The sequence below is a fragment of the Rutidosis leptorrhynchoides genome, chromosome 2 (assembly GCF_046630445.1).
Source record: "Rutidosis leptorrhynchoides isolate AG116_Rl617_1_P2 chromosome 2, CSIRO_AGI_Rlap_v1, whole genome shotgun sequence".
NCBI lineage: Eukaryota > Viridiplantae > Streptophyta > Magnoliopsida > Asterales > Asteraceae > Rutidosis > Rutidosis leptorrhynchoides.
Window position 1 is genome coordinate 469,447,595 of NC_092334.1, and position 72,089 is coordinate 469,519,683.

Consider the following 72,089-nt stretch of genomic DNA (forward strand, 5'->3'; position numbering starts at 1 on the left):
GGAAACTTTGGTAAAATTTAATCAGTTTTCTACGCTAATCTCCCTCAATAATTTAAATTATTACTGATTTCTTGCAAATGAGGGCATTGCAAGATCTTAAGTGTGGGAAGGGGTTAAATTCTTTCGGATATTAATTTTTTTTTTTTGATTTAAACACTTGGTTACCATTAAAAATACTAGTAACGCAGTAGTTGTATTAGAATCTAGTGCTCTCTGATAATAAAGAACAGCCCTAGTCTTATATACTTACTACCCAATTCTAGTAAAAATTTTCAAAATTTTCAATTAAATGAATTCAAAATCATGTTTTTACATATTTATGAACGATAAAACTAGGTGTTAACACCGAAATTATTGTTACCTCGGAAAGGACATAAATTGAGAAACAAACCAAAATGTTAGAATTCATTTAAAATGGAATAGAGGACAATAAAAAGGCAAATAAAAGAAAATAAAAGCCAAGTGTGGGAAAATTTACCAAGTTATTTTAAACATATGTCACATATTTTTGTACAAATAACTGAAGATACTTTTGCTTTGGACTAAAATAAAAAGTTTTACCCGATTTACTGTAAGAAAGATGGATCTACACGATGAATCAATTCCATCATTAAAAGGAAGTAAAGTCTTCCGAAAAAGAAACGCGCTTCTTGATTTAGGTCATGAAGTTGTCGTCCAGACTAGCTGTAGGTTGACGAAAAATCTAAAAAAGTCATCACTAAAATCAGCAGGAAATCCACGGACCTCAGCATCAAACAGGGTCGCCAAGTGGTCAGACTTATCCTAACCATGAGAGGATCTGTCTTGTAAAATGGGGAGGACGCCGTACAAATTAGCTGGATAAGACTAATGAATCAGACCCCCAGAAAGGATAATCTCCTTAAAAGATCAAAAATCAGCTTTTAAGCCTGATATTACTCAATCCTAGAGATTGACCTTAAAAATTGAGAATTACAAACTCATGAAATTCGATGATATCTAAACTCGAGCTTGAACGAGAAAATATTTTGATCAAAATTACAAACCGATTTGTTTTCTAAAAACCCATTTTCAATGCGTTCATTACCATTGAACGTAAAATCCTAGGAATTCACCTGGAATTCATTAGGTCACCTGAACCAAATCGGGTGTCAACCGTAAGAACGGTGATTGCATAGCATGGTCGAAGACAGGACCTTGTGCCAGACCGAAAAATCATAAGGGTGAGCTTTACTATTGCTCCTACCAAGGATAGTAATTGCATCCGACACGTTATAGACCATAATTAAAAGCATGTCAGGGGACATTGCCTTAACAGTTGCTTGTTCAACGCTTTCCTTTACAACCGGACGGTAGTTTACCGAAAGGTAATATACAGAGCAAGTATACTGGATGTGTTGCTTTCCCAATACAAGGTTAGCAAATGGCTGACACAAAACCACAAGTTTTGAGCTAAAATTTTCAAATCTGAAACCCACTAAACCCACAAAAATAATTTGCAAACACCGGTGAAGGGTTATTCCGAAAAACTTATCTAGGATAAAAGCTAGATTTAATTTTCAAAAGATCAAATGTTTTCATAAAGATCCAATTTCCTTAAAGGACCTAAAATTTTTATAGTCATGTGGGACTGTAAACCACATCGTTACTACCATTGTTTATACCGCCGTAAAGAAATCACTGATGTACAAAGTGTGAAGAATAAAGAAGTGATTCTAGTATATTTCAAGACTATATTGCTTGAGGACAAGCAACGCTCAAGTGTGGGAATATTTGATAATGCTAAAAATGAACATATATTTCATAGCATTATCCCTCAAGAAAGACAAGCTTTTAGTTGCTACTGTTCTATTTACAAGTGATATTCGTTTAAATAATAAAAAGGTGAAGACAAAAGACAGATTCGACGTATTGAAGACGCAAACGACAAAAAAGCTCAAAAGTACAAAATACAATCAAAGTGGTTCCAATTATTAATAAGAAACGTCTCAAAATTACAAGAGTATAAGATTCAAAATGCAAAGTACAAGATATTAAATTGTATACAAGGACGTTCGAAAATCCGGAATCGAACCAGAGTCAACTCTCAACGCTCGACGCAACAGACTAAAAATTACAAGTCAACTATGCACATAAATAAAATATAATATTTAAATAATTCTTATAATTATTTATATATTATATTATTATTTATAAACCGTCAGCAGAAGAAACAAACACATGTGAGCCTCCCCAGCTGGCCATGCGATTGCATGGCCTTGAAGGGCAAAGCCCATGCGATCGCATGAGGCCCTTTTCCAGCCCACATGCCTATAAAAGTCGCAGTTTGGTGCATCAAAAATATATCCATCCATCCATCCATCCAACTCTCAACGTATATATATATATATATATATATATATATATATATATATATATATATATATATATATATATATATATATATATATATATATATATATATATATATATATATAATTTTAATTTTAATTTTAATTCTAATAATAAAGGTATGTTAGCGCATATTGTTAGGGTGTAAGTCGAAATTCTGTCCGTGTAACGCTACGCTATTTTTAATCATTGTAAGTTATGTTCAACCTTTTTAATTTAATGTCTCGTAGCTAAATTATTATTATGCTTATTTAAGCCGAAGTAATCATGATGTTGGGCTAAAAATACTAAAATTGGGTAATTGGGCTTTGTACCATAATTGGGGTTTCGACAAAAGAACGACACTTGTGGAAATTAGACTATGGGCTATTAGTGGGCTTTATATTTGTTTAACTAAATGATAGTTTGTTAATTTTAATATAAAGATTTACAATTGGACATACCTATAAATAACCATATACACTCGATCGGAGACGATGGGCGGGATATTTATATGTACGAATAATCGTTCATTTAACCGGACACGAGAATTGATTAATAGTCTATGGACTTATTAAAACAGGGGTGAAATTATGTACAAGGACACTTGGCATAATTGATAACAAAATATTAAAACCTTGGATTACACGCAGTCGATATCCTGGTGTAATTATTAAACAAAGTATTAAGACCTTGTTATAGTTTAAGTCCCCAATTAGTTGGAATATTCGACTTCGGGTATAAGGATAATTTGACGAGGACACTCGCACTTTATATTTATGACTGATGGACTGTTATGGACAAAAACCAGACGGACATATTAAATAATCCAGGACAAAGGACATTTACCCCATGGGTATAAAACTAAAATCAACACGTCAAACATCATGATTACGGAAGTTTAAATAAGCATAATTCCTTTATTGTCATTGTATTTAATTGCACTTTTATTTATTGTACTTTTTAATTATCGCAAGTTTATATTATCGCACTTTTATTTATTGCAATTTCATTATCGTTATTTATTTTATGCTTTAAATTAAGTCTTTTATTTATTTAATATTTTACATTAGGTTTTAACTGCGACTAAAGTTTTAAAATCGACAAACCGGTCATTAAACGGTAAAAACCCCCTTTTTATAATAATAATATTACTTATATATATTTGTATTTTTATAAGATAAAACTAATATAGCGTTAAACTTTGTTTAAAAGATTTCCCTGTGGAACGAACCGGACTTACTAAAAACTACACTACTGTACGATTAGGTACACTGCCTATAAGTGTTGTAGCAAGGTTTAGGTATATCCATTCTATAAATAAATAAATATCTTGTGTAAAATTGTATCATATTTAATAGTATTTCCTAGTAAAATATAAGCTATTTCATATACGCCTCTACGCACATCAGTAACCATCATTCATATACCCATAACCATCATTCTTACCCAAATAATCACCATTGTTGCCCAAATAACCATTGTCATCATTCATGCCCAAATAACCATTATTCATATCCATGTGAGTTGAGTATCCCAACAATTATTGATCATAATTCGCGATTTTTGACATCAAGTAGTCACACAAAGCATCATACTCCGCCATCTAGCTTAATCACACCACAAACAAACAAACGTTTTCCGAATACAAGCAAATATAAACAAAAAGTAACTTTTGTAAGAATGAAATTCTAACAAAAGGATCGAACAATTAAAAGCTTAAATCAACTACCCAACTTAGCTAACCCCTCTCCGGCAATGGCACTAAGAAAGTGTTGATACATCTTTTACCCTCTAAATTTATACATGATTCAAACACTACAAATAAGCACACACAACTAACTAGCACTTAGAACCCAGTTATTATAGTACTTTAATGTAAGTTTTCGTTTCAAGTTCGTCCCAAGAGAGCGGCGTAAGTCGGATAATTGAAGCTATTAATTGTCCTAGGGTTTGTTTGATTGGGGGTTTAGATTGATTTTGATTAACAACTAAAACTTGCACAATTAAACAAACTTAAACTTAACAAGTAAACTAGTAGCAAGAAACAAGTAACGAAATATTAAGACTTAAATCAAATTAACTAAGAAGTGTTCACTTATCTAATCCTCTCTATGCTTGGCTTGCCCCATTTTGCCTATTTTGCTATCTCATTCGTCATTGAACTATTAAATGTTTAGCATAACTACTAAACCTCAAATCAAATAACACTCCACGAATTCACATAAGCATTGTATTCTAAGATCGAGTTAAGCATGATTTTGTCATTGAGATTGAGCTTGGGTTAAAATCACTTAAAACCCTCAACTATCGAAATCACTTAAGATAATCGGCATTACTATATTGACTAAAGGCCAATTGAAAACCAACCTAGATCAAGAACACAATCACTTGCAATTCCTAAGCTAGTTGTCTAGATCACCTAAGGTGTTGAAGCACACAATGATTCACATCTCAAATCATTAGGAGAGCTACTCAACATATGTAATCAACGTCAAGCCTAAAACAAACTCATAGCAATGGATCTTTAGCTAACTCAACAACACATGATCATGTAATTCATTCAAACAACATTATTCAACTGATTTTAGGGAAACACTAGCATTAGAGATTCATAGATAAGCAAACACAAGAGATTTAGCCAATCATGGCTAAGATCAAACTAATAATAAGCATAAAAACATAAATAAAGATCATCTTGAGTGATTACAAGTAATTAGTTCACAACTAGATAAAGAAAAGTAGAGATTACAAATAATTAGTGCAAAATAGATAAAGCAAAGTGGAGATTACAACCCAAAATGATAAAGAGAAGAATATCTAAGCTATAATCATAAGATAAACAAGAACACAATCAATTAAAACTAAAGCATCCATCATTACAAGTAAAGAAAATAAGAACAAGTGCTAAAATGGAAAAGAAATTACAAATTGGAGAATGGATGATGTAGATCTAGCATCTAGCTTCACTAATCTTGGACTTGGAACATGAAATTAGGCTTTTATCTTGATGGAATCATGATTGGAACCCTTTTAGGGCTCCAGAACGGCCTAAGGAAGCAGCTCTCTCACTCAAAAACCCCAAAATTGCTTTTATAGGTCGACTGAATTTTTTGGCTGAATCAGCTGCTGGAGCGACGCTTTTGTGCTGGAGCGGCACTTTTGGCTTAGAATAGGAGCGGCGCTTTTGGTTAGGAGCGGCGCTTTTGGCACATAGGAGCGACGCTTTTGTGCTGGAGCGGCGCTTATGGCCACTGATCTTTTTAACTCTCGTTTTAGCAATATCAGCGAATCTCACATTCATAGTCGTTCAGTAGTTCTACCCAACGTCTCTATCTCACGTTGAGTTGCTTCTGATCAAAGATATGTTGCAAGCTCTTGTTATCAGTGAAGATTGTAAATTTAGTACCATACAAGTAGTGTCTCCACATCTTCAGTGCAAAGACCACAACACCAAATTCCAAATCGTGTGTCATATAATTCTGTTTGTGGATCTTCAATTGTCGTGATCCATAGGCAATCACTTTCTTCCGTTGCATCAACACGCAACCAAAACCCTGTCGTGAAGCAACACAGTAAATCACGAAATCTTTATTCCCTTCGGGTAAAGACAAAATCAGAGCAGTAGTCAATTTCTGTTTTAACAACTGAAATGCAGACTCATGTTGCTCAGTCTACTCATACTTCTTACCCTTGTGAGTCAATGTTGTTAACGATCGGGCAATAGTGAAAATCCCTCAATGAATCTTCTATAATAACAAGTGAGACCTAAGAATTGACGAATCTGTGTTGGCGACTTAGGAGTCTCCCACTTCCTGATCGTTTCTATTTTCGCAGGATCTACTTGAATACCATTAATACCAATGATATGACCCAAAAATTGAACTTCTTGCAGCCAGAATTCACACTACGAAAACTTAGCATACAACTGCTCTTTCTTGAGCATCTCAAGTATAAAATGGAGATGTTGCTTATGTTCCTTCTCGTTCTTTGAATATACCAGAATATCATCAATGAACACAATAACAAACTTGCCTAGCCATGAACACTGCCGGTGCGCTCGTCAACCCAAACAACATCACTGAAAACTCATGACATCTGTAGCGTGTTCTGAACGCTGTCTTTGGTATATCAGTCTCTTTTACTCTCATCTAATGATAACTTGACCTCAGGTCAATCTTAGAGTAACTTCTAGATCCTTTCAACTGATCAAACAGATCATCGACTCTCGGTAACGGATATCTATTCTTGATAGTCAGCTTATTCAGTTCTGTGCAATCAATACAATGTCTCATAGATCCATCCTTCTGCTTAACAAAAAGAACCGGAGCTCAAACTCTGAACTCTTCAGCTTGGCATTCATAGCCAGCAACTATTGTAGCTCTGAGGTGTAAGTATATACGGTGCACGAGCCACTGGGGCCGCTCCTGGCACTAGATCAATCCGAAATTCATCTTCCCAGTGAGGTGGAAGACTACGTAACTCTATCAGAAGGACCTTAAGGAAAATTTCTAACGGTTGGGACATCTTCGGGTCCCTTAATTGTCGATTCAACTTTGCTCACCTGTGCCAGAATTGTGAGACATCCTTATCTCATGCACTTCTGGACCTTCTAGCAATTTATGTAACGCAACGGTGTACTGATATTCTCTCTGTACACCATCTACGTCGGTGAGAGGAATTATAATAGCCTTCTAGTTGCAGCAGCCTCGATTTTGTTGTCAGATAACCAGTCCGTTCCAACCACGAGGTCAAAACTTCCCAGTTTAATAGTTCTATAGAGTACACGTTTTCTAAGGAAGAAATTGGATTCTAATTGTTGTGACAGAATATTCTAGCGATAAAGCTTCTATCGGCACCGGTGTTGAGAGTATATAAATATATGATTGATGAGTAAGAACAAACTCATGACGAACTTCATTGAAGTTGATGTTAAATGTAGGGTGAGTTATCAGACTTGTCCCATATCGGTGGGGGGAAAAGAATGGAATACCCTTTATGAGGGAGGGTGTAGATACCTCTTCCGGTAAACGCGTATTGGAAAGCAAAATCGTGAAACCGTGGGTGGCTGAATGATAGGTAAGTCGGAAGTCAAGTAGACAATATCTACTACGAATTGCGCGGGCCGTTACAGGGAATTCATTCTCTAAAGATATATCAGAAATGAGTCATGATGCATAATGAAAGGACCCGTCCTAAACCATCTGGACGAAGTCGCCAACAACTGGTTCCATTGCGATGATCGACTCCAAATACTGTCTTTAAAATGAGCAAATGCACAGCGGAACGTTTCTTTCATACCATAATGTATTTTGTAGTAAAAATACATATGACGTCATTTAACAAGTGCAGGGTTGACCTCGGATTCACGAACCTTCCAAGAAATAGGCTAAAAAGAAATATTGCTTCAATCAGGGTTCGAACCCGAGACCTCCTGTTAAACATAAACACACTAAGCCACCTAACTGCTACATACTTTTCTGAAATAATTCGGCCATTAAAACATTTAACCCTCATTAGTCTGTTTTCTTCTTCATCTTCCTAACCTTATATAAAATCATGTGCCATATTATCATTGTACGTATCTGCATCACCATTAACATACACTTATCATCACAACACTATCTAATTAACATCATCTTTAATCGTCATCATACTCAATCCTCCTCATCACCCATATCACCATTCATGCATCATTGTAGTCACTTGATACCACTAATTTTTACAACCCAATCGATGAGGGTCTCGACCCAAAACAATATGACCCAACAAACTAGAATCATCAGCCCATGATATAACAATCACGACCCAAGATATATGGTTTTCAACCCAATTCGTTCACAGTAAAAAAAAAAAAACGAACTAAAAGAAAATAGATGGTAACGTGGTGATTAAAAGAATTCGTCCAGCTGTATCCTTTAATCCAGTGCACCTTTTCCTAGTTGTCCACTCATGATGGAAGGGTCTTTTGGCATTTGCTTATGTAAGAACCCATCTTGGTCCCTTAACAAAAATGTTCTCCACCTAATTGGAAAGGTGTCCAGGTGTAATCCCAACGTAGAAGTCGACAATTTGCACAAGGCACCAAAGTTGCTTTTTAAAAGAAATGGGACATGTTTAATTGAGTGACCCAAAATAGTCGGCATAATTTATGCCTTTTTTTCTTCCACTTGTTTCTTATCAATGTGTTATGTATCAAGATAATGTATCTTAATTGAACGAGCTTTAAACATCTTCACATTCCTTTTCTCTCGTCAAAATCTGTGGGTTTTCAAACCGGAGCAGAAAACAAAAATATAACAGCAACAATAGCAGGTGCAACACGAAGAAATCTTGCAGTTGGTTATGTGATGGTTGGTAATTAGTTTAGTTCAATTAATAATAGAGAAAGAAGGTGTTTCGGTTATGAGGTTGTCGTGTTTCTTTCAAGGGTGATGGGGGTGTATTTGGTGGCCGAAAGATCATGGTGTAAGGTGGTGAAGGTTTTGTTGATGTTGTGGTGGTTCGTGTGGAGTTCTCGTCCAAACTAGCAAAGATAACAACATGATTCGGTGCTGGAGTGGTTTGATGATGAGAGAGAGCGAGGAGTGAGGCAAGGTGGTGTTAAACGGATTGTTCGATGGTGGGTCTTGCTAACGAAAAAAAAAAAATCGAAGACAGGAAAGTAGAGTAATCAAATTACTTCCAAAAAGTTTAGTGATGGTGATCAACGAGGGAGATGGTGATTAATGGTATTTCTTATGTTCGCAAAGGGAAGAAACAGAAGAATAGATTTGTGATTTGTGGTTCTTTCGAATGTAAGAAGGTCACGAATTTCAGTTTCTGCTAAATTGTGTTTTATTTTTCTATTAGCAACAGAGATAATATATTATGTGTTGAAATCGATTGAGGCTGTACATGAATTGTTCACCATTGTTTTGTAGTGAATGATTTGTCGACAAGAATCAATTAGGAATAGATGAAAAAGAAAAATAATACAGAATCAGATTGATAATTGGATTCGTACAAGTTAATTGACAATGAGAGCTAACAAACTCAGATAATAACAAAATTAATAACAGTGTGATGTTACATAAAACAGATTCTGTGACTGAATCCACAAATACAATTTTTATAATAATAATATTAATAATTCATAATTATAATTATATTAATAATAAGATTAATAAATAACAATAATGAATCTATTTTTTTTTATAAAAATGATAATGATAACAAATAATAATTTATATTATTTAGTAATAATAATATAACAATATAAATGTATCAGATTCAATATCTATATATAGTAAATCAGTAATATTAATAATACTGATATTAATATTAATCATAAATAATAACATTTATCTTTTAATTTGTAATTAAACATATTGATATTATAATTATGTATTTAGTATTTAATATTTAATATTTATACGTTTTGATATTTTACAATATATAATCATCAACTTTTATAGAAGTCTTATTCGTGTATATATATATATATTTACAAATAATGGTTCGTGAATCGTCGAGAATGGTCGGACTTAAATGAATGAAATAAAACAGTTCAAAAATTTTGAGACACAACATTACAGACTTTGCTTATCGTGTCGAAATCAAATAAAGTTTAAGTTTAAATTTGATCGGAAATTTCCGGGTCATCACAGTACCTACCCGTTAAAGAAATTTCGTCCCGAAATTTGAGTGTGGTTGTCATGGTTAACAATAAATATGTTTTCATGACGAATATGAGTTGATAAAATAGAGTTTTATCATTATTGAGTAATATGGATAAAACAATTCGATTATTCAAAGAGTACGAATGAAACTATCATGAGAGAGGTCCCAACGGGCATCGTCCACCTTCGCCCAAAAACTTGCCCAAATTTTTAGCCGTTAGTAAAATAAAAAAAATTCCAACGGCTATCCCAACGGTCACTTTTACCCTATAAAAACACCAACCATATACTTCATTTTATACACTCAAACATATATTTCTTTTACATTTCCACCTTTCTCAAAATCAAAATCAAACACTCCCAAGCTGAAAAATGTTAACACTTCCCCCAATGATTGTTTCATTCGATGTTCATTACGGAGGTGATTTCCGTAATCAAATGAAGGAATATAAGTGGTGCGACAGTATTTCGTTTGAAGATATTGACATTCGTGATGTTGGTTTACAAGACTTGCTATCCTTTCTGAAGGAAAAAGTCCCGTGTGAATTCACGTCTGTGTTCTTTTATAAAGACGATTATGATGCGGATTGTAGGGCAAGTTTTCTGTGTACCGATGATCAATGGTATTTTATAAAAGATACCATTGAAGATCGTGGTAAACGTATTTCTTTGTATGCGGTTCTTGAAGATGAAGAGACGTTGGGTTATCGTTATCTCGATGAATCAACTGAAGCAGCAGTTGAGGCATCAAGAGAAATACCGATGTCTCCAGAGTACCTCACGGATGGTGAAATGACTGATGAACGCTACTTTGCAGATGACAATTGACGACGACGAGTAGTTTGATTGTAATCTTTTAATTTTTAATTGTCGTGATGTTTTAATTTTTAATTATTGTAATTTCAGTATTGTTATCGAGTTTTATATCTTCCTTTATGTTTCAGAGCTCTTCGTCTTTTTAATCTCCTCTCGATCTCTAGTAAAACGAGTAATGGTCTAGAATTTGTAAGTATGGAGTTTCGAATGAATTTAATGTTATAATCAAGAAAGAACGTAATAGCACAATTTGATTAGTCAAATTACCAGAATCATTGAGAGTAGAGCTATCAAGAATATATTTTCTTGATATGTTCAGAAGTTAATTAGAATGAAAGAGTTATGTAACATAACACATGATGGTGGTATGATCTACTGTGAACCATCATGTCCCATTAGAACTCAGCATGACTTACTATAATATAATCACGTTGATCAAGTGTCATTATATTATACTAACTCATGCATCAGTTCCCAACACTACTTCCAAAAACATTCATATTTTAAGCTCGAAAGTTTACAGAATATAGAAACTAACAGTTTCTATATGATGTAACATTGATAGCACGAATAGATTATTGATTTCAGATAAGAATAATTATGAAAATATCTTCATAAATATGGAGAATATTTATAATGGAAGATACGATGATATCTTGGAATTTCTAATATCGATGGATGATGAAGGAGATTTATCCGTAAGGGTTTAGATTCGGAAGCAAGGTGTTCGCTAAAGATTTCATCAGAAACAGAATCATTTGGATTCTTTGAAGTCAAACTTATTCCTTGTGATTTGTCCACGGCTTCCTTCATAGTTTCGCATGATCCGCTTTTCGGTACTAAATTTTCTATTGAATGTTTCTAATATAATGTTACACAGAAAGCACGAAGAGGTATATAATTTCGGACGAGAATATTTATGAAAATATCCTCAGAAATATCGAAGATATTGATGATGTTATTTTGGAATATCTAAGTTCGATGGTTGATGGAGAAAGATTTTCCGCAAGATTTTAACATGACTTCGGAGCAAGATATTCTCTAAAGATTTCAACGGATCTAGATTTATCTGGGTTCTATGAATTTAGGGTATGTTACTTGTATTTCTCCTTGGTTTCCTTTATGGTTAGCTCAATCCGCTTTCCAGTTCCAACTTTTCTGAGCTTTTCCAACATACTAATTTTTATCATCAAACTTTCGATGATTATGGTCGTTTACGGTTATCTACAGTTTCTGCTGCTTCATTAAGCTTTTTCAACATTCAGAGTATTGATTTGTGACTGAGTGCTTTTCAGAATTTCAGAATGAGAGATCATAATTCTAAGAGATAAATGTCATACATATAACTGTTGATGTAGATATGCTGTGAGTTTTCAAAGTACTGATTGCCGATTCCTCTACATTTACTGCTACCCTATCTGAATCATTTGTTATCGATCCGAGATGATTTCAAGAAAGTTGTGTTTTTAGATGATTAAACGCTGACGGTAATATGGTGGAATATAAAAGGTTCCCGGTAACAATAAATGAACATACATATTAGTCAAGGTGATAATGAGGTTGTTTCGAACGAAAAGTCGAAGTTGATTTGCTGAAGCTGTGACAAAATTTGCTACTTTGGAAAGAGATTACTAAGTTATTTTTGCTAATAAATGTCAAAGGATCTGACGCGGCTAAATGTTAAACTTTTACTCAGTTGCCGAGAGTTTCTCAGGTGCACTACTATATGCATAACTCTTTCCTTCCGTAAATGAAGTGCGGTTGGTTCATCCTCTCGATTGAGGTGTTTTCAAGAATCATGAAAGGTTTGAACGCAGATTGTAATTGTGATGATACGAATGGGGTTTAAAATGAAATCAAGTGGCAAACTTGAAGAATTATTTAGTTTCATATATTATAATCAATATTTTAATTCATTTTAATTGTCCAATGTTATTAGTCCATAGTTGACAGTCCAATAATTCATATATAATTTAATATATAATATTCGAATTAATTAATACGTACCGTGACCCGTGTACATGTCTCAGACTCGATCACAACTCAAAGTATATATATTATTATAGAATCAACCTCAACCCTGTATAGAGAACTCGATCATTACTGCATATAGAGTGTCTATGGTGATTCCAAATAATATATATAGATGTGTCGATATGATATGTCAAAACTTTGTATACGTGTCCCGATATTTAAAGTGCGTAAAGTAAATACAGAAATTAAATGACGATAAATAAAATGCGTAAAGTAAATAACAGAAATTAAATAACGATAAATAAAATTGCGAGAATTAAAATTGCGATAAAATAAATTGCGATAAATAAAATGTAATATGGAATTAACAGTTAGCTAGGAACAGTTAGCTAGGATTTTGTTAGCGTGGTTTCTTAACAAAATTTCATATTGTCAATTAGTCTGTTTCTAATCAATTTTTATTGTGTCCATTATTTCTTCATTATGCCACTTGTTGGATTCTGATAGATCAAAATCCAAATATGAAATTGAATTTGAATGAAAATAGTTATTCTTTGGTGAACGGATACGTAAATTGGTGGTTGTAAATAGGATAGTAAATGATCGTTGAATCAATTCCGAAGAATGTACAGTGTAACTTATTAATGTGATATCTAAATACTCCTCGGGTATTACCTACCCGTTAAAATATTTTCACCATTAACAGTTTGTACAAAAGAATTTTTAATTACAATCTTTATGAAAACATATATACGTATATATTTTCTTTAGATGTAATCATGAAGTTAATGAGTTAATGTGATATTGATCTCATTTGATTTATCATTAGAGCAAGAATATATAATTTCTAAAACATTAGAGATTACATAATCGCCATGTCGAACGAAAATAAAATAGATAGAACGATACGTAGAACGATGATTATACATGAGGTATAGAATGAGATGTCGAAGCTAGTGATGCGGATGTTGTTGTTGGTGGTACTAGTGTTGTTGGTGCTAAGGTTGGTGATGTGACTGGTGTTGGTGATACTGCTGGTGTTTGCAGACTGTGTACCGTGCTCTCTAAAGTTAACACTCGAGCTCGGAGTTCTTTAACTTCTTCTACTAACCCTGGTTGGTTATCAATGTGAGGTAGAGATTGGATATCTTTTCTAGTTCCATTAATGGTAGTCTCAAGACGAAAAATTCTGGCAAAAAGGGTATAAACGGTGTTGCGAACAGGTTCGCCAGTGAGCGGGTCGAGTACTCCAAGGTTAGGTGGTAGATTCGATTCATGATATGGAGTACCTTCTTCCCTTCTCCATAGAGTGAGTATGTCGCGAACCCACCCCCATTTTCTCCAGTAATCACGATAGTTGATTGATTGATGTGCTCCTGTCACGCTGTCTTCGGAGTCAGAGGAATTTGATCGATTCGTAGAGGCCATCTTACGCGATCTCAGGAAAGATTTTTGATATGAAGAGTTTAGTGATAGTAATTGATAGTTGGATGGTATTCTCAATGCATAATTTACATAGATATATATAGTACCAGGATCCCTTAAATTACGGAGAAATTTACGAAAGATATCAGGCAAGATCTACAGTAACAGATACGCTAAGATATGAATTTTGTCTATACACTATTTATGCAGTCAATGCAGTAAAACGTGTCTAGACTAAGAATGATAAGCAAATGATTCTCTAAGAATGATAAGCAGGTAATTTTTGACACAAAATGATAAGCAAAAACTTTTGATATGTAGACACGGTCGAAGTCCAGACTCAATAATGTATCCTAACGACTTATCAGTTAGGCACACTAATGCAGACATGGTTCGCTAAGACCATCGCTCTGATACCAACTGAAAGGACCCGTCCTAAACCATCTGGACGAAGTCGCCAACAACTGGTTCCATTGCGATGATCGACTCCAAATACTGTCTTTAAAATGAGCAAATGCACAGCGGAACGTTTCTTTCATACCATAATGTATTTTGTAGTAAAAATACATATGACGTCATTTAACAAGTGCAGGGTTGACCTCGGATTCACGAACCTTCCAAGAAATAGGCTAAAAAGAAATATTGCTTCAATCAGGGTTCGAACCCGAGACCTCCTGTTAAACATAAACACACTAAACCACCTAACTGCTACATACTTTTCTGAAATAATTCGGCCATTAAAACATTTAACCCTCATTAGTCTGTTTTCTTCTTCATCTTCCTAACCTTATATAAAATCATGTGCCATATTATCATTGTACGTATCTTCATCACCATTAACATACACTTATCATCACAACACTATCTAATTAACATCATCTTTAATCGTCATCATACTCAATCCTCCTCATCACCCATATCACCATTCATGCATCATTGTAGTCACTTGATACCACTAATTTTTACAACCCAATCGATGAGGGTCTCGACCCAAAACAATATGACCCAACAAACTAGAATCATCAGCCCATGATATAACAATCACGACCCAAGATATATGGTTTTCAACCCAATTCGTTCACAGTAAAAAAAAAAAAAAAACGAACTAAAAGAAAATAGATGGTAACGTGGTGATTAAAAGAATTCGTCCAGCTGTATCCTTTAATCCAGTGCACCTTTTCCTAGTTGTCCACTCATGATGGAAGGGTCTTTTGGCATTTGCTTATGTAAGAACCCATCTTGGTCCCTTAACAAAAATGTTCTCCACCTAATTGGAAAGGTGTCCAGGTGTAATCCCAACGTAGAAGTCGACAATTTGCACAAGGCACCAAAGTTGCTTTTTAAAAGAAATGGGACATGTTTAATTGAGTGACCCAAAATAGTCGGCATAATTTATGCCTTTTTTTCTTCCACTTGTTTCTTATCAATGTGTTATGTATCAAGATAATGTATCTTAATTGAACGAGCTTTAAACATCTTCACATTCCTTTTCTCTCGTCAAAATCTGTGGGTTTTCAAACCGGAGCAGAAAACAAAAATATAACAGCAACAATAGCAGGTGCAACACGAAGAAATCTTGCAGTTGGTTACGTGATGGTTGGTAATTAGTTTAGTTCAATTAATAATAGAGAAAGAAGGTGTTTCGGTTATGAGGTTGTCGTGTTTCTTTCAAGGGTGATGGGGGTGTATTTGGTGGCCGAAAGATCATGGTGTAAGGTGGTGAAGGTTTTGTTGATGTTGTGGTGGTTCGTGTGGAGTTCTCGTCCAAACTAGCAAAGATAACAACATGATTCGGTGCTGGAGTGGTTTGATGATGAGAGAGAGCGAGGAGTGAGGCAAGGTGGTGTTAAACGGATTGTTCGATGGTGGGTCTTGCTAACGAAAAAAAAAAAAATCGAAGACAGGAAAGTAGAGTAATCAAATTACTTCCAAAAAGTTTAGTGATGGTGATCAACGAGGGAGATGGTGATTAATGGTATTTCTTATGTTCGCAAAGGGAAGAAACAGAAGAATAGATTTGTGATTTGTGGTTCTTTCGAATGTAAGAAGGTCACGAATTTCAGTTTCTGCTAAATTGTGTTTTATTTTTCTATTAGCAACAGAGATAATATATTATGTGTTGAAATCGATTGAGGCTGTACATGAATTGTTCACCATTGTTTTGTAGTGAATGATTTGTCGACAAGAATCAATTAGGAATAGATGAAAAAGAAAAATAATACAGAATCAGATTGATAATTGGATTCGTACAAGTTAATTGACAATGAGAGCTAACAAACTCAGATAATAACAAAATTAATAACAGTGTGATGTTACATAAAACAGATTCTGTGACTGAATCCACAAATACAATTTTTATAATAATAATATTAATAATTCATAATTATAATTATATTAATAATAAGATTAATAAATAACAATAATGAATCTATTTTTTTTTTATAAAAATGATAATGATAACAAATAATAATTTATATTATTTAGTAATAATAATATAACAATATAAATGTATCAGATTCAATATCTATATATAGTAAATCAGTAATATTAATAATACTGATATTAATATTAATCATAAATAATAACATTTATCTTTTAATTTGTAATTAAACATATTGATATTATAATTATGTATTTAGTATTTAATATTTAATATTTATACGTTTTGATATTTTACAATATATAATCATCAACTTTTATAGAAGTCTTATTCGTGTATATATATATATTTACAAATAATGGTTCGTGAATCGTCGAGAATGGTCGGACTTAAATGAATGAAATAAAACAGTTCAAAAATTTTGAGACACAACATTACAGACTTTGCTTATCGTGTCGAAATCAAATAAAGTTTAAGTTTAAATTTGATCGGAAATTTCCGGGTCATCACACATAACAGCTAGTAGTGAATCGTAGAGGTGCTAGTAGTGATGAGTAGTATTTAGCAGTGGTGAGTAGCAATGGGTAGCATTAAGTAGTAACTGGTAATGACAAGAAGTGAGAAGTAGTGATCGGAAGAGACTAGCAGTGAGGAGCGACGTTGAGTAGTAGTTAGCAACGATAAGTAGTAAGGAGTAGTGGTATGGGATGATGAGTACGTTCCAAGCAGTGTCTTCATAGTGCCAAGTAGTGATTGGTAGTGACGGACGGTGTCAAGTAGTGATGAGTTGTGACGTGATTACACGCTTCTTATAGGTTATAATAACAAGTAATTCGTACAGTGTCAATTTCTACTCATATTTGAGATTATACGGTTTATCTTCTAAATGGTGTTTATCAAGTAACCTACTTGACTCGCTCCTCATACCTTATTTTGAGATGTCAGAACTGCCATATGAGTTACCATAATGTAATCCCGGTCATTACATTACGCTATCTCATATTCCTGTTCAACATTACTCTATAAATGCAAGATAGCGTAGTCAACTTGATTCAATTAAGTCTCGCGTCGCGTGTATGTATGCGACTCGAGATATAGTATTTAGTCTAAGTCCATATCATATGGGTATAGGGTTTGTATGTATGTGATGTAATGTGTAGCCCTATATGTAGCATAGTGAAGCAAATAGTACAAGCTGTCACGACCCGGAAAATTTCGACTAATTTTGAACCAAACTCTCGATACGATATTGTATTTTCAACACGATAAGCAAAGTCTGTTATGTTGAGTCTCAAAAATCTTGAACTGTTTCATATATCCAATTGACCTTCGACTGTTCTCGACGATTCACGAACAACTATTTGTAAATATATATATATATATATATATATATATATATATATATATATATATATATATATATATATATATATATATATATATATATATATATATATATATATATATATATATATATATATATATATATATGATTGTATATAAATATGTATTTACATAATACTTGGAAATATATAAAATAATATTAAATTTATTTATTTAAAAATATATAATATATATTTATGTGATAAAACTTGTTATTTAAAACTGATTATATATAAAGAGAGAGTGTAAGTGGAAAATGAATGATTTCGAGTTTAATTAGTAAACGTCAGTAATACTCAGTTGACATTTCATTAGCGTTCATATAGATTTAATATAAGTTTATGAATGATTAAATTAAAAGTTAAACTGTAAATCGATTACAAAGATTTTAGATTTGTTAAAAGTATTTTTACCTTTTTAAGTTTAAATATTAGTACTCCGTACATATAAATCGGAACAGGAAATAAATAATTTTAAACCCTTTTTTGATCAGGTTTCAAACAGTTAATGAGTGGAATAATTAAATATACTTAATCTAAAAATTTGGGATTTTTAGGAACACTTTTATACGTTAGCTGTTTAGCAATGGACACAAAACTGTTATCCGAAAAGTTACATATATAATTGAGGCTGCTAATTAGTTTACACATGATAAATTATAATTATTATTAAAATGTGAGTGTGGTTTACTGTTTTTGATTTCTTGTCTAACTAAACTCCATATATATTATACTGATTCATATGGGATACACTTACATAATAACATATATTACACCAATTCATCATCATTCGATCTATTGTTTGCAACTGCAATTGTTTCGGTTGTAACCTAGGAACTTAACCATCACTTACTGTTGCTATATCCTTGTTAGTTCACTATTGCAGTTACTCGGTTACTTTTTGATTGCATCCAAGAACAATCACAAAAAGAACATCTTCATCACTCACAACCATTCCAACACCACACCAACGATCACTATCCACATGATACACCAAGGCATCCTCCATCATCGGCCACCTCTCCATCACCTCCTACAACCACCATAGTGAACCACTACCTCTACGTCACCCAACCATATCACATGTGCGGTTTGATCAAGTTTTCTACTGACCCTTGTTTCTTGTTCGACCCAAGGTAGGTGATTGGAGCAAACGTGTCCATATTACCACCATGAATGCCCTTTACTTCTTAAGTAGTACACCATCCATGTTGATACTAAGGTACACGTCAAATTTATAGTTTTTGTTGTCGAACACCACAACTCCATCATACACTAATCCACCACGACACCACCATAACACCCACACGATATCACCATCTTGATTTGATAAACATCGTGACCTTCACTCCAATACCACCATCATCACTTAGAAACGTCACCACTTTGTCCATCCATAAACCCCCTTGAACCGGAACCCACTTAAACCACCTTCACTAAACTCACTTCTGTTTTCTGTTTTGCAGCTACAATCACACACGAACACCACCACCATAATCACTACTTTACTACTGTTCACGACACAACCATGGCTACCATATTCCTGAACTGCTGCCGCTACAACTATTTTCTGTTTGCAGCCCAACCTTTACTCAAAATCGAAATATAATTGTTGCTGCTGCCGCGTCTTCTTTTTCTTTTATTTTGTTTATATAATCGTAAAGTAAATGAATGATATCCATTTGGTTTTAATTAGTGGGTTAATATGATTATTGTGGGGTCATTATATGAAAAGGATTGTTAGAATTTTAAGTCTAATGAGCTGGAATATTACAATGAATGGACCGTGAAGATATAAATCATTTTATGATATGAATGGGCTGTTAGTTTGTCTTTGTTTGAGCCGTATTAATTGGCCAAGAAAACGCAATTTGCTGTTGAATGAACAAAGGAAGAAATGGTGGGGTTAGGCATGTGTTGAAAGTTGAATTATTTAATTATGCCAGAGATTAGTACATGATTAGGAACTATAGTCCACTGAAATCATATTATATTCCTCCACATGAATTAAAGTTAGGTACTTTAAGATTTGATTATGGAAAGTATTATGCTTCAAAATTTTTCTTTGACCCATTCAAGAATAGACGGATTTTGATGGATTGCGTGAACGAGTCGGATTTGCAAGCTGATTATATAAGTTGAATGATGATGAAACGGCAATAAAAGATAATAATGAGAGAAGTGAGGGCGTAAATGAAATAAAACCCTAACGAAGATGGTTATAATTTTTGTGATTATGTTAGTGAGGAAATACATGATCGATAATGATAATGATGGTTGAATTAGATTATGATCCGAGATGATGATGAAGTCTTATGAAGATGATGATATGAGTTGAGGAAAAAGAAATTGAAACAGAAAAAAACGGGTAAATATATACTGGAATGGAATTAAATCAGGAAAACAGATTAGCTCAGATGGTTAGGGATATTATCGTGTTTGCGGGAGGTCGCGGGTTTAAACCCGGAATTGCACATTTTTTTAAAAGAGTTTCTTTTGAGGTAGTTTACTTATTTATCATTATCACTATTATTATTACTATTATTATTATTATTACCATTATTATTATTATTATTATTATTATTATTATTATTATTATTATTATTATTATTATTATTATTATTATTATTATTATTATTATTAGAATTATTATTATTATTATTATTATCATTTTTATATTAATTATTATTATTATTACTATTATTAAAATTATCATTAAAAGTATCATTACTAAATTTATCATTCTATTATCATTAAAAACTATCATTTTTTTTTATTATTATTAGAATTATCATTATTTTTATCATTATTATTATTAGTATTATTAATATATTAAATAAAGATTTTCTATATAAAAATATATTTATGTCATAACATATAACTATAATAATATGTTTATAATAAATATTAACTATTCAATTAAAACATATAAAATAAATATTTAATTAATTATTAATATATAAATTAATAAAATAACAATTAATAATGAGATATATATAAATTTGTGCGATTACAATTATATGTGTTAATAAATATATATAAATGATATAGTTTCGTGAATCCAAGGTCAACTCTACACTTGTTAAATGACGTCATATGTATTTTTACTACAAAATACAGTATGGTGAGTTTCATTATTCCCTTTTTATATACATTTTTGGGCTGAGAATACATGCAAATACTTTATTAACTGTTTTACAATAATTATATGCGCGAGTTTCATTTGCTCCCTTTTTAAATGCTTTTTCAATATATATTTTTGGGACTGAGATTACATGCGCTGCTTTTATAAATGCTTTACGAAATAGACACAAGTACATGAAACTACATTCTATGGTTGAATTATCGAAATCGAATATGCCCCTTTTTATTAAGTCGGGTAATCTAAGAATTAGGGAACAGACACCCTAATTGACGCGAATCCTAAAGATAGATCTATCGGGCCCAACAAGCCCCATCAAAAGTACCGGATGCTTTAGTACTTCGAAATTTATATCATGTCCGATGGAGGATCCCGGAATGATGGGGATATTCTTATATATGCATCTTGTTAATGTCGGTTACCAGGTGTTCAATCCATATGAATGATATTTTTGTCTCTATGCATGGGACGTATATTTATGAGAAATAGAAATATGAAATCTTGTGGTCTATTAATATTATGAAATAATTATTTATGTTAAACTAATGAACTCACCAACCTTTTGGTTGATACTTTAAAGCATGTTTATTCTCTGGTACGAAAGAAATCTTCCGCTGTGTAATTGCTCATTTTAAAGATATTACTTGGAGTCATTCATGACATATTTTAAAAGACGTTGCATTCGAGTCGTTGAGATCATCAAGATTATTATTAAATCAGTTATAGTTAGATATATTATAAAATGGTGTGCATGCCGTCAAATTTCGTTGTAATGAAAGATTGTCTTTTCAAAAACGAATGCAATGTTTGTAAAATGTATCATATAGAGGTCAAGTACCTCGCTATGTAATCAACTGTTGTGAATCGTTTATAATCGATATGGACTTCATCCGGATGGATTAGGACGGGTCCTTTTAGTTGGTATCAGAGCGGTGGTCTTAGCGAACCATGTCTGCATTAGTGTGTCTAACTGATAAGTCGTTAGGATGCATTAGTGAGTCTGGACTTCGACCGTGTCTGCATGTCAAAAGTTTTGCTTAACATTTGGTGTCAAAAATTACCTGCTTATCATTCTTAGAGAATCACTTGCTTATTATTCTTAGTCTAGACACGTTTTACTGCATTGACTGCATGAATAGTGTATAGACAAAATTCATATCTTAGCGTATCTGATACTTCATATCTTAGCGTATCTGTTACTGTAACTTTGCCTGAAAATTTCCGTAGATTCCTCTGTAACTTATGGGATTTTAGTATTATATATGCATATGTAAATTATGTATTGCAGGGTACTAATCTACATCCTATAATCTATTTCTTATCAAAAATCCTTCATCTGATCGTACGAGATGAATCCCTCAACAAGTTCGAGTCCCTCAGATTTCGATAGCTATTCCGATAGTTATTCCGACAGCTATTTCGACATGGATATTCACCTAAGCTCCGAAAGCGGTGTCACCAGAATAAATCAATCAATCAGCCATCCCCAATTCATCTGATGGGTTCGTAGTCGACTTAATCAATGGAGACGCGAAGAAGGCGATCCCTTCCACCAACCAGATTCACCTCTTGGTGAAGAACCTGAAGCACTTACCGGCGAACCAGTCCGAAACATCATTTTCACTCTCATCTCCTGAATAGCTCGTAACGATTACGAAATATCCACAATTCTAAACCTTATTCATCCGCTCGTTCTGACCGACAATCATCCTGGAGTAATAAGTCAACGAACTTCGCGCTCGAATACTCAATTTGGAGGATATGGTGCAAAAAGTACCAGCTTCAGCAACATCACCGGCATCAACAGAACCATCAGTAACAACACCAGTACCATCAACAATCCATGCTTCAATATCATCATCTGTACTTTGAGTATGATCTTCGTTCGACATGTCGAATATGTAATCTCTAAAGTTTTAAAGATTATTTATTCTAGTTCCAACCGAAAAGCAAATGGGTTTAATATTATATTAACTCATTAAATCCATGAATACATCTGAAGAAAATATATATATATATATATATGTTTTCATAAAGATTGTAATTAAAAATTCTCTTGTACAAACTGTTAATGGTGAAAATATTTTAACGGGTAGGTAATACGCGAGGACTATTTAAATTTCACATTAATAAGTTACATTGTACGTTCTTCGAATCTGTTTCAACAGTCATATACTATCCTACTCACATCCACCGATATACAAATCCGTTCACCACAGAATAACCATATTCATCCAATTACATATTTGGATTTTGACCTATCAGAATTCAACAAGTGGCATAATGAAGAAATAATGGACACAATAAAAATTGATTAGAAACAGATTAATTAACAATATGAAATTCTATTAAGAATCCACGCTAACAAAATCCTAGCTAACTGTTCCTAGCTAACTGTTAATTCCGTATTACCATTTAATTATCGCAATTTATTTATCGCAGTTTATTTATCGCAATTTACATTCTCGCAATTTTATTTATCGTCATTTAATTTCTGTTATTTACTTTACGCACTTTATTTATCGTCATTTAATTTCTGTTATTTATTTTACGCACTTTAAATATCGGGACACGTATACAAGGTTTTGACATATCATATCAACGCATCTATATATATTATTTGGAATCACCATAGACACTCTATATGCAGTAATGATCGAGTTCTCTATACAGGGTTGAGGTTGATTCTCAAATAATATATATACTTTGAGTTGTGATCGAGTCTGAGACGTATACGGGTCACGATACGTATTAATTAATTCGAATATTATATATTAAACTATATATGAATTATTGGACTGTTACTGTGGACTATCGACTGTGGACTATCAAGATTGGACAATTTAAAATGAATTAAAATATTGATTATAACATATGAAACTAAACAACTCTTCAAGTTTGCCACTTGATTTCGTCTTAAACATCATTTGTATCTTCACGATTACATTCTGCGTTCAAACCTATAATGATTCTGGAAAACACCTCAATCGAGAGGATGAACCAACCGCACTTCATTTACAGGAGAAAAGATTGATGCATATAGTTATGCACCTGAAAACACTCGGAACCTGAGTAAACGTTTAACATGTAGCTGTGCTAATTCCTTTAGCGTTATTATAACCGAAAATAACTTTGCATCTGCTGTTCGAGATAGCCAATTTTGTCACAGCTCCAGCAAGACAACTTCGACTTTTCGTACGAAACAACCTTATTATAACGTTGATATATACGCGTGCTCTTTTATTGTTACCAGGGAACCTTTCATATTCCACCATATTACCATCAGCGTTTAATCATCTAAAAACATAATTTTCCTGAAATCACCTCGGATTAATAACCGATGATTCAGATATCATAGCATTAAATGCAGAGGAAACAGAAAAATGGTAGGTGGTCTAAACGACCAAAAGTTTGATGATAAAGAAAGGAGTGTTAGGAACGCTCGATAGAAAATTGGATATTGAAAAACAGATTGAGCTACCCATGAAGGAGACCAAGGACAAATACAAGGACCAAACCCTATATTCAAAGGATTCAGGTAATTCTGGATCCGTTGAAATCTTTAGAGAATATCTTGCTCCGAAGTAATGTTAAAATCTTGCGGAAAATTTTTCTCCATCAACCATCGAACTTAGAAATTCTAAAATATCATCATCAATATCTTCGATATTTCTGAGGATATTTTCATGAATATTCTCATCCGAAATTATATACCTCTTCGTGCTTCCTGTGTATCATTATATTGGAAACATTCAATAGAAAATTTAGTACCGAAAAGCAGATTATGCGAAACTATGAAGAAAGCCGTGGACAAATCATAAAGAATAAGTTTGACTTCAAAGAATCCAAATGATTCAATGTCTACTAAAGTCTTTAGTGAATATCTTGCTCCTTACTCTAAACCCTTGCAGACAATAGTTTCTATCATCCTCTGATCTTAGATATTCCAAGATATCATCGTATCTTTCATTATAAATATCCTCCATATTTCTGAAGATATTTTCATAACTATTCTTATCTGAAATCATTAATCTCTTAGTGCTATCAATATTACATCATATAGAAACTGTTAGTTTCTATATTCTGTAAACTTTCGAGCTTCAAAAATATGAATGCTATTGAAGTAATTTTGGGAACTAATGCATGAGTTAGTATAATATAATGACACTTGATCAACGTGATTATATTACAATAAGTCATGCTGAGTTTCTAATGGGACGTGATGATTCACAAATCATAATGTCATCATGTGCCATGTTACATACCTCTTTCATTCTACTTAACTCCTGAACAAATCAAGAAAATGTATTCTTGATGGTTCTATCTTTCGTAATGTTGATAAATTTGAAAATCAAATCGTGCTATCATGTTCCTTCCGACTTAGAACATTATAATCATTCAAAACTCTATATCTGCAAATTCTGGACCATTATTCGCTTGACTGGAAGTCGAAAAGAGAAAACAAAAGCATAGAGCTTTGAAATATAAGGGAGAATATAAAGCCCGATAACAACACATAAATTACAAACCGTGGATATCAGTACGTATAGCAATATAAAGACACGGGAGGATTATAAATACAATAATCCTTAGAGCATAATAGAAACAAACAGATTCATCAGGTGGGAGTTGAAAAAGAACGATCATCACGATAGTTAGAATAAGAACAAGGATCAGAACAGGGTTAAGCATTTTCATAAACCTTTTGAATTTGGGAATTGAGTATAGAAGTGGTGAAAACTAATGGAACGGAAGAGCTTAATTTATAATGGAAATATCAGACAGTGTGATCGAAGCAGATCACCGTATTTAATAGAGAGATCTTAATTTCCTTATTCGCCGAAGAATCAGATCTTATAGATTTCCAAGATTTTCTTTTAAATCCCTTGAATTCCGGAATTCAACCAAGACAACGTCAAAAGTTAAATCTCTATCTCAATATTTTGTGATAACTTCATTCGTACTCTTCGTGTAATCGAATTGTTTTATCCATATTACTCAATGATGATAAAACTCTATTTATCAACACATATTCATCATGAAAACATTTTTATTGTTATTCATGACCGTCTCACTCAAATTTCGAGATGAAATTTCTTTAACGGGTAGGTACTGTCACGACCCAGAAAATTTCGACTAATTTTGAACCAAACTCTCGATACGATATTGTATTTTCAACACGATAAGCAAAGTCTGTTAGGTTGAGTCTCAAAAATCTTGAACTGTTTCATATATCCAATTGACCTTCGACTGTTCTCGACGATTCACGAACAACTATTTGTAAATAGATACATACATATATATATATATATATACATATACATATATATATATATATATATATATATATATATATATATATATATATATATATATATATATATATATATATATATATATATATATATATATATATATATATATATATATATATGAGTGTATATAAATATGTATATACATACTACTTGGAAATATATAAAATAATATTAAATTTATTTGTTTAAAAATATATAATATATATTTATGTGATAAAACTTGTTATTTAAAACTGATTATATATAGAGAGAGAGTGTAAGTGGAAAATGAATGATTTCGAGTTTAATTAGTAAACGTCAATAATACTTGGTTGACATTTCGTTAGCGTTCATATAGATTTAATATAAGTTTATGAATGATTAAAATAAAAGTTGAACTGTAAATCGATTACAAAGATTTTAGATTTGTTAAAAGTATTTTTACCTTTTTAAGTTTAAATATTAGTACTCCGTACATATAAATCGGAACAGAAAATAAATAATTTTCGAACCTTTTTTTGATCAGGTTTCAAACAGTTAATGAGTGGAATAATTAAATATACTTAATCTAAAAATTTGGGATTTTTAGGAACACTTTTATACGTTAACTGTTTAGCAATGGACACAAAACTGTTATCCGAAAAGTTACATGTCGACGGATATAATTGAGGCGGCTAATTAGTTTACACATGTTAAATTATAATTATTATTAAAATGTGAGTGTGGTTTACTGTTATTGATTTCTTGTCTAACTAAACTCCATATATATTATACTGATTCATATGGGATACACTTACATAATAACATATATTACACCAATTCATCATCATTTGATCTATTGTTTGCAACTGCAATTGTGTCGGTTGTAACCTAGGAACTTAACTGTCACTTACTGTTGCTATATCCTTGTTAGTTCGCTATTGGAGTTACTCGGTTACTTTTTGATTGCATCCGAGAACAATCACCAAAAGAACATCTTCATCACTCACAACCATTCCAACACTACACCAACGATCACTATCCACATGATACACCAAGGCATCCTCCATCATCGGCCAACTCTCCATCACCTCCTACAACCACCATAGTGAACCACCACCTCTACGCCACCCAACCATATCACACCTACGGTTTGATCAAGTTTTCTACTGACCCTTGTTTCTTGTTCGACCCAAGGTAGGTGATTGGAGCAAACGTGTCCATATTACCACCATGAATGCCCTTTACTTCTTAAGTAGTACACCATCCATGTTGATACTAAGGTACACGTCAAATTTATAGTTTTTGTTGTCGAACACCACAACTCCATCATACACTAATCCACCACGACACCACCATAACACCCACACGATATCACCATCTTGATTTGATAAACATCGTGACCTTCACTCCAATACCATCATCATCACTTGGAAATGTCACCACTTTGTCCATCCATAAACCCCCTTGAACCGGAACCCACTTAAACCACCTTCACTAAACTCACTTCTGTTTTCTGTTTTGCAGCTGCAATCACACACGAACACCACCACCATTATCACTACTTTACTACTGTTCATGGCACAACCATGGCTACCATATTCCTGAACTGCTGTCGCTACAACTATTTTCTGTTTGCAGCCCAACCTTTACTCAAAACCGAAATATAATTGTTGCTGCTGTTGCGTATTCTTTTTCTTTTATTTTGTTTATATAATCGTAAAGTAAATGAATGATATCCATTTGGTTTTAATTAGTGGGTTAATATGATTATTGTGGGGTCATTATATGAAAAGGATTTTTAGAAGTTTAAGTCTAATGAGCTGGAATATTACAATTAAAGGACCGTGAAGATATAAATCATTTTATGATATGAATGGGCTGTTAGTTTGTCTTTGTTTGAGCCGTATTAATTGGCCAAGAAAATGCAATTTGCTGTTGAATGAACAAAGGAAGAAATGGTGGGGTAAGGCATGTGTTGAAAGTTGAATTATTTAATTATGCCAGAGATTAGTACATGATTAGGAACTATAGTCCACTGAAATCATATTATATTCCTCCACATGAATTAAAGTTAGGTACTTTAAGATTTGATTATGGAAAGTATTATGCTTCAAAATTTTTCTTTGACCCATTCAAGAATAGACGGATTTTGATGGTTTGGGTGAACGATTCGGATTTGCAAGCTAATTATATAAGTTGAATGATGATGAAACGGCAATAAAAGATAATAATGAGAGAAGTGAGGGCGTAAATGAAATAAAACCCAACGAAGATGGTTATAATTTTTGTGATTATGTTAGTGAGGAAATACATGATCGATAATGATAATGATGGTTGAATTAGATTATGATCCGAGATGATGATGAAGTCTTATGAAGATGATGATATGAGTTGAGGAAAAAGAAATTGAAACAGAAAGAAAACGGGTAAATATATACGGGAATGGAATTAAATCAGGAAAACAGATTAGCTCAGATGGTTAGGGATATTATCGTGTTTGCGGGAGGTCGCGGGTTTAAACCCGGAATTGCACATTTTTTTAAAGAGTTTCTTTTGAGGTAGTTTACTTATTTATCATTATCACTATTATTATCACTATTATTATTACTATTATTATTATTATTATTACCATTATTATTATTATTATTATTATTATTATTATTATTATTATTATTATTATTATTATTATTATTATTATTATTATTATTATTATTATTATTATTATTATTATTATTAGAATTATTATTATTATCATCATTTTTATATTAATTATTATTATTATTACTATTATTAAAATTATCATTAAAAGTATCATTACTAAATTTATCATTCTATTATCATTAAAAACTATCATTTTTTTATTATTATTAGAATTATCATTATTTTTATCATTATTATTATTAGTATTATTAATATATTAAATAAAGATTTTCTATATAAAAATATATTTATGACATAACACATAACTATAATAATATTTTTATAATAAATATTAACTATTCAATTAAAACATATAAAATAAATATGTAATTAATTATTAATATATAAATTAATAAAATAACAATTAATAATGAGATATATATAAATTTGTGCGATTACAATTATATGTGTTAATAAATATATATAAATGATATAGGTTCGTGAATCGAAGGTCAACTCTACACTTGTTAAATGACGTCATATGTATTTTTACTACAAAATACAGTATGGTGAGTTTCATTATTCCCTTTTTATATACATTTTTGGGCTGAGAATACATGCAAATACTTTATTAACTGTTTTACAATAATTATATGCGTGAGTTTCATTTGCTCCCTTTTTAAATGCTTTTGCAATATATATTTTTGGGACTGAGAATACATGCGCTGCTTTTATAAATGCTTTATGAAATAGACACAAGTACGTGAAACTACATTCTATGGTTGAATTATCGAAATCGAATATGCCCCTTTTTATTAAGTCTGGTAATCTAAGAATTAGGGAACAGACACCCTAATTGACGTGAATCCTAAAGATAGATCTATCGGGCCCAACAAGCCCCATCCAAAGTACCTGATGCTTTAGTACTTCGAAATTTATATCATGTCCGATGGAGGATCCCGGAATGATGGGGATATTCTTATATATGCATCTTGTTAATGTCGGTTACCAGGTGTTCAATCCATATGAATGATATTTTTGTCTCTATGCATGGGTGGTATATTTATGAGAAATAGAAATATGAAATCTTGTGGTCTATTAATATTATGAAATAATTATTTATGTTAAACTAATGAACTCACCAACCTTTTGGTTGATACTTTAAAGCATGTTTATTCTCAGGTACGAAAGAAATCTTCTGCTGTGTAATTGCTCATTTTAAAGATATTACTTGGAGTCATTCATGACATATTTCAAAAGACGTTGCATTCGAGTCGTTGAGATCATCAAGATTATTATTAAATCAGTTATAGTTAGATATATTATAAAATGGTATGCATGCCGTCAAATTTTGTTGTAATGAAAGATTGTCTTTTCAAAAACGAATGCAATGTTTGTAAAATGTATCATATAGAGGTCAAGTACCTCGCTATGTAATCAACTGTTGTGAATCATTTATAATTGTTATGGACTTCGTCCGGATGGATTAGGACGGGTCCTTTCACAAGCATGGCGTGTAATAGTCATCCAAGGTATACGGCTATTGACTAGACCCACTAAATGTATCCTAGTTCCCTATAGCCAAAGCTCTGATACCAACTATAACACACCTTCCAAATCCATTAACGGTGATGTTAACTATGGTCCCAGTGCTTGGCTTGACTTCTACGTAACATCAATGTTCTACCACGGAAGCAACTAATACCTAAGATAAAACATGCAAAACGGGTCAACATAAAGTTGAGTGAATCTACAGGTTTAAGTAAATAGTTCTCGTATATTTCATAAAGAAGTTTCTAAAACTCGTTAATCGAAAATTAGTTATCAAAATCTTTTGTCAGTATTTGTTATCCGAAAATCAGTATTCAGAAATTAGTAAACATTTATCAGTATAAACCACCAAGGTTTAATGTCCAAAAGTTAGCGTAAAACAAATGCTATGTATTAAACTGTTTGTAATCAGAGATGTAAAGTTTCAACTGAGTAGGACATCAAAAAGGTTTTTTTTCAAATGATTGTAGACATTACCATGTGTAGTTTCTAGTTCGCAAACCACAGGTTTAAGTAGCATAAAGCACAGTCTAAAAAAACTGTATTCAATGTAATAATTCTTTGTTAACATTTATCGTAAGTTAGGCCACGAGATTTCTTTGTAAGCTTCGTAAATGTGACGACCCAAAAATTTCCGACCAAATTTAAACTTAATCTTAAATTGTTTCTCACACGATAAGCAAAGTCTGTAAAATTGAGTCTCAAAATTTTTGAACCGTTTTCATGAATTCATTTAACATTTGACTATTCCCGATGATTCACGATATGATTACTTGTAAATAGATATGCATACAATTATATATATATATATATATATATATATATATATATATATATATATATATATATATATATATATATATATATATATATATATATATATATATATATATATATATATATATATATATATATATATATATATATATATATATATATATATATATATATATATATATATATATATATATATATATATATATATATAATGATATGAAATATTATATATTGTAATTGTTAGAATTAATTACGTAAAATAATAATAATATATAATAATTATTACTCTATATATATAAATAAATCATATAGAATATATATTTTTTATGATTTTGAAGTTATTTAGTAAACGATGGTAACGCTCAAATGTTATTCGATTTATAGTAAACGAGTTAAAAAGGAACTTATGTAATTTTAAAATGAAAGGTGATCCAAAAATTGGTTATATAAATTATAGGATTATTAAAAATATATTTAGGAACTAATTATTTAATTTTAAAACTTTTTATATTTTACTTGGGGTTGGGAGTGAATAATTAATGTAATTTTTATTAATAATTAATGATCGATTTCTATACCACAATGACTAAAATAAATAAATATAGTTACTGAGAAAATTTGGAATTTTTCCTAAAAGACTTTTATCCGTCACTAATTTACAACGGATCACGATTTATTAGTCCGTGAAATGACGTCAGTAGATAGAAGCCAAATGATACGGCTGCTAAGATTTAAATCATATGAATTCACTGTACTACTTTGTATGATTATGATTGCATTTATTCATGTTGCCTGCACTCAATACCCACTTGTTTGTTATCCTATTTGTTTAATACTCGATTACTATTGTTTTTCTTTGTTTTATTGCTACACCAACTAATCCTATATTATATATACATATCATATATGATATATAGAAAAGTATCCATAAAACTACCACCACTTCAACCATGAAACACCACCAACCCAAAAACCATCCTCTCTTTATCTCTCGTGGACCATCATCACTGCAACCATTCCAACTTCCATCGTCATCCACTTACACTACCTTGAACCACTATCCTTTTATCTCTCTCATCTTCTATCTCTCTCTCTCTCTTTCGATTTTTCTGTTTTGGTCATAATCGAACGACCACCATGAATTATCTTCATCACCACTTTCATCCAAACTTTGAGAACCATCTTATGCCATATCTCCATCATCACCCTCACCACGACTACACCACCAAAGTCACCACTACCTTGAACCCATTTAAACCGACACCTCCAACTCATTATCTCTCTCTTCTCTCTCTTTCTTCTACCATAACCATCACAAGTGAATCCCATTACTGCAGCTGTTATTGTAAGTCTACTGCAGATTCTAGTTACTTTCTTCCTGTTTCGAATGTACAACCAACCCACCAAGAACCATTTCCTGTTTCGAGTTATTTTTTTGCAGCCGCTGCAATATTTTTCTCTTCTTTTCGCGACTGAACTGATAATCAAATCCATTTCTATTGGGTTGTAATTCTTACTCACTACCTGTTCTGATTATTAACGATGATGAAATGTTGATGAGGAGATGATGATTCGAAAGATTTGATAACGATGATACTGTTGGTGAAGATTATAATGGTGATGGTAACACGAATAATAATGGTGATACATGAATGATATAGGTGTTAATGAAATAGAATTATTGATGACGAATCTGAAAATGACGGATTACCAATCCCATTTGCAATTAAATACTTTTTTTTATTGCATGTCGCTGCAAAATGAATTGCCTGGAAACAGGCCGCAGGTCATTAACTTTCACATTGGGACAAAAATTTATTTTTTTCTCTTTTACTCAAGTGGGGCCGCTATGTTTGTGACTGTTGGGCTAGGATCATTATCCATTACAAAGAAACCGCTAAATATATATTTATGTTAGATTAACGCAAACATAAGTGATAAAATAGGTATTGATGATGCTGGGATATAAGATGATTCAATTAGATAATAAGGATGATGATCATATGTATGTTGATGATGTTGATGAATGATGGCTAGGTGAAAAATTATGTTGAATACATGATAATTAAATGAATACCGATCAATGATGCTGTGATGTTATTTAAGGGATGATGATATAGATACGGTTAGTGAGATAATTATGAAAATGAAGAAAAGGTATGATAATGATGATGAGTAATAGAAGAAGTAAAGGAAACAGGCAGTATCTGGTTAAATAAAATTTGAATATGAAATATTTCAGAAAATAACAAACGGTTCAATGGTTAAAGGCGTTAACGGATTAGCGGGAGGTAGCGGCTTCAAACCCGAACTTGGGCATTTTTTTGTTAAGGATTACTTCTTTGAGGTAGTTTACTTATTACTCATTATTATTATTATTATTATTATTATTATTATTATTATTATTATTATTATTATTATTATTATTATTATTATTATTATTATTATTATTATTATCATTATTAATGTAAGTAATATTATTACTGAAACTAACATTTTTACCAAAATTATCATTTTTATTATTTAAACTATCATTATCATTATCATTATTATTATTAGAATTATCATTATTTTTTTATCATTATTATTTTTATTATCATTTTTATTATTATTTCTAACACTAATATTATTATTTTTATCATTATTATTATTAGTATTATTAATATATTAAATAAAGATTTCTATATAAAAATGTATTATTAACATAAAGCATAACTATATTAATATTTTTATAATAAATATTAATTATCTATTTAATGTATATAAAAATAAATATAGTTAATTTAGTTATTAATGAAACATACAAGTTACTAAAATAACAATTAAGAATAATACCTAAATTTGTTCGATTACCATTATACGTGTTAATATATATACTTGATATAGGTTCGTGAATCCGAGGCCAAACTTGCATTGTTCAATTCCGTCGTATGCATATTTTTACAACAAAATATCGTATAGTGAGTTTCATTACTCCCTTTTTAAATGCTTTTGCAATATATATTTTTAGGACTGACAATATATGCGCTACTTTTATAAATGTTTGACGGAATAGACACAAGTACTTAAAAACATTATACGAAATGAGTTACGAGTACACCGGATATCACCCCTTTAGTCTGGTAATCTAAGAATTAGGGAACTGGCCCCTAATTGACGCGAATCCTAAAGATAGATCTATGGGCACTAAAAAGCCCCAGTCAGAGAATTTGAACTGCTTTAGTACTTCGATTTTGGTATACAACCGCCACCTTTAAAAGGTATGATCTGTTTGTGAGGTGTACACAACCATCATATTTAAAAGAGTGGCCTGTTTATATACTTTTTGCATGACCGTGTGGAATGCCGGTATGCGGGGGATATTCTAGATGCATTTTGTTAAGATCGATTACCAGGTGTTTATATTTCGTATGAATGACTTTTATCTCTATGCCGTGCGAAATGCCTGATACGAGATGATGTTTATGAAAATTGAAAATTTAAATCTTGTGATGTATTAAAAATATGGAATTGATGGATTATGATAAACTAATGAACTCACCAACCTTTTGGTTGACACTTTTAAGCATGTTTATTCTCAGGTATGAAAGAAATCTTCCGCTGTGCATTTGCTCATTTTAGAGATATTACTTGGAGTCATACATGGCATATTTCAAAAGACGTTGCATTCGAGTCGTTGAGTTCATCAAGATTATTATTAAGTCAATTATAGTTGGATGTATTATGAAATGGTATGCATGCCGTCAACTTTCGATGTAAAGAAAGTTTGTCTTTTAAAAACGAATGCAATGTTTGTAAAATGTATCATATAGAGGTCAAATACCTCACAATGAAATCAACTATTGTGAATCATTTATAATCGGTATGAACGGGTCATTTCAGTTGGTATCAGAGCGGTGGTCTTAGCGAACCAGGTCTTGTATTAGTGTGTCTAACTGATAGTTGTTTAGATGCATTAGTGGGTCTGGATTTTGACCGTGTCTCCATGTCAAAAATTTTGCTTATCATTTTGTGTCAAAAATTACTTACTTATCATCCTTAAAGTCTAGACACATCTTACTGCCTCTATTGCCTAGATATTATATAGACAAAACTCATATCTTAGCATATCTGCTAATTCATATCTTAGCGTATCTGTTACTGTTACCTTTGCCTGACAGCTTTCGAAATTTTCTCCGTAATTTGCGAAATCTTTATGCTATATATAAGTATTCTATGTAGTTAAAATATCATCTAATATTCAAAAATTATTTCATATCGAAAAATCCTTTATTCAATCGTACGAAATGGAACTCGCCACTAGTTTAAGTCTCTCGAATTCCGATATGGAGTTCCACTTGAGCTCTGAAAGTGGTGTGACCGGAATGGATCAACCAATTAGCCATCATCTGTTCTGGATGAATTGGGGATGGGTTCGTAGTCGACTTAATCAGTGGAAACGAGAAGAAGGCGATCCTTTCCATCAAAATTCTCTCTTGGCAAAGAACCTGAAGCACTTACCGGCGAACCTGCTCGTAATACTATTTTCTCTCTCATTTCCAGAGTATCTCGTCATGACTATATACTATCTCGAATTTTAGATCTTATACATCCGCTCGTCCGAACCGACAATCACCCCGGTGTAATAGAAGAAGTCAATGAGCTTCGCGCTCGAGTGGCGGTTTTGGAGAATATGGTGCAAAGATTACAAGCACCAGCAGCAGCACTGGCAACAACAGTACCACCAACAGCAACATCCGCATCCCACACCTCAACATCACAATCTGTACCTCGAGCATCAACGTCATACGCACCATAGATACCAAGTAGTACTAACGACAATAAACGATGAAGTATTGATTCATAACTTCGTTGGAGAACTATTAGGCGGTAATTATGTAATCTCTAAAGTCTTAGAGATTATTTATTCTAGCTCAAACCGAAAACCAAATGAGATTAATATCATATTAACTCATTAAATCCACGATTACATCTGAAGAAAATATATATGTATACATGTTTTCATAAAGATTGTAATTAAAAATTCTTTTGTACAAACTGTTAATGGTGAAAATATTTTAACGAGTAGGTAATACCCGAGAAATATTTAGATTTCACATTAATAAGTTACACTGTACATTCTTCGAATCTGATTCAATAATCATTTACTATCCTACTTACATCCACAGATATACGTATCCGTTCACCGTAGAATAACCATTTTCATTCAATTTCATATTTGGATTTTGACTTATCAGAATCCAACAAGTGGCATAATGAATAAAACATTGGATGAAAATAAAATTTGTTAGAAACAAACAAATTAACTATGAGAAATTTTGTTAAGAATCCACGCTAACAAAATCCTAGCTAACTGTTCCTAGCTAACTGTTAATTCCTTATTACATTTTATTTATCGCAGTTTTAATTCTCACAATTTTATTTATCGTCATTTAATTTCTGTTATTTATTTTAAGCACTTTATTTATCGTCATTTAAATTCTGTTATTTACGCATTTTAAATATCGGGACACGTATACAATGTTTTGACATATCATATCGACGTCATCTATATATATTATTTGGAATAACCATAGACACTCTATATGCAGTAATGCTCGAGTTAGCTATACATGGTTGAGGTTGATTCTAAAATAATATATTTACTTTGAGTTGTGATCGATTCTGAGACATGTATACAATGGGTCATGACACGTATTAATTAATTCAAATATAATATATTAAACTATATATGAATTATTGAATTATTAACTGTGGACTACTAACATTGGACAATTAAAATGAATAAAAATATTAATTATAACATATGAAACTAAACATTCTTCAAGTTTGCCACTTGATTTCATCTTAAACCTCATCTGTATCTTGTAACAAGAATTGTCATACCAATTACTGGTAATCAACAATCAGTATTTTGAATCTCGCAGCGTTACTACATCAACAGTTATATGTATACATAAAACATTTATCTTTTAGAATTATAATTCTCCATTCTGAAATTCTGAAAAGCACCCAGTCTACAAATCAATACTCGGAATTTAAAAAAAAAAAGTTGAATGAAGCAACAAATACTGTAAACGATCTTAACCATCAAAAGTTTGATGATAAAGAATTGTATGTTGGCAAAGCTCAGAAATGTTGGAACTGGAAAACGGATTGAGCAAACCATGAAGGAGGCTATGGACAAATCACAAAGACTAAACCTGCCTTCAAAGAATCCAAATGATTCAGCATCTGCCGAAGTCATTAACGAATACCTTGATCCTGACTCTAAATTTTTACGAACAAATCTTCATCATCATCCGTCGATATTAGAATTTTAAGATATCATCGTATCTTTCATTATAAATATCCCCGATATTTCTGAATATGTTTTCATAACTATTCTTAGCTGAAATCATTTATCTCTTCGCGATATCGGTGTTACATAAGAAAGTAAACTATTGTAATTTCTAAATTCTGAAAGATTCGAATTTAAAAATATGAATGTTTTTGAAGTAGTGTTGGGAAATGAAGCATGAGTTAGTATAATATAATGACACTTGATCAACGTGATTATATTACAGTAAGTCATGCTAAGTTTCTAATGAAACATGATGATTCACAGACTATAACGTCACCATGTGTCATGTTACACGACTCTTACATTCTATCTAATCTTCAAACATATCAAGAACATATTTCCTAATAGTTATATCTTTTCTCTTGAATTCTGGTAATTTGACAAGTCAGATTGTGCTATTACCATTTCTCTCTTTGAACGTTAGCCATGTTCATTCAAAACTTCATACCTACGAATTCTGGACCATTATTCGCTTAATTTAAAGTCAGGAAGAGAAAACAAAAGGATGGAACTTCAAAATATAAAGGAAACGAATAGGGTGAATTTATAGTGAAATATCAGACAGAGCAATGAAGACAAATTATCGCATTTAATCATAGAGGATCCTAATTTCCTTAAATTCCGAAGAATCAAATCTTATTACAAAGATTTTCTTTAAATCCCTTGAACTCCGGAAATCAACCCTATGTACGTCAAAAGATATGACAAAATTTTACTTTTCTCATTTCACTCATATGTGATAGCTTTACTCGTACTCTTCACAAAAATCAAATAGTTTTATCTATACTACTCATTGATGATAAAACTTTAATTTCCAGCTCATATGAGTCATGAAAACATACTTATTGTCAGCCATGACGATCCCACTCAAATTTCGGGAAGAAATTTCTTTAACGGGTAGGTACTGTGATGACCTGGAAATTTTCGACCAAATTTAAACTTAATCTTAAATTGTTTCTCACACGATAAGCAAAGTCTGTAAAATTGAGTCTCAAAATTTTTGAACTGTTTTTATGAATTCATTTAACATTTGACTGTTCCCGACGATTGACGATATGATTTCTTGTAAATAGATATTCATACAATTATATATATATATATATATATATATATATATATATATATATATATATATATATATATATATATGTATATAATGATATGTATATAATGATATGAAATATTATATATTGTAATTTTTAGAATTAATTACGTAAAATAATAATAATATATAATAATAATAATTATTACTCTATATATATAAATAAAGCATATAGAATATATATTTTTTGTGGTTTCGAAGTTATTTAGTAAACGACGGTAACGCTCAAATATTATTCGATTGATAGTAAACGAGTTAACAAGGAACTTATGTAATTTTAAAATAAAAGGTGATCCAAAAATTGGTTATATAAATTATAGGATTATTAAAAATATATTTAGGAACTAATTATTTAATTTTAAAACTTTTTATATTTTACTTGGGGTTGGGAGTGAATAATTAATGTAATTTTTATTAATAATTAATGATCGATTTCTATACCACAATGACTAAAATAAATAAATATAGTTACTGAGAAAATTTGGAATTTTTCTGAAAGACTTTTATCCGTCACTAATTTACAACGGATCACAATTTATTAGTCCATGAAATAATGTCGGTAGATAGAAGCCAAATGATACGGCTGCTAAGATTTAAATCATATGAATTCACTGTGCAACTTTGTATGATTATGATTGCATTTATTCATGTTGCCTGCACTCAATACCCACTTGTTTGTTATCTTATTTGTTTAATACTTGATTACTATTGTTTTTCTTTATTTTATTACTACACCAACTGATCCTATATTATATATACATATCATATATGATATATAGAAAAGTATCCATAAAACTACCACCACTTCAACCATGAAACACCACTAACCCAAAAACCATCCTCTCTTTATCTCTCGTGGACCATCATCAATGCAACCATTCCAACTGCCATCGTCATCCACTTACACTACCTTGAACCACTATTTTTATCTCTATCCTCTTCTATCTTTCTCTCTTTCGATTTTTCTGTTTTGGTCATAATCGAACGACCACCATGAATTATCTTCATCACCACTTTCATCCAAACTTTGAGAACCATCCTATGCCATCTCTCCATCATCACCCTCACCATGACTACACCACCAATGTCACTACTACCTTGAACCCATTTAAACTGACACCTCCATCTCATTATCTCTCTCTTCTCTCGCTTTCTTCTACCATAACCGTCACCAGTGAATCCCATTACTGCAGCTGTTATTGTAAGTCTACTGCAGATTCAAGTTACTTTCTTCCTGTTTCGAATGTTTCGAGTTATTTTTTTTGCAGTCGCTGCACTATTTTTCTCTTCTTTTCGCGACTGAACTGATAATCAAATCCATTTCTGTTGGGTTTCAATTGTTACTCACTACCTGTTCCGATTATTAACGATGATGAAATGTTGATGAGGAGATGATGATTCGAAAGATTTGATAACGATGATACTATTGGTGAAGATTATAATGGTGACAGTAACACGAATAATAATGGTGATACATGAATGATATAGGTGTTAATGAAATAGAATCATTGATGACGAATCTGAAAATGACGGATTGCCAATCCCACTTGCAATTAAATACGTTTTTTTTATTGCATGTCGCTGCAAAATGAATTGCCTGGAAACAGGCCGCAGGTCATTAACTTTCACATTGGGCCAAAAATTTATTTTTTTCTCTTTTACTCAAGTGGGCCGCTATGTTTGTGACTGTTGGGCTAGGATCATTATCCATTACTAAGAAACCGCTAAATATATATTTCTGTTAGATTAACGCAAACATAAGTGATAAAATAGGTATTGATGATGCCGGGATATAAGATGATTCAATTAGATAATAAGGATGATGATCATATGTATGTTGATGATGTTGATGAATGATGGCTAGGTGAAAAATGATGATGAATCCATGATAATTAAATGAATACCTATCGATGATGCTGTGATGTTATTTAAGGGACGATGATATAGATACGGTTAGTGAGATGATTATGAAAATGAAGAAAAGGTATGATAATGATGATGAGTAATAGAAGAAGTAAAGGAAATAGGCAGTATTGGTTTAAATAAAATTCGAATATGAAATATTTCAGAAAATAACAAATGGTTCAATGGTTAAAGGCGTTAACGGGTTAGCGGGAGGTAGCGGGTTCAAACCCGGACTTGGGCATTTTTTTGTTAAGGATTACTTCTTTGAGGTAGTTTACTTATTATTATTATTATTATTATTATTATTATTATTATTATTATTATTATTATTATTATTATTATTATTATTATTATTATTATTATTATTATTATTATTATCATGTTTATTATTATTATTATTATTATTATTATTATTATTATTATCATTATTAATGTAAGTAATATTATTATTAAAACTAACATTTTTACCAAAATTATCATTTTTATTATTTAAACTATCATTATTATTATTATTAAAATTATCATTATTTTTTATCATTATTATTTTTATTATCATTTTTATTATTATTTCTAACTCTAATATTATTATTTTTATCATTATTATTATTAGTATTATTAATATATCAAATAAAGATTTCTATATAAAAATGTATTATTAACATAAAGCATAACTATATTAATATTTTTGTAATAAATATTAATTATCTATTTAATGTATATAAAAATAGATATAGTTAATTTAATTATTAATGAAACATACAAGTTACTAAAATAACAATTAATAATAATACCTAAATTTGTTCGATTACCATTATACGTGTTAATATATATACTTGATATAGGTTCGTGAATCCGAGGCCAACCTTGCATTGTTTAATTCCGTCGTATGCATCTTTTTACTACAAAATATCGTATAGTTAGTTTCATTACTCTCTTTTAAATGCTTTTGCAATATATATTTTTGGGACTGACAATACATGCGCTAATTTTATAAATGTTTGATGGAATAGACACAAGTACTTAAAAACATTCTACGAAATGAGTTACGAGTACACCGAATATCACCCCTTTAGTCTGGTAATCTAAGAATTAGGGAACAGGCCCCTAATTGACGTGAATCCTAAAGATAGATCTAGGGGCACTAACAAGCTCCAGTCAAAGAATTTGAACTGCTTTAGTACTTCAATTTTGGTATACAACCGCCAGCTTTAAAAGATATGATCTGTTTGTGAGGTGTACACAACCATCATATTTAAAAGAGTGACCTGTTTGTATGCTTTTTGCATGACCGTGCAGAATGACGGTATGCGGGGGATATTTTAGATGCATTTTGTTAAGGTTGATTACCAGGTGTTTATATTTCATATGAATGACTTTTATCTCTATACCGTGCGAAATGCCTGATACGAGATGATGTTTATGAAAAATGAAAATTTAAATCTTGTGGTCTATTAAAAATATGGAATTGATGAATTATGATAAACTAATGAACTCACCAACCTTTTGGTTGACACTTTTAAGCATGTTTATTCTCAGGTATGAAAAAAATCTTCCGCTGTGCATTTGCTCATTTTAGAGATATTACTTGGAGTCATACATGACATATTTCAAAAGACGTTGCATTCGAGTCGTTGAGTTCATCAAGATTATTATTAAGTCAATGATAGTTGGATGTATTATGAAATGGTATGCATGCCGTCAACTTTCGATGTAAAGAAAGTTTGCCTTTTAAAAAAGAATGCAATGTTTGTAAAATGTATCATATAGAGGTCAAATACCTCGCAATGAAATCAACTATTGTGAATCGTTTATAATCGGTATGAACGGGTCATTTCAGTAAAAGTATATACATTTATCATGAGCACTTGATTATAAGACTTTAACCTGCGGATAGCTCATTCGCTACGCGTCTTCCTTTTACCATTTCTAATCATACACCGATCAAGTGTACAAGTTAAAACAGAATAAGCACCCCGTGCGTTGGGGCGAGGTTTGTCAAACCTAACTGTACCATCCCTATATGTCGAGCTTACGTAAAGTAATTAATATAATCAAGCTAAGAGATTTTTGATCTGAACTCATATGTATATTCGTTTAAGTTACTCGTGCCCAATATGTAAAACATTTGAAATAGCATGTTATCTCATCCCAAAAATGTTAAAGAAAATGGGACTGTAGACTAACCTTGAAAAGCACAGTAAAAGCTTAGTAAAACAGTACGGTAGTCGGGCGATCACAACAGTACAATGCAACCTAATCAATTAGATTATCTTAAGTAAATGCATAAGTCACACTATGTTAACCCATAGTGTACGTGTGATAGCCCGTCCTAATCCACCTGGACGAACGCATCAATATTTGGTCCCATTGCGAGGTACTGACCTAAATATGCCATGAAAAACTCCATGTAATATCCTTAAAATGAGCAAATGCACAGTGCAAAATTTCTTTAATACCTGAGAATAAAAATGTTTAAAAGTGTCAACCAAAAGGTTGGTGAGTTCATAAGTTTATAATAAACAATAAAATTCAGTAATTTTGATAGACCACAAGATTTAAATACAGTACACCTATCTCATGTACGAATTCGTTTTTCATAAATGCTTGGCAGAGTAGGTTCGTATCCTTTTTTCCCTCGTAGGTTGCCTTGCGATTTTTAATAACCGTACACACATCTCGTGTACAAAATAACATACAATAACCTGTATATAAAAATCATTCTCTCTATATATAACATTCGCTTGGTAACCGAACTTAACATATAAAGCGCATCATGACTATCCCAAAAAAAAAACAGAACTTTTAGTCAGTAATATACAAGTATCATCTGTATATATATAAACCTTGAAGTACTAAAGCAGTTTAAATTCTCTGACCGGGACTGATTAGTGCCCGTAGATCTACCTTTAGGATTCGCGTCAAATAGGGGCCATTTCCCTAATTCTTAGGTTACCAAGCTATAATAATCAGGGGCGATTTTCGATATAATAATCCACAGAACAACTCGTCTGTATAATAATTCATTAGAGGAATGTTTTATTTGTGTCTATCGCGTCAAACATTTATAAAAGTATTTCATGTATTCTCAGTCCCAAAAGTATATATTTCAAAAGTAAGTAAAAAGGGAGCATATGAAACTCACGATACGATATTTTGTAGTAAAAATATGCATACGAAAAAACTGAACAATGCAGGGTTGGCTTCGGATTCACGAACCTATATCATTTATATATATATTAACACATATAATTGTAATCGCACAAATTTATATATATATATATATATATATATATATATATATATATATATATATATATATATATATATATATATATATATATATATATATATATATATATATATACTATTATTAATTGTTATTTTATTAATTTATATATTAATAACTTAATTAGATATATTTATTTTTATATACCTTAAATAGATAATTAATATTTATTACCAAAAATATTAATATAGTTATGTGTTATGTCATAAATATATTTTTATATAGACAATCTTTATTTGATATATTAATAATACTAATAATAATAATGATAAAAATAATACTAATTATAATAAAAATAATGATAATTCTAATAATAATAAAAATGATAATTTTAATAATAAAAATGATATTTTTAATAAAAATGATAAATTTAAAAATAATGATACTTTTAGTAATAATGATAATAATAATACTGATAATAATAGTAACTAATATAATAATTTTACTACTAAAGATAATGATAATAATTTTAATAATAATACTACTAATGTTTAATGATAATATTAATAATAGTAATAATAATAATAATAATAATAATAATAATAATAACAATAATAATATAAATGATATAAATTAATAATAGTAATAATAATAATTATCTTAACAATAATAACACTAACTAATAATAATAACAATAATAATAATATTAAAAACTACCTTTAAAGCTTTTCTAAAAAAAATTGCCACGAACCGGGCTCGAACCCGAGACCTCTCTCTCACCCGCAACACCCTCTACCACATGTCTGATTATGTTTTCCTCTATTTAATCGTAACCCAAACATACCGAAACCGTTCCTTCTGTTTCTATTTCTCCTTATTCTTTTTTAAAAAATATGCCACAGACCAGGATTGAACCTGTGACCTCCTGTTAAACCAACAACACACATAACCATCCATCTGTCTCTCTTTATCTGATTAATTCACCACTTAAATATATATAAGTTGTCTAGTTCAGCTTCTTTCAGCCCAACAGAAAATCATGACAACCCAATAACAACCCAAATCATCAAACCTTGGCCACAATACCTTTTAGCAGCTATCACGTAGGGTTTCGGTGTTGGGGTTTATTATTATTATTATTTTTTTAATGACATAACGAATTATCAGGTTTCATATCTGTTTTGCATTTAATTTTGTTGATTATTTTAGTTATCATCACACCTCACCACTATTAATTTAATCATAACATTTTCATTGTTATCTAACTGTAACACATCGTATATCACTCTTACTTCATCATTCGATAGAAACAAACCGTAGGTTGCTTAGGTGGTTAGTAATGGTGGTTTCGATAAATAGCTGAAATAGAAAAACAGAATTAATAAGCTGCAGTAGTAGTAACAGCGGTGTAGCAGAAAACCATGGTGGTTCGTGTTGTCTTTGATCGTTGATAATAGCAAGCAGAATAGTAACAGCGAATAGCAACAACAATAACAACTTGGTGATGGATTTTCGGTTTGAAACAGATTAGAAAACAAAAGAAACGAGTAGTAGTAGCGGGTATACGGTGGTTAGTTGTGGTGGTGTGATCAAATATGAAACAGGTTTTGGTTGCGAATGATGGAACCATGAGCGCCATTGTTAGAGATGGATGTTGGTGTGAAAAAGATGCAGTGTGTTTGTATTTGTCAAGCAATATAAAGATGGTGGGTTTGTGAACCGAAACAGAATAGAAGACAGTAAGCATACAAGTGTGTGTGGTTGGTGTGGTCTTGCAAAAAGAAGAAATTTAATAGCACTCGCTACAATAATTGGTGGTGTATTGGGATCATTTGATGGTGGTGGTTAACTCACGAAGAGAGAGGGAGATTGAGATGGTTCACGATGGTTGAGGTAGTGGTTAATGGTGATGGTACTTCGAAAAGAATTAAGGAAACAGAAAGATGAAATTTCATATGGGTTTGTATTTCTTGGGGTTACCCGATGAGGGTTTGGTTCATGGTGATCAAACACGTAATCACAAAAGTAGTAATAGGCAATAGATTGTTAGAAGTAATGGTGTTCTCGGTGCTATGAGGAAGAAGAAGAACTAGATGGGTGTGGGTGACCAAAGGTGGTGGGTTTACATGATAAAGGTGGTGGCTCGATGGTTGTAGCCTCGGTGGTGAAGGTGATCGAACGAGAGGGAAACGAGAGAGAATTATAGAAGTGGGTTTGTATGGGTGATGAAGTGAAAGAGAAGAGATGGTTGTTTGCTATCTCTCCGTGTGCATTATGTATGTATATATATATATATATATATATATATATATATATATATATATATATATATATATATATATATATATATTTCTTTATCAAATTTTGTAGGTGGGTTGAAAGAAACCAAAAGTACAGTGTTCGTAATATTACTTCAACTTAAATCACGGGTGAGATAATTGAATGTGGATGTTTGATTTAAAAGATAGAAAACAGAAAGTGGACACAGTACCAATTTACAATCATCACAATCACATCAAATTCACATTCACAATTCACAATATTCACAATATCAGTTATAATAGAGTCAAAAAGGGCACAATAACTTTTTTAATCATATTCGCCTAATCAGTTCACGGATATCAATTGAAAACATAAATATATATAATAATAATATTAATAATTTATAAATATATTAGTAATAATAATAATAATTATATTAATAAAAATCATGAATAATAATAAAAATAATAATTATAAAAATGATAATAATAATATTATTAATGATAATAATTATAAATTGTATTATTTTCTAATAATAACAATAATAATAACCATAATAAAAATAATGATTTTTAATGTTAACGATAATAAAAATAATAATAATAATGCTAGAAATGATAGTAGTAATAATATCTAATAATAGTATAACAGTTTACATGTATCTATTTACAAATAGTTGTTCGTGAATCGTCGGGAATTGTCGAAGGTCAATTGAATATATGAAACAGTTCAAAATTTTTGAGACTCAACCTAACAGACTTTTTTTATCATGTCAAAAATATTAAATCGTATCGAGAGTTTGGTTAAAAATTAGTCGAAATTTTTTGGGTCGTCACAGTACCTACCCGATAAAGAAATTTCTTCCCGAAATTTGATCGAGGTCATCATGGCTAACAATAAGAATGTTTTCATGATGAATATGAGTTGATAAATAGAGTTTTATCATCAATGAGTAATATGGATAAAACAATTTGATTACGCGAAGAGTATAAGTGAAGCTATCGCAAAAGAGTAATATAAGAAAAATAAATTTCGTCTTAACTTTTGACGTAGTCACGGTTGATTTCCGGAATTCAAGGGATTTAAAGAAAATCTACGTAATCTATATAAGATTTGATTCTTTGGAATTCAAGGAAATTATGATCCTCTTTGGTTAAATGCGGTAATCTGCTTCGATTTCTATGTCTGATATTTCTCTATAAATTCATCTCTTTCGATCCATTATTTCCACCACTCATACTTTCTTCCTCAATTCATTCTTTTAAAGATTGTGAAAATGCTTAATCCAGTTCTGATCCTTGACCTCATTCTGACTATCGCAATAATCATCCTTCTATTCCAACTCCCACAGGAGGAATCTGTTTACTTCTACTTCACTCTTGGGGTGGTGGTTTTCATAATCCTTCCTTACATCTGTCTTTCCATAGTTATTGAAATCCACGGTTAATGACCTTTCTCGTTTGCTATGATTTATACTCCTATTTATGTTTTGAAGCTTCATACTTTTGTTTTCTCTTCTTGACTTTGAGGAAAGCGAATAATGATCCAGAATTCGTATGTATGAAGTTTTGAATGATTATAATATACTAATCAGAAAGAAACGTAATAGCATGATTTGACTTGTTAAATTACCAGAATCACGGAGGATAGAACTATCAAGAATATATTTTCTTGATATGATCAGAGGTTAAGTAAAATGATAGAGTTATGTAACATGGTTCATGATGAGAGTGTGATCTGTGAACCATCATCACGTTCCATTAAAAAGTTCAGCATGACTTACTGTAATATAACCACGTTGGCCGGGCGTCATTATATTATACTAACTCATGCTTCAATTCCCAACACTTCTCCAGAAATCATTCATAATTTAAACTCAATTTTATAGAAGGATAGAAACTAAAAAAGTTTCTTTATGATGTAACATAGATAACACGAGGAGATAGATAATTTCAGACAAAGATATTTATGAAGGTATCTTCAGAAATATCGAAGATATTTATAACGAAAGATACGATGATATCTTAGAATTTAAAGTATTTAAGATCAGAAGATGATGAAAAATTTGTCCGCAAGGATTTAGAATAAGTAGGAGCAAGATATTCGTTTAAAGGTTTCAGCAGATACTGAATCATATGGATTTGTTAGGTACAGGTTTAGTCTTTGTGATTTGTTCAATCCATTTTTCAGTTCCAAAACCGAGCCTTTTCAAAACTCCATTCTTTATTATTAAGCTTCTGGTCATTAGGACCATCTATAGCTTTTGTTGCTTCATCAGCACTCTCATATCTGAATCATTGGTTATCAATCCGAGGTGTTTTCAAGAGTTTGAAGGGTTTGAATGAAGATTATAATTGTCAAGATACAAATGATGTTTAAGATGGAATCAAGTGGCAAACTTGAAGAAATGTTTAACTGTAGAAGATGTAATTTATTAACGATATTTTAGATCAAAATGTGTTATAATTAATATTTCCTCCTCTTTTAATACTTTTTAATTGTCCAAGGTTAGGAGTCCAATGTTAGTAGTCCAATAGTTCAATATATAATCTAATTAATCAAGACGTATCGTGACCCATTGTACAAACTATTGTCTCAGAATTAATCCGACGTATTGTGTACATGTGTCCCGATTTATCCGACGATATTTAAAGTGCGTAAAATAAATAACAGTATTTAAATGACGATAAATAAAGTGCGTAAAATAAATAACAGCATTTAAATGACAATAAATAAAGTGCGTAAAATAAATAACAGTATTTAAATGACGATAAATAAAATTGCGAGTATTAAAATTGCGATAAATAAATTGCGATAATTAAAATGATGATAAATAAAATATAATAAAGAAATAGTTATAACGGGTATAGGAACAGTTAGCTAGGATTTGGTTAGTATAGATTTAAAATTTTTGGTAGTTAATTAATTTGTTTCTAATCAATTTTATTTTGTCCATTATTTTCTTCATTATGCCACTTATCAAATCTTGACTTGGATGCTGATCTGTCAAAATCAGAATATGTAATTGAATGAAAATGGTTGTTTTTCGCTGATTGGATACATATATTTATGGACAGTTAATGACTGTGGAATCAAAATTTAAGAATGTACAAGATAGCATATGTGAATTTAATTATGATAAAAGCCTTTTAAAGCGTATCATTCTCGGGTATTACCTACCCGTTAAAAAAAAAATTCACACGTCATAGCTGATATGAAAAGAATTTTATTACGATTTCGAGATATAATATATATATATATATATATATATATATATATATATATATATATCTTTTAATCGTGAACTGAAAGTAATGATTTAATATTTCATAATTCATCATTCTCGGTACTCTTCTTCTGCTATCAACTTTTAAACCAGTAGAGCTTTTTGAGCTTTCTTTTTAGTAGCAGCAACAAGAGCAGTATCATCTAACTTTACAGACTTTGAAGTGGTGGGGGCAGACTTAAAGTTGTCTTTTAAATTAAGTTCAAGTTTGGCTTTTACCTTCTCATGGTTCTAAATTGTACCATACAGAGATGACATGTGAAAGTTCTTTAAGGTCAGTGTGGTTCCTAATGGGTCAGTAACATGTTTCCACTTAGCAGGCAGTGAGTCAATGAATTTATTGACCTGTTCAAAATCAGTATACGTACTTGATTTTCAAGGTATCCAGGTCAGCAACTAAGGAGTTAAACCTAATGAAGGTTTGTTTAAGGGTCTCACTTTTGTAGGCAAAGAATATTTCATTTCTCTTTTCAAAGCAATGATCTTGTTTTGCCTAACCTCATCTATACCATCATATGTAACATCAAGATAGTATAAAATGGCCTTAGCAGTTGGTTTTTTCTTAATCAGTTTGGACACATTGTTAGGTAAAGTTATGGCTATCATGGTTTTGATCTTAAGGTCAAGTCTAACACGACGTTTGTCCTCATCCACCCATCTAGATGGGGGAAGAATACTTCTCTACTAGGGATAGCAGGAGTATTTGCAGTAGTAGGAACACTATCAAGCATCTCAGTAGGGATGAAAGGACCATCTGTAGCAATGCATGCATGAGTGGGTCAATAGACTTAAGGTGAAACATGAACCTAGCTTTCCAGGTTTCATATTCGTCTTCATTAAACTTAGGTGGTCTGTTGGTTGAACTATTTTCAAGGTAAGCTTATTTAGAGTATGCAGCCATGAGAGAATTCAGATTTAAGATATGAAATTATCAAGACTGAAGCTCTGATAACAGTTGTTGGTCCCTTGATTAACACCATGAGTATTGTAGAGGGGGTGAATATAATTCTTTTCAATTAACTTAAGTGTTATATCAATTAAGTATTCAAACGGATAACTTAAATAGAGTCAAAGGTAATTTTCAAAGATTATTCTTTATTGATATGAATCACAAAGAATCAATATTGTACTTAGCAGAATAACAGTTGGTTGATTACAGATTACACCTAGATATAGCTATAGAGGATATCTTAAAGCTATTACATGTTTGAACTCTAATTAAATAAACCCACATCACTACTTATTATAATAGCGAATACTTCTATTTATAGTAGTCCTATCTGTGTAATTGATCCATTGTCCATTGGTACATAAGATGTCTGTACTTGTGGGGACAACTGCATCAGAGAGCGTGCTCTCTTCTTTCCTCTTTGATAGCTATTTGTAGGAACACCTCAAATCGGTTTGGCACCACTATTTGAATAAACAAATAGAATTTTGGGTTCCCTAGGCATTGAAAAAGTATTACACATGTCTGTACATGCGTTAAACTTCTGCAATCACGCGTGGTCTTGTAAGGTCACTTGTCAGCCGCCGACACGTGTCCTTTTTTGTTCAACTTTGTCTTCGACTTCTGTTGAATAGTACACTTGATGTAGACCACTCAGGAAACTACTATGCTTGTAATGGAGCACAGCTGTCTAAGTATTGTATGCTGCTACCAGCTATGCTGGTTCTTCTATACATGTTCACTTGATCTTCATGATTTGCTGTGCACTCATCCTGTGCTGAATGAAGAATACTGTCTACTTTGTACTGGTAGACCAAACATCATACGAGAACACTCGACACAGCAACAAATGCTGTCTATACATAAATAAACATATGCTGGCTGCACATAACATTTTAGTGTACATAATTGTTGTTTTGTCATAATTAAATCCTTATTATTTTAGGATTCAACACTTTCCCCCGTGCAAATTAGTTTATATTCCGAAAATAACATTTTACTATTTTTAAAGGTGAATTTTGCACTTTTATATCTTAGGATAAGTAATACCTTCACATGTGAATTGTTGTGCATGTTTAATAATAATCATTTTTATTTAATATTGTATCTAGGTACATCGAGAATCATGTTGGGGCTACTATTTCACCACTAGCTACAAAACGTTGCTCCTTTAATAACGTCTTGGTTTTATTATTCGAGTATTTTTATCCGCTTTATTATTTCTCTAGATTTATAACCTTATTTTTGTTTTTGTTTCTAAATTTCATATTGAATGCGAATATATGAGAGTGTATTTTCGTTTTTATGATTATTAATGGCCGCGAAACACATATTTAAAGGCACTACATTCCCCACAAAATAGGGCAAACTTTTGTGGAGAATTTTTCAAAAAAATTTCAATTGCAGATTACACCCATTTTCGCAAGATAACTTGAAAACGGTGCTACGAGCAAGACTTCCTTAAGGCTTTCCCCCGTTCGAAGCAGTTTAGATACCGAAACTGACATTTTACTATTTTTAAAGGTGGATTTTGAACATTTAGATCTTAGGATAAGTAATACCTTCACATGTGAATTGTTGTGTCTGTTTAAATACCACTATGATTCTTGTTTTTATTTAATAATATATTTAGGTAAATCGAGAATCATGTTTGGGCTACTATCTCACTAGTAGCTACAAAACGTTGATGCTTCTATCACGTCTTGGTTTTATTGTTCGAATATTTTTAGCCGCTTTTTTATTTCTCTAGATTCATAACCTTATTTTTGTTTTTGTTTCTAAATTTCATATTGAATGCGAATATATGAGAGTCTAGTTTCGTTTTGATGATAATTAATTGCCACAAAACACATATTTGAAGTCACTACATTCAATCGGGTAAAATTTTTAATTGCACGTTAGGCTCATTTTCGCAAGATAACTAGAAAATAGCGCTACGAGCAAGACTTCCTTAAGGCTTTTCCCCTTTCAAAGCAGTTTAGACTCCAAAAATGACATTTAACTATTTTTAAAGGTGAATTTTACACTTTTAGATCTTAGGATAAATAATATATTCACATGTAAATTGTTGTGCCTGTTTAAATACCACTATAATACTTGTTTTTATTTAATATTGTATTTAGGTACATCAAAAATTATGTTGGGGCTACTATCTCACCACTAGCCACAAAACCTTGCTACTTTTATAAAGTCTTGGTTTTATTGTTCGAATATTTTTAGCAGCTTTTTTATTTCTCTATATTCATAACCTTATTTTTTTTGTTTCTAAATTTCATATCGAATGCGAATATATGAGAGTGTAGTTTCGTTTTGTTGATAATTAATGGCCGCAAAACACATATTTGAAGTCACTACATTTCCCACAAAATCGGGCAAAATTTTGTGGAGAATTTTTCGGAAAATCTTCATTTGCAGATTAGGCCCATTTTCGCAAGATAACTAGAAAACGGCACTACGAGCAAGACTTCCTTAAGGCTTTCCCTCGTTCGAAGCAGTTTAGATTCCGAAAATGACATTTTACTATTTTTAAAGGTGAATTTTGCACTTTTAGATCTTAGGATAAGTAGTACATTTACATGTGAATTGTTGTGCTTGTTTAAATACCACAATGATACTTGTTTTTATTTAATATTGTATTTAGGTACATCGAAAATAATGTTGGTGCTCCTATCCCACCACTAGCCACAAAACCTTTATGCTTTTATAACATCTTGGTTTTATTGTTCGAGTATTTTTTAGCCGCTTTTTATTTCTCTAGATTCATAATCTTATTTTTGTTTCTAAATTTCATATTGAATGCGAATATATGAGAGTGTAGTTTCATTTTCATGATAATTAATTGCCGTAAAACACATATTTAAAGTCACTACATTCTCCACAAAATCGGACAAAATTTTGTGGAGAATTTTTCTAAAAAATTTCAATTGCATATTAGGCCCATTTTCGTAAGAAAACTAAAAACGGCGCTACGTGCAAGATTTCCTTATGGCTATCCCCCGTCCGAAGCTGTTTAGATTCCGAAAATAAAATTTTACTATTTATAAAAGTGAATTTTGCACTTTTAGATATTAGGATAAATAATACCTTGGCATGTGAATTGTTGTGCCTTTTTAAATACCAATATGAAACTTGTTTTCATTTAATATTGTATTTAGGTACATCGAGAATCATGTTTGGGCTACTGTCTGTCACGACCCCCGTCTTGATTTTCCAAGATGTGGTGTGAACTTTAACATAGTGCCCCAAGTTATAGTCAACGTAGCAGCAGAAACATAAATATTATTACATCACGGTCTCTGTTTTTAGTTTTGGTACATCGTGGCTATAAAATACAAATACATACAAAGTACAAATACAAATACATCATTATCAAGCCTATCAATACTAGATTTAATAAAAGACGGTTTTAAACTTCCACGATGCCCGACCTGAAAATGCTCCAAAAGCTAAGTACCTGAGATAAATACTTAAAAAAGTCAATATACATATTTGTGAGTTCTAGGTTTAGTTACAATGCATAAGTTAATGGAACTCAAGATTTCAATTCAAAATAGTAAAAAGTTATTCTAGTATATGAGCTTTCGATATCGAACGTTAACGTAAAAGTACCTGAAAACAAGCGTCACTTAAGGTCTAAGTTCATATGGTTAAAGGTTATGCATATGATAGCCTAGAAAGCCTATCCTGATGTGAGGATTCACCCTCAAATAGATATATTCATAGTATTCGCGTTCACCAAACCGGTAATTAACGATATCAAAATCGGGCTTTCTAAATTGACCTTTGTTATTCAACATAGAATATAATTGTAAGTACTCGAGTCCAATATGTAAAATAGTAAAGAAGTATTATCTCATCCCAAATGTATAAAATATTGATTAAAAATGGGACTACGAACTCACAAGTAATGCGGTGCAAAGCGTACACGGTAGTCAGTCAGATTGTGTTCGGCGTTCCGGGCTTGAGACCTAATGAAATTTTATAAGTTCAGAGGTCATACTATCTAATATAGTATTTAGATTAGGTCTAAGATCAATTTCTTAAGTAATCTTACATGTCCATTTCGATTCTCGGTTTCAAAAGTTACTAGTTCATAGTTTTAAGTGTAGACTATTTTGACTAGTTTTACTATAACATTAGTTTAGGTGTTTCTATTAATCAAGACATCCATTTAAGGTGATATTACCATATCTGGAAAGCTCTTTGAATAAAGTTTCTAACTATATAAAGTTAGCCTCTAAACTCAAAATAGAAGCTGGTCAAAACACTTCTTTACAAGTGTGCAAAACAGTTCAGTTTTACAATATAAGTTCCTAGGTGAGTTTAAAAATAGTAAAACTTATTTAATTAACTCAAGATTTTTACAGAAGTCTTAAGACATATAAAATTACTTATTCTCAAAAGGAATAACCTCCAGGTCATCATTAACCTTGTCTTTAGAGATAGGGTTTTAGACCAAATTCTGACTTCAACAAAATCTTATGTCAACTTGATGGGACTATATCTCAATGATTTCTTAATAGTTTTTGGTGTTTTAACTATCCATGGTTTCCTTATTAAGTCTATTTTTCAAATCAGAACCCATTAGTTCAAGATCTATCTTATATTTTGATTTATACATGATTCTTTGACACTTGGTCAGATTGCTTTAAATCTGAACTTGTCTTACCAAATAAAAATAAAAAATGACTTTTTCTTTGAGATAAATCATGAAAACTTTACTAGAAGTCTCAAACACATATATGAACATCATACTAATTTATGAGTTCCTGAGATCAACCATAGGTTGGTGTTTAGGTCATGAACTTCAAGTAAAATTTTGGACAGCTCAAAGACAAAACAGTTTTATGTAGTTAATCACTTTAGTTCTTAGTTTAGCTTCATTTTAAGACATAGGACATGTAGAGATCTTAAGTTTACTGATCTAGCACCAAGATCATGGTTAGCTATATAGTCATCATGGAGTGATTTAACACTCTAGATCAAGCAATTACACCATGAATGTTCTTGAAGATGACTAGAATTGATGAATAGATTTAGTTAGTTGTTTATACCATAAAGATGTATGATCCTAGAGCTTCAATAAGATGAACTAGAGAGAGTTTATGATCTGTATTTATAGTGTATGTAAGTGTGAGAGTGAAAGGAGAGTGAGCAAATGAGTGGAAGTGAGCTAGAAGTGAGCTAGAAGTGAGCTTATATAGAGGATGGTGGTGATGGTGGTGGTTAACGTGGCACAAGGGGAGGGCAAGGGAGATGTGACTCACCATTAGCCATTAATGAAACTCATGATGGTGTTTTGCATGGAGTTTAACTTAGGGAGGAAGTATCTAGTTGGTGTTTCATGGTACAAGGATGATGATGATGATGAAAAACGATGATGATGATGATGATGATGATGATGGTGGTGGAAGTGTTTTAGTCAATTTTTGGTTTGCAATTGTACATGTACTTGTGTAGGCTTTCTAATGTATAGTTATAAGGTGTTTTATTTGTATGTCTAGGGTTTAGGAAGTAAGCTAAGATTAGGTTCTAATCAAGATAGATTAAGGTTGGTTAAGTGAAAGAAAGGGTTAAGTACAAAGTGATCAAGACTAGTTGTGAAAAATGATTAAGTGTAGAGAAAGTCTTAACTTATGATCTAATGTTAAAATGGAATTGTTTCAAGTCTTTAATCTAAATACTTGTTAAATAAGTTTATTTAATATGTTATTATATATAAAGATATAATTTACAAGTCTATGGTTTATGGTAATGAGTTAGGGTTTATGATGATAAGCTAGGGTTTTAGGACTTTATGCAATATGTGTGAAGTAACACTTAATCAACTAAAACCTAAAATGTATCCTTAGGGTTATATAAACCCTAAAATAAACCAAGACATAGATCATTAAATTTGTTTGTCAAGTCAGAAATTGTAATTTAAAAGAAGTCAAGCTAGAAAACTTAAGTCGAAAAGCTAGAGTTGTGACACTATCTCACCACTACCTACAAAACGTTGCTGCTTTTATAATGTCTTGGTTTTATTATTCGAGTATTTTTAGTCGCTTTTTTATTTCTCTAGACTCATAACCTTATTTATGTTTCTGTTTTTAAATTTCATATTGAATGCGAATATATGAGAGTGTAATTTCGTTTTGATGATAATTAATGGCCGCAAAACACATATTTGAAGTCACTACATTCCCCACAAAAATAGGCAAAATTTTAATGGAAAATTTTCCGAAAAAATTTCAATTGCAGATTAAGCTCATTTCGCAAGATAACTAGAAAATGGCGCTACGAGCAAGACTTCCTTATGACTTTCATCCATTTGAAGTAGTTTAGATTCAAAAATGACATTTTATTATTTTTAAAGGTGAATTTTGCACTTTTAGATCTTAGGATAAGTAATAGATTCACATGTGAATTGTTGTGCCTGTTTAAATACCACTATGATACTTGTTTTTATTTAATACTCTATTTAGGTACATCGAGAATCATGTTTGGGCTACTATCTCACCATAAGCTACAATACGTTGCTGCTTCTATAACGTATTGGTTTTATTGTTCGAGTATTTTTAGACGCTTTTTTATTTCTCTAAATTTATAACCTTATTTTTATTTTTGTTTCTAAATTTCATATTGAATGCGACCATATGAGAGTGTAGTTTTGTTTTAATGATAATTAATGCCCGTAAAACACATATTTGAAGTCACTACATTCAATCGGGCAAAATTTTGTAGAGAATTTTTCGAAAAATTTTCAATTCCAGATTAGGCCCATTTTCGCAAGATAACTAGAAAATGGTGCTACGAGCAAGACTTCCTTAAGGCTTTCCCCCGTTCGAAGCAGTTTAGATTCCGAAAATGACATTTTACTATTTAAAGGTGAAGTTTGCACTTTTAGATTTTAGGATAAGTAATACATTCACATGTGAATTGTTGTGACTGTTTAAATACTCTTATGATACTTGTTATTATTTAATATTGTATTTAGGTACATCGAGAATCAGGTTTGGGCTACTATCTCACCACTATCTACAAAATGTTGCTGCTTCTATAACACTTGGTTTTATTGTTCGAGTATTTTTAGCTGTTTTTTTATTTCTCTAGATTTATAACCTTATTTTTGTTTTTGTTTCTAAATTTAATATTGAATGTGAATATATGATAGTGTAGTTACATTTTGATGATAATTAATGGCCGCAAAACACATATTCGAAGTCACTACATTCAGTCGGGCAAAATTTTGTGGAGAATTATTCTAAAAATTATCAATTTCATATTAGGACCACTTTCGCAAGATAACTAGAAAATGGAGCTACAAGCAAGACTTCCTTAAGGATTTCCCCTGTTCGAAGTAATTTAAATTCTGAAAATGACATTTTACTATTTTAAAAGGTGAATTTTGCTTTTTTAGATATTAGGATAAGCAATACTGTCACATGTAAGTTGTTGTGCCTGTCTAAATACCAGTATGATACTTGTTTTTATTTAATATTGTATTTAGGTACATCAAAAATTATGTTGGGGCTACTATCTCACCACTAGCCACAAAACCTTGCTGCTTTTATAAAGTCTTAGTTTTATTGTTCGAGTAGTTTTAGCCGCTTTTTTATTTCTCTAGATTCGTAACCTTATTTTTGTTTTTTTTTCTAAATTCCATATTGAATGCGAATATATGAGAGTGTTGTTTCGTTTTGATGTAATTAATGGCCGCAAAACACATATTTGAAGTGACTACATTCCCCACAAAATTAGGCAAAATTTTGTGGAGAATTTTCCGAAAAAATTTCAATTGGAGATTAGGCCCATTTTCGTAAGATAACTAAAAACGGCACTATGAGCAAGACTTCCTTAAGGCTTTGCCCCGTCCGAAGGTGTTTAGCTTCCGAAAATAACATTTTACTATTTATAAAAATGAATTTTGCACTTTTAGATCTTAGGATAAGTAATACCTTCACATGTGAATTGTTGTGCCTGTTTAAATATCAATATGATACTTGTTTTAATTTAATATTGTCTTTAGCTACATCGAGAATCATGTTTGGAATACTATCTCACTACTAGCTACAAAACGTTATTGTTTTTATAACGTCTTGGTTTTATTGTTCGTGGATTTTTAGCCGCTTTTTTATATCTCTAAATTCATAACCTTATTTTTATTTTTGTTTTCAAAATTTCATATTGAATGCAAATATATGAGAGTGTAGTTTCGTTTTGATGATAATTAATGGCCGCAAAACACTTATTTGAAATCACTAAATTCCCCACAAAATCGGGCAAAATTTTGTGAAGTATTTTTTTCCGAAAAAATTTCAATTGCAGATTAGGTTCATTTTCGCAAGATTACTAGAAAACGGCGCTACGAGCAAGACTTCCTTAAGGCTTTCCCCGTTCGAAGCAGATTATATTCCGCAAATGACATTTTACTATTTTTAAAGGTGAAGTTTGCAATTTTAGATATTAAGATAAGTAATATATTCACATTAGAATTGTTGTGCCTGTTTAAATACCACTATGATACTTGTTTTTCTTTAATATTGTATTTAGGTACCTCGAGAGTCATGTTTGGGGTACTATCTCACAACTAGCTACAAAACGTTGCTACTTCTTTAACGTCGTGGTTTTATTGTTCGAATATTTTTAGCCGATTTTTTATTTCTCAAAATTCATAACCTTATTTTTGTTTTTATTTCTAAATTTCATATTGAATGCGAATATATGAGAGTATAGTTTCGTTTTAATGATAATTAATGGCCGCAAAACACATATTTGAAGTCACTACATTCAATCGGGCAAAATTTTGTTTAGAATTTTTCGAAAAATTTTCAATTGCAGATTATGCCCATTTTCGCAAGATAACTAGAAGATGGTGCTTCGAGCAAGACTTCCTTAAGGCTTTTCCCCGTTCAAAGCAGTTTAGATTCCGAAAATGACATTTTCCAATTTTTAAAGATGAAGTTTGCACTTTTAGATTTTAGGATAAGTAATACATTAACATGTGAATTGTTGTGTATGTTTAAATACCACTATGATACTTGTTTTTATTTAATATTGCATTTAGGTACATCGAGAATCATGTTTGGGCTACTATCCCACCACTAGCTACAAAATGTTGCAGCTTCTATAACGTCTTGGTTTTATTGTTTGAGTATTTTTAGAAACTTTTTTATTTCTCTAGATTTATAACATTATTTTTGTTTTCGATTCTAAATTTTATATTGAATGCGAATATATGATAGTGTAGTTTCGTTTTGATGATAATTAATGGCTGCAAAACACATATTTGAATTCATTACATTCAATCGGTCAAAATTTTGTGGAGAATTATTCTAAAAAATTTCAATTGCATATTAGGCCCATTTTCGCAAGATAACCAGAAAATGGCGCTACGAGCAAGACTTCCTTAAGTATTTCCCTGTTCAAAGTAGTTTTAGATCTTAGGATAAGTAATACACTCACATGTAAATTGTTGTGCATGCCTAAATACCACTATGATACTTGTTTTTATTTAATATTGAATTTAGGTACATCGAAAATTATGTTGGGGCTACTTTCTCACCACTAGCCACAAAACCTTGCTGCTTTTATAAAGTCTTGATTTTATTGTTCGAGTATATTTTTAGCCGGTTTTTTATTTCTCTAGATTCATAACCTTATTTTTGTTTTTGTTTCTAAATTCTATATTGAATGTGAATATAAGAGAGTGTAGTTTCATTTTGATGATAATTAATGGCCGAAAAAGACATATTTGAAGTCACTACATTCCCCACAAAATCGGGCAAAATTTTGTGAAGAATTTTCCGAAAAAAAATTCAATTGCAGATTAGGCCCATTTTCGAAAGATAACTAAAAACGACACTACGAACAAGACTTTCTTAAGGCTTTCCCCCATCTGAAGGTGTTTAGATTCCGAAAATAACATTTTTCTATTTATAAAATGAATTTTGCACTTTTAGATCTTAGGATAAGTAATACCTTCACATGTGAACTGTTGTGCATATTTAAATGCCAATATGATACTTGTTTTTATTTAATATTGTATTTAGGTACATCGAGAAATTATGTTTGGGCTACTTTCTCACAACTAGCTACAAAACGTTGTTTTTTTTATAACGTCATGGTTTTATTGTTCGAGTATTTTTTGTAGTGACCCGAACTTTTTCATGTTTATATATATATTAAATGAAATTTTTATTTACATGATTAAGTGTTTCCAACATGTTAAGCAATCAAACTTGTTAAGACTTGATTAATTGAAATAGGTTTCATATAGACAATTGACCACCCAAGTTGACCGGTGATTCACGAACGTTAAAACTTGTAAAAACTATATGATGACATATATATATGGATATATATATATATATATATATATATATATATATATATATATATATATATATATATATATATATATATATATATATATATATATATATATATATATATAGTTAACATGATATTATGATAAGTAAACATATCATTAAGTATATTAACAATGAACTACATATGTAAAAGCAAGACTACTAACTTAATGATTTTGAAACGAGACATATATGTAACGATTATCGTTGTAACGACATTTAATGTATATATATCATATTAAGAGATATTCATACATCATATTATCATGATAATATAATAATTTAAAATCTCATTTGATATTATAAACATTGGGTTAACAACATTTAACAAGATCGTTAACCTAAAGGTTTCAAAACAACACTTACATGTAACGACTAACGATGACTTAACGACTCAGTTAAAATGTATATACATGTAGTGTTTTAATATGTATTCATACACTTTTGAAAGACTTCAAGACACTTATCAAAATACTTCTACTTAACAAAAATGCTTACAATTACATCCTCGTTCAGTTTCATCAACAATTCTACTCGTATGTACCCGTATTCGTACTGGTACAATACATAGCTTTTAGATGTATGTACTATTGGTATATACACTCTAATGATCAGCTCTTAGCAGCCCATGTGAGTCACCTAACATATGTGGGAACCATCATTTGGCAACTAGCATGAAATATCTCATAAAATTACAAAAATATGAATAATCATTCATGACTTATTTACATGAAAACAAAATTACATATCCTTTATATCTAATCCATACACCAACGACGAAAAACACCTACAAACACTTTCATTCTTCAATTTTCTTTATCTAATTGATCTCTCTCAAGTTCTATCTTCAAGTTCTAAGTGTTCTTCATAAATTCTAAAAGTTCTAGTTTCATAAAATCAAGAATACTTCCAAGATTGCAAGTTTACTTCCAAGTTTTCTAAATTCATTCCAAGTAATCATCCAAGATCAAGAAACCTTTGTTACTTACAGTAGGTTATCTTTCTAATACAATGTAATAATCATATTCAAACTTTAATTCAATTTCTATAACTATAACAATCTTATTTCGAGTGGAAATCTTACTTGAAATTGTTTTCGTGTCATGATTCTGCTTCAAGAACTTTCAAGCCATCCAAGGATCCTTTGAAGCTAGATCCATTTTTCTCATTTCCAGTAGGTTTATCCAAGGAACTTGAGGTAGTAATGATGTTCATAACATCATTCGATTCATACATAAAAAGCTGTCTTATTCAACGTTATAAACTTGTAATCACTAGAACATAGTTTAGTTAATTCTAAACTTGTTCGCAAATAAAGTTAATCCTTCTAACTAGACTTTTAAAATCAACTAAACACATGTTCTATATCTATATGATATGCTAACTTAATGATTTAAAATCCGGAAACACGATAAACACCATAAAACTGTATATACGCCGTCGTAGTAAAACAGGGGGCTGTTTTGGTTGGGATAATTAAAAGCTAAGAAGAACTTTGATTTAAAAGCTATACTTCTGGAAAAATGATTTTTCTTATGAACATGAAACTATATCCAAAAATCATGGTTAAACTCAAAGTGAAAGTATGTTTTTCAAAATGGTCATCAAGATGTCGTTCTTTCGACGGAAATGACTACCTCTTTCAAAAATGACTTGTAACTTGTATTTCCGACTATAAACTTATACTTTTTCTGTTTAGATTCATAAAGTTAAGTTCAATACGAAACCATGTCCACTGGAATCACTCAAAACGGATTAGAAACGAAGAAATAGCGAGTAAAACAAGATTGATAAAAACTACTCATTTTACCTACGTGAAAGTTAGTAATAAATCTATTCCAACCATAACCTAATCAACTTATATTGTATATTATGTAATCTTGAGATACCATAGACACGTATACAATGTTTCGACCTATCATGTCGACCCATCTATATATATATTTCGAAACAACCATTGACACTCTATATGTGAATGTTGGAGTTAGCTATACAGGGTTGAGGTTGATTCCAAAATATATATATAGTTTGAGTTGTGATCAATACTGAGATACGTATACACTGGGTCGTGGATTGATTCAAGATAATATTTATCGATTTATTTCTGTACATCTAACTGTGGACAACTAGTTGTAGGTTACTAACGAGGACAGCTGACTTAATAAACTTAAAACATCAAAATGTATTAAAAGTGTTCTAAATATATTTTGAACATACTTTGATATATATGTATATATTGTTATAGGTTCGTGAATCAACCAGTGGCCAAGTCTTACTTCCTGACGAAGTAAAAATCTGTGAAAGTGAGTTATAGTCCCACTTTTATAATCTAATATTTTTGGGATGAGAATACATGCAAGTTTTATAAATGATTTACAAAATAGACACAAGTACATGAAACTACATTCTATAGTTGAATTATCAAAATCGAATATGCCCCTTTTTATTAAGTCTGGTAATCTAAGAATTAGGGAACAGACACCCTAATTGACACGAATCCTAAAGATAGATCTATTGGGCCTAACAAACCCCATCCAAAGTACCGGATGCTTTAGTACTTCGAAATTTATATCATATCCGAAGGGTGTCCTGGAATGATGGGGATATTCTTATATATGCATCTTGTTAATGTCGGTTACCAGGTGTTCACCATATGAATGATTTTTATCTCTATGTATGGGATTTGTATTGAAATATGAAATCTTGTGGTCTATTGTTACGATTTGATATATATAGGTTAAACCTATAACTCACCAACATTTTTGTTGACGTTTAAAGCATGTTTATTCTCAGGTGAATACTAAGAGCTTCCGATGTTGCATACTAAAATAAGGACAAGATTTTGAGTCCATGTTTGTATGATATTGTGTAAAAATTGCATTCAAGAAACTGATTTCGATGTAACATATTTGTATTGTAAACCATTATGTAATGGTCTTGTGTAAACAGGATATTTTAGATTATCATTATTTGATAATCTACGTAAAGCTTTTTAAACCTTTATTTATGAAATAAAGGTTATGGTTTGTTTTAAAAATGAATGCAGTCTTTGAAAAAACATCTCATATAGAGGTCAAAACCTCGCAACGAAATCAATTAATATGAAACATTTTTAATCAATAAGAACGGGACATTTCATTTTTAGCTGCTTTTTTATTTCTCTATATTCATAACCTGATTTTTATTTTTGTTTCTAAATTTCATATTGAATGCACTTATATGAGAGTGTAGTTTCGTTTTGACGATAATTAATGGCCTCAAAACACATATTTGAAGTCACTACATTCCCCACAAAATCGGGCAAAATTTTGAAGAGAATTTTCCAAAAAATTTTAAATTGCAGATTAGGCTCATTTTCGTAAGATAACTAGAAAACGGTGCTACGATCAAGACTTCCTTAAGCCTTTCCCTTCGTTCGACGCAGTTTAGATTCTGAAAATAACATTTTACTATTTTTAAAGGTGAAGTTTGCACTTAAGATCTTAAGATAATTAATATAATCGCATTAGAATTGTTGTGTCTGTTTAAATACCACTATGATACTTTTTTTTATTCAATATTGTATTTAGTTATTGAAACGACCCGTCCATATTACTATAAACGCAGTACGGTTATTCATTGGTCCCATAGCGAGGTTTTTGACCTCTATATGATACGTTTTAGAAAATATTGCATTCGTTTCATAAAAAGCACACCATTATTATACATAATGCATGTTTTAAACAATTGGGCGATTATTTAAGGAATAATCCCCATAATACATCGGTTTTCAAATACTACACACTTGACATAACAGTCAAATATAATACATGACAAAGGTTTTATGGAATGCAACACTTTATTTAATTAAAAGCATGAGACTCCATGCACAGCTTGCTTAGATTATGCAACGGCGGAAGACTTTCTTAAGGACCTGAGAATAAAGATGCTTAAACATTCAACACAAAGGTTGGTGAGATATATAGGTTTAGCATCGATATAATTATAGATCACAAGATTTCATAGTTATAAATATATGTACACTCGCAAGTGTATAAAAGTATTCTATAAGTTGTTGAGCGCTTCGATAACCATACTTAACCATTAATATAGCATATTCCCTTTATTATGAAATCTCCCTACACTGTACCAAGTGTAGTAAAAATGAAGTACTATGCAACCGTTTACGATACTAGAGCGACTAGCCCGGTTGGGGTTGTCAAACCCGATAGATCTATCAATAGGATTCGCGCTTACATGTTCTTACAACATGTAAATATTAGTTACCAAACTATTAGGGAAGGTATGCAAGGTGGTACAACTCAACGTAGAATATATTTTAAGTACTTGTTTCAATCGCGTAAAACATAAAATGCATGTATTCTCATCCCAAAATATTTTTAGAGTTTAAAAATGGGACTATATACTAACGGTAGTAAAAGTATATTAATAATAAGTTTTCAACTTATTAAAAATATGGCCGTCGTCCTTGGATTCATGAACCTGTAACAAATATATATGTATATCAAAATGTAATACAACTATTATTCATATCATATCTTCAATCACATGTGATTGTTTAAGTTCATATTTTCAATCACGTGTGATTGTTTAAATTTATATTTTCAATCACGTGTGATTGTTTAAGTTGTTAAGTTAGCAGTCCAATGTTAGTAGTCCACAATTAGTAGTCCACAGTTAGTAGTCCACAATTAGTAGTACATAGTATACACGTGTTGTATAAGACTCAATCATGACCCACAATACCGCTATTGTAGTTACACGTATTGTGTATGTGGTGTCTTTTGATTTATCCGACGTATTGTGTAACCATGACATGTTAGAATACATGTATAATACAAGAAAAGTTAGCTAGGATATGGTTAGTATAGATTTTAATGAATTAATCCCGTAATCAAATTATCCATTTCTAACCAATATTGTTTTGCCCATAATTTCTTCGTTATAAATCCGTTTTGAGTGAATCAAATTGCTATGGTTTCATAACGAACTGTAATTTGTGAAACTAAACTAAAAAAGTGGTGGTTTATAGTTGGAGTTTCAATTTATAATCCATATTTGAAAGAGGTAGTCATTTCCGTCAAAAGAACGACATCTTGATGACCATTTTGAAAAACATACTTCAATTTTGAGTTTAACCATGATTTTTGGGTATAGTATCATGTTCATATGAAATATCATTTTCCCAGAAGAACAACTTTTAAATTAAAGATTATGATAGTTTTTAATTATCCAACCCAAAACAGCCCCCGGTTTTACTACGACGGCGTATGTCCGGTTTTACAGTGTTCTTCGTGTTTCCAAGTTTTAACTCATTAAGTTAGTATATCATATAGATATAAAATATGTATTAAGTTGTTTTTAAAAGTCAAGTTAGAAGGATTAATTTTATTTGAAAACTAGTTTAGAATTAACTAAAATATGTTCTAGTTTATAAACTCTTATATAGATAGCTATAGACATATGAATTGAACAAGAGTTGAAGTAGAGTTTTTACCTCAAGTTTAGAATGTAAAGTTTCTGGAAAGAAGTAGTAGAACAAAACTTGATAGAGTTCTTGCAAGTGTGTGTGAAAATTGGAAGTAAAATTTGGAAAATGAATGTGTAAAAATGAGTTAGAAATGGTGCTTATTTATAGGCTTGAAAATTTGGTTTTTAGTGAAAATATCTAAGATAAGTTAAAATGTATTAAGTCATTGATGACATATTAAATTGATTAGGTCATGGATGACATATTACACAAATAATTGCATATTTCTATTGGTATATACTAATAATAAATACTTCTAGAAGCCGTGTATAATACGGGTAAAAATACCGTATGAATGCGAGTAGAATTCTTGAGGAAATTGAACAAAAATACTAGTATAGCTATCCTTTATATGTATTGGTATATTATAAAGTGTATTCAATGCTTGTAAAGATGTATTGACACTCGTAATACATTATATGTAAATACATTTTAACATAAGTTAATTACATCATTTAAATAGTAACATATATATTGTTCAAAAACTCTTTAAATTAGTAGTATGAAAATATATATAATACTTTATTAATATACATAATGAGATATTTAATTATCATATTTTCAAGTTAAATATATATAAATCCATATATATACACAATAATTAAACAATTAAACAATTAAATCAAGTTATGACGTTCGTGAATCGTCGGAATAAAAGGGTGACCAAAAGCTTGTGTAAAACTCTTTCCGGAGGTTCAAGACTTATTAAAATTCATTGCTTATCAAGTTGGAATAATTAAATCATGTAAATAGTATAATCAAGTAGTTGGAAAAATTATGGTTGTTACAGTACCTACCCGTTAAAGAAATTTCGTCCCGAAATTTGATCGAGATCGTCATGGCTGACAATAAGTATGTTTTCATGACGAATACGAGTTGAAAATTAGAGTTTTATCATCAGTGAGTAATATGGATAAAACAATTCGATTATGTGAAGTGTATGAGTGAAGCTATCGCAAAATAGTGAAATAAGGAAAGTAAAGATTCGTCTTAACTTTTGACGTCGTCACGGTTGATTTCTGGATTAAAGAAAATCTTTGTAATCTTAATAAGATTTGATTCTTCGGTAATTAAGGAAATTATAATTTTCTTCGATTAGGTGCGTAATCTGCCTTGATTGCTATGTCTGATATTTCGCTATAAATTAACACCCCCCCTTCGTTTCCTTATTTCCACATCTCTCATCTTCTATACTTTCTTCCTTAATTCATACTTCCAAAATATTCATCAATATGCTCCATCCAATTCTTATTCTTGATATACTCCTAACTTTCATATCTGTCATTCTTCTTTTTCATCTAGTACCGGAGGAATTTATTTACTTTTAATTCTCCCGTGCCTTTACGTTGCAATACGTATTGGTATGCACGGTTTGTAATTTATGTATTGTTGTCGAGCTTTATATTTTCTTTTATATTTAAGAGTTCCATGCTTTTGTCTCCTCTTCCTGACTTCAAATCAAGCGAGTAATGGTCCAGAATTCGTAGGTATGAAGCTTCGGATGAACAATACTAATGTTCTAAGAAAGAAATGGTAATAGCACGATCTGACTTGTTAAATTACCAGAAAATTACGAAAAAGACCGAATCATCAAGAAAAATGTTTTCTTGATAATTCTCGAGGTTAAATAGAATGAAAAAGTTATGTAACATGGCACATGATGACAGTATGGTCTGTGAATCATCATGTTCCATTAGAACTCAGCATGACTTACTATAATATAATCACGTTGATCAAGTGTCATTATATTATACTAACTCATGCTTCAGTCCCAACACTACTTCAAAACTATTTATATTTTGATATTTTTTCTTCAGAATTTAGAAACTAAAACAGTTTCTTTTATGATATAACACAGATAGCGTGCAGAAATGAATAATTTCAGATAATAATAGTTACTAAAATATCTTCAGAAATATCGATGATATTTATAATGAAAGATACGATGATATCTTAGAATTTCTAAGATCGAAAGGTGATGAAAAAGATTTGTCCGCAAAGGTTTAGAGTCAAGAGCAAGATATTCGTTAATGACTTCAGCAGACACTAAATCATTTGGATTCTTTGAAGGCAGGTTTAGTCTTTGTTATTTGTCCACAGCCTCCTTCATGGTTTGCTCAATCCGTTTTCCAGTTCCAAACCTTCTCTTTTCTGAGCTTTGCCAACGCACTATTCTTTATCAACAAACTTTTGGCTGTTAAGGTCGTTTACAATTTTTGCTGCTTCATCAGCATTTTTTAAAATTTCGAGAACTGATTTGTAGGTTGGGCGCTTTTAAGAATTTCATAATGGAAGATCATAATTCTAAGAGATAATTGTTATAGGTATGCATATAACTGTTAATGTATAAACGTTGCGAGATTCGAAATACTGATTGCTAATTCCTGGTAGTTGGTATGGAAATTATTGTTACAAGATGTGGATGAGTACATGATACAACTTCAATGAGTATAATGATTTTTCGGAAAGTCAAAGATCAATGAAGTTGTTGGTAAGTTTACTGCTAATGTGGCGAGATATAAAAGGTTCCCCAGTAACAATGATGAAGGGGTAATCGTTATAATAAGGTTTATTCGAATGAAAAATTGATTTTGATTTGCTGGAGCGGTGACAAAACTGTCTACTTTGAAAAGGGATTGAAAAGTTATTTTTGGTAATAAATTCCAAAGGATCTGACACGGATACGTGTTAAACTTCTACTTGGGTTCCGGGAGTTTTCCAGGTGTATGACTGTATGCATAAGTTCTTCTTTTCATAGATAACGTGTGGTTGGATCATCTTCTCGATTGTTTCTTAATTGAGGTGTTTTCAAGACTCATGAAGGGTTTAAACGGAGATTGTAATCGTCAATATACATATGATGTTCTAGAGTTTTGGACGACATGAATATTTTTCTGAGTTTTATGAATAGAAGTGATGTTCTATCACAGTTTTGAAGTCAAAGTATAGCTTTGAAAACTGTAGGGATCTAAGAGTGATGTCTTTTGTTAAATCTTGACTTAAATTTTGATTTGTCAAAATCAGAATATGTAATCAAATTTGGATGAGAATGGTTGTTTTGATTTCTATAAAAGAATGTATATCGTTGTGAAAGTAGTGAGTATAGTTGATGATTTGCTGAATCAGAATCGAAGAATGTAACATATTAATTGTGAATTTATATATCTCTCGGGTATTACCTACCCGTTAAAAGTTTCACAAGTAATATTTTGTACAAGAGAACTTTTATTACAGCCTTTATGAAAATATATATATGTATATTTTCTGCAGATGTAACATAGATTTAATGAGTTAATATAATATTAAACTCATTTGATTTTCGGCTTGAACTAGGAATGAATAATCTCTAAAACATTAGAGATTACATAATCTTCGCGGAGTATTTCACTAATGTAGTCAATACTTCATTATTTATTCTTATTGACATTTCTTCGGTGAATGATGTTGATGTTTGTGGAGTTCTTGTGAATTTCGTAAAGCACGAATGATGTTTTCCAGAATGTTTCGAGTACATGGAAGATGAAAGTGTAAAATCAAACATGTCATTGAATAATACACTTGGTTTATTATGAAATGGAATTCATTGAATTGAAACAGAGATTGTAGTTAACGATGGTTAAATTGTTAACGACGGATGTACATCGTAGCATATTAATATGAATTTAACCGAGTAATATCTACCCTTTTTCAATTCATACATAATAGCTTAGTATGAAAAGATTTATTTTGATCTCAAAATTCATATATATATATATATATATATATATATATATATATATATATATATATATATATATATATAATATACATATAATTTCTTCAGGGGGAATGAGTTAATACTTCATAACTCGTTGATACAATATACGCGTTGTTGATTTGTGATGATGTTGATGATTATGGAATTGGCGAAGCTTGTAGTGCTACAGGTTTTGCCAGTATTGGTGATACTGATGGTGATGCCGATGGTACTACCGGTGGTGCTTGTATAACAAGTCTAGCTTGTAAACCACGCACCATTCTTGTCAGGGTTTCTACTCTTCCTTCTATCATTTCAGTCCACTCATCTGATTTATGGTTAAGGCTGGAATAGATAATCTCTAAGACTTTAGAGATTACATATCGTCGCAGAATGTTTCTCCAATGAAGTTATGAATCAATACTTCATCGGTTATTGTTGTTGGTACTCCTTGGTATCTACGGTGCGTATGACGTTGATGCTTGAGGTATAGATTGTGACGTTGAGGTATGGGATGTGAATGTTGTTGTTGATGGTGGTAATGGTACTGTTGATGTTGCTGATGGTGGTACTGTTGATGCCGGTGATGCTGCTGGTGCTTGTAACCTTTGCACCATATTTTCCAAAGCCACTACCCGAGTGCGAAGCTCATTGACTTCTTCTATTACACCGGGATGATTGTCGGTTCGGACGAGCGGATGAATATGATCTAAAATTTGAGATAGTATATAATCGTGATGAGATACTCTGAAAATGAGAGAGAAAATGGTGTTTCGGACAGGTTCGCCAGTAAGTGCTTCTGGTTCTTCGCCAAGAGGGAAATGTGGTGGATGGAAGGGATCACCTTCTTCTTGTCTCCAATGATTAAGTAGACTGAGAACCCATCCCCAATTCATCCAGAATAGATGATGGCTAATTAGTTGATCCATTCCAGTCACACTGGTTTCGAAGCTCGAGTGAAACTCCATATCGGAATCCGAGGGACTTGAAATAGTGGCGAGTTCCATTTCATACGATTGAATAAAGGATATTTTTGATATGAAATGATTTCCGACTATCGGATGGTATTCTAATTACATAGAATATATATATATATATATATATATATATATATATATATATATATATATATATATATATATATATATATATATATATATATATATATATATATATATATATATATATATATATATATATAGAACAAAAGATTTCGTAGATTACAGAGAAATTTACGGAATATGTCAGGCAAAATTTACAGTAACAGATACGCTAAGATATGATTTAGCAGATATATTAAGATATGAATTTTGTCTATACACCATTCATGCAATCAATGCAGTAAGATGTGCCTAGACTAAGAATGATATGCAAGTAATTTCCGACAAGAAATGATAAGCAAAACTTTTGACATGTAGACATGGCCGAAGTCCAGACTCACTAATGCATCCTAACAACTATCAGTTAGACACACTAATGCAAGACCTGGTTCGCTAAGACCACCGCTCTGATACCAACTGAAACGACCCGTCCATATTACTATAAACGCAGTACGGTTATTCATTGGTCCCATAGCGAGGTATTTGACCTCTATATGATACGTTTTAGAAAATATTGTATTCGTTTCATAAAAAGCACACCATTATTATACATAATGCATGTTTTAAACAATTGGGCGATTATTTAAGGAATAATCCCTATAATACATCGGTTTTCAAATACTACACACTTGACATAACAGTCAAATATAATACATAACAAAGGTTTTATTGAATGCAACACTTTATTTAATTAAAAGCATGAGACTGCATGCACAACTTGCTCAAATTATGCAACGGCGGAAGACTTTCTTAAGGACCTGAGAATAAACATGCTTAAACAGTCAACACAAAGGTTGGTGAGATATATAGGTTTAGCATCGATATAAATATAGAAAAAAAGATTTCATAGTTATAAATATATGTACACTCGCAAGTGTATAAAAGTATTCTATAAGTTGTTGAGCGCTTCGGTAACCATACTTAA